This window comes from Rhodamnia argentea, chromosome 1, assembly GCF_020921035.1.
Source record: "Rhodamnia argentea isolate NSW1041297 chromosome 1, ASM2092103v1, whole genome shotgun sequence".
NCBI classification, from domain to species: domain Eukaryota; kingdom Viridiplantae; phylum Streptophyta; class Magnoliopsida; order Myrtales; family Myrtaceae; genus Rhodamnia; species Rhodamnia argentea.
The window spans coordinates 6710308-6780549 of record NC_063150.1 but is presented as its reverse complement, the minus strand read 5'-3'; the positions used below and the strand labels follow the sequence as shown (position 1 = coordinate 6780549).

Genomic DNA, 70242 nt, shown 5'->3' with positions numbered 1-70242 from the left:
GATGGGATTTTCTTCGATCCGAAGGGAAGGGCGAGGGAAAAATGGTTAGACGAATTGGTGAGAAAGGGAAGGGGAATTCAACCACACAATCAAGCAAAAAGACTCATCGCCGTCCATTCCTGTTCGCTTTCGTTTGCTTCGCGAATGTCTAGTTCTCCATGTTATTATTCTTACGACAGAACTCCGTGACCATGTTGTGTAATGCCAACGGGGCAGTGCCGTGGTCATACAAAATTACAAAAGAAAAGACTACACGTGGTCGTATTTATTCTATTTTTATGTCTTCGTGACGTGAAGCTAAAGATGCGGTGAATTGTCTCGAGCTCGCTCATATAAGAGAAAGGAACTTGTATTTGTTGACGCAAAGATGGTGGCAATGGCAAAGTGTCGTTTGGGAGGAGCCAAGTTTCCCTCCAACACATCTCTGAATAATTGGAAAAAAATGGTCATTCCAATCATAGATCTAGCACGATCTTGTCGACCGCGGACCCTCGGCGAGCATCGGCCGGCGATCCTCGGCGGAGCAACGAACAGCTTTGGCTTTGTAGGGAGTAGATTGGGTTAAGGAACTTCGGAAATGCTAAATTTTGGCTTAAAAGGCCTTTGGGATTGGGTTAGCAAATATCTCAACTTTGGTAGAATAAATATATAATTTGCCAATCACGAACGGAGTTGACCGTACGTAAAATTCTATTCCAATGCATCAAGAGAAAGGATAAACATTGAAGATAACATTATATTTTTCGACCAGCTGCATAGAGAGACGTTTAAAAATGGGAATATTGGCTGCGTGGGGGACCAGCACCTGCCTGAATATGATATTCTTCTAATTATCAGAATTTGGAATATGCATACGCAACTTCTTTTTATTTTTTTTATTTTTTTGGTCGAAATGCATACGCAACTTAGAATGCCAAATTCCACGTACGCGACACATGAAGTTGTTAGAATGCCAGATTTCACGTACGCGACACATGAAGTTGTCCGAGGGGGCGAACTTCGTCCGGCCCCGTAATTCACGAAACATGGCGTGGTCACACCCGCTGATCTTTTCATGCTCATAGGTGGGGCTCGTTGACGATTCGCATCATCAGCGATTGTGATTGACCTAGTTCCCGAGTTTGGAAAGGAAAGTTACTGTCTCGTACGCTGCGGAGTTTCCGGGTCCTCCCTCTGTGTTATGTTCGGTTTGTGCACGCGTTTAGGAAGAGTCCTCGATTCAAGTTGTGCAACTTCAAGTCCTTTTTTGGGAGCATCAACTGTAGAAGACGTGAAGAATATGTTATTTGGAGCAGAGATAAGGACAGCTTTCCTAGGTGGTCCTTCTTTTTAGGTCCGAGAACTGTCTTGTTAGGCCATGATACGAAACCATCTTCCACCGTAGAACGAGCGATCAGCACCAAGAGTTCACTGCATCCACAGTCGTACTTGGGTGCTGCTGTCATGGCCTTTGCATACGGGGCTTATAGGACCACCTGTTTGGTTTTTGCTTGGGAGTCGTGAGTGACAGGACTCTGTATGTATGTAGCCTACCTGTCTTTGGAAATTCTTCCGTTATGATTCCGGAGTCGCGGGGACCATGAAATGTAGGCGACGCTTCGTAAATTCAACTGTTACGAGAAGTATGATGTCGCGGAAGCGGGTTTTGCCGCTTTGTTTCGAGAAACAGAATTAGGGAAACAAGTAGGGCATACAAGAAACAAGTCGAGACAAATTGTTCGAACAATGAAAGTTGGGCAGGCGAGGTGGACAATCGCATGAAGTCGAAGATTCCGTGCGGTTGCTCAGAAACTACCATTCTAGTTTGCCAGCGAATCACACGCACCGAAAATAAACCCGAATTACCATCCCCATCGACCCACTCTCTCTTCAATCTCTCTCCTCCACCTTCGGTCAATCAAACAGCCCCCACATGGCGAAACCACCGCCTCTGACCACCACCGCCAACACCACACCGGAGCATCCAGCCGTTATGCAGCTTCTGCTCACAGCCAGCCACCACTTGACTCCATAAGTACTCTCTTTCGGTTCACTCTTCATTTCCATCTCTAGGTAGACTTCTGTCTCTCATCTTTAGTTGGATTGTTGATGGTGATCGACCCTAGAGGAAGTTGCTAAAGCCAGTTTTAGCTTGTCCACGTCGAAGACCTAGATCTGGTGTCACCATCAGCCCCGATGGCGATGAGCTCTGTCGGCACACTTCAAGGCCATAGCAAAGCTGTTAGCTGACTTAATGTTGGAGGATGATGAGGTTGCTTACATAAAAGATAAGGGCCGCTAATAATTTGCAAGTTAAGAACCGGATCACCGATTTGCAGATCTTTAATCTCCGGAAGCTGGTGTGGATGACAAAAGGAGAACAGTGGTCGCCGAGACAGATTCACAGAGAGAGGAGATGGTGGTTGCAGGTTGAACTCGTGGCCGTGGTGACTGACAGTGGCGGCAAGGTGGAGCCGATAGAAACTATGATGGTAGTTGGACTGCAGAGGTGAGGAGAGAGAATGAGAAAGAGAGAAGGGTGAGATCAGAGATCGGTGAAGTAGGGTATGGTCCCTAATTTGAACAGCAATTTCCACGTTCAAATGAAGAATGAAGGAGATCAGATCCAGAATGAACAGCACTTTGCATCATGACGAATATCTTAATGGAGTAGTGCTTCTGGTCACGTACTTCCTCGATTTCTTTTCACAGGCAATGCTGCTAAAAGCAAGCAACTACATCCAGAATGCCTATCCTTTTCTAACTTTCCAGCACTCTTCATTGCTCAAGCTTATTCTTTCTGGGTGTTGGTGAACATGACACTAACGCTATTCTCATTGAAGTACAAAGATACTAATTGGACAAGGCCAAAGACAATTTTTTCAAAAGTTGCTTCAGTTCTTAAAATGCAAAGTAAATTGTTAGTTACACAAGTTGATCAACTGTTGCGACCGAACTGACATTCAGCCGAATCTAATCGGAAACTGCAAATCACCAAAGTAATTCTGACCTTAACAACCTGCCCATCTCTAGGATCTCTTTCATAGGAGAGTACAGGCAAGCCATCTCTTGCCCAAAAGAGAGCATATCAGGAACTATGACCTCGAGCCTACCCAAATATTACAGGCTATTCTTTCCACTTCTCATTCTGCTCAAATCATAGACACCAATGGACTTCTGAATAATGGTGGCCCTGGCAGCTCACAGCATTTTGTCGGACTGGCTTTGTCAAATGCTGCCTGACAAACAGGGGAAATATTCAGACAAATCAGGAGAATAGACCATGATCGGAAAATCGATACAAAATGTGGCAAGTCCATGATTTACATCATTAAGACCACCTGAGGCGTGCAACGCTTTTGGTCATGAGGTGCCTGAATCACAGAAACTAAGTTCAAACATATTACCAAATCCTTCTCCTCTTCTACACAGCTTCAGCATCGCTCATTATGCAATTAGTAATGGGTCAAAAAGCAGTTCATGGTGGCTGCTTTGAGGGAAATTCCAAGGCTTAATCCTACATCCATCCGAGATGAATGTAAGGATGATCATGCTCAATCCTCAATCAAGCCACATCTCGTGGGCATGATCGTTCAACAGTTTACTATCTTAAGCAAGTTGAAAGCCACATTATAAGAAACTCTCAATGTTACTCCTATGGCCCTGCATATGATTATTATTCGCCTTTTTTACTATATTAAGCATGTTGCTTGCCACGGTATAGGAAAGTCTCAGTATCATTTAACTGCTATAGCCCTGCAGTGGATGACAGCTAGAAGGGAAGGTCGACTATTTGTATCACAATATTCAAGAGGCCAAGGTTCCTAAAAAATCCTCAGCTGAATAAATGAAGGGTGTCACTACTTCGGCATTTCCAAGGGAAGTTAAGTCTACTGTTTCTCAATGTGGCAGATTTCTCGTAATCGGGACATAATATGGGTGATCTTATGAAGCTTACTTATTCAGGAACCATCTACTCCCTCGCAACTTATACAGCATCATTATGCACTCTCCAGCTGATCATGGTCATCATTCAAAGTTCAACATTGGGTCAAGCCCTACAACTGTCACACAGTTTCCATCCAAAAAGAGCCAGGAGGCCAAACGATCTCCCTGGAGCATACCATCAGAGTGTGCCATTTAGAAAAAGTGAGACAAAGAATTGCAAGATCGGATAGGGTCAATGTGGATCTCATTGGCAAAACAATATAGTCCCATCATCGTCCTGTCATTGCCAGGATCTCCAAGATTACAAGTTTTTGCTCATTTCAAGCACTCACCATCTACGATTTGGCAAAAAGAGAACTACATGAAGTTTGGTAATAAAACCTTCAGCAAGCCCTACAAATTAGGAAAATACATCCTGAAATTGAACGATATATGTGCTCAAAATGCACAGATTAGTCAACAACTTTCGCTTTCTCTTCTTATTAGCAATTGTCTCAGCTTAACAGAGTGGAGATGAATTAGCAGACCATGACTTGCCCTGACACAGTAATAAGAATCATTGTGTCAGAAAACCAGACACAAGTAGTCATCCAGTTCATTAGTAGCTCTCTTTCTTGGTTTCAGCCAAAGAGATTTTATGTCTCCTTAAAAAACCATGTTCCGAGACATGCACAAGGAAAGTGACTATACAGCTTCCCACTAGAGGTGCCTGCATCACATTCCATACCAGAATTTTCATCAGTCGCCAAATGCACACAGACTTCCATGCCGCAAAAGGACATTAAGTAAAAGAGTCGCCACAAAAGTCCATGAGTAGAATTTGACTAACTTTGTCAGTCTGATCAAATGCACTGTAATATAGAATATTACCCATGCCGATCAATGGCAATGTGGTATCAGGTGATACCCTGTCAGGGAACCCAGACTCTGCATATATTTCTTGATTATGCAACTCATATTGTGCTAAACAATGGCAAAAGTTTCTCAAGATACCCATTTCAGATTATAATCTTCGTTTCATCTCAATTAAACAGTTAATGGATTGATCCACACAACATGATTGAAACCACGCCTGCAAGTCCAAGGCTTTAGTTCCAGCCATCGTCGTGTTTGTAATTCAATTACCAATCTGCTTACCAGTAATTCAACTCCTTGTTTTTTTCTCGATCTGTTAATTTGATTGGTCATAATCTTCATTATATGTATTATACACCGAAAAGCAACAATTGAGTCAACTCATCGCAATACATCAGCAATAAGCAACCACCAGTCACCACCGGCCAGTAAATGCAATTCGAATTCAGTTTGCGATATACCCGTTTAATCACCCAATCCAGAAAAGGGGAAAAAAAGGAACGAAAGAGAAACAGCACGATCGATCTCCACCTACCGAGCAAAGCCCTAAATCGAAGCAGCCAGAGTCTTCATCCTGATCTTCCTCGCGCCTCCGCCGACGCAATCGAACCCGCACCCGCACTGGGGGGACTCATAGAAGTTGTCGATGGTGAAGGAAGCCGAGGCGAGGCCGACCGAGAACTCGAGCTCGTCCCCGACCCTCTCGACCTCGACGATGTTGAGCCAGAGGAAGAGCACCTTGACGCTGACCCCGCTGAGGCTGGTGAGCTTGTTCTGCGAGATGTACCCGCTGATCGTGGACTTGTACCGGAGCTGGTACGACCCTTGGAGAGAGAAGCTGCAGGAGCCGCCCCAGTAGGCGCTGAACCTCCCCGTGGAGCGGTCGAGCTCGTAGCCGGTCACGCCCTTGGGGAGGATGCCCGCCGGGAAGTTGTATCCCTGGAGGACCTCGTAAGCCGACGGGCTATCGTCGTCGTCGCCGCCGGAGGACGCTAGAGGAGAGGCGGCGGCGGAGAAGAGGAGGAGGAGGAGGAGGGAGAGAGTGAGGATGAGGGAGAGAGACATGGCGATTTTCTTGGGGCAGTCCGCTAAGACTCCGCTTGTCTCACTTGTGCACAGAGAGAGAGAGAGAGAGTTTGTACGCGGTGGGGACGACGATGACGATGACGATGACGATGATTCTGAACGGGATACTTTGTCTGGTTGAGCTTCTGGCAGATGACGGTGCGCTGGACCGCGGGGGCAATAACTTTGGACGCGTAACTTTATTTTGCATCCATCGAACGTGCAAATACGTCGACGTTTGATCGCGCACGTGGTCTCGGAACATTACATGGAAAGGAGCGACACGTGTCGAATCTTCATCGAGGTTAGTCGGAGGGGCCAAACGTACACGTACATACATACATATGCCTCCACACAGTGATAAGATTTAAGAGGCCCATGGAGCATCAACCGGCCCAAAATTTGAGAAAGCCACACCAAGCTCGAGACTCCGATCACCAAGGAAAAAAAAAAAAAAAAGAGAACCAACCTCGACACACGAACTGCTTTCCCGATTAACATGTTGACGGGAAAATTACCAGAAAAAAAAAATCTAAATCTATTCAACTCGATTTAGTTTCATCAATGTAGTTTATCCGATCAATTTTGATCGAAACTTGCTAATATGGACACCTGCCGTTATATCTGACAAGATCAAGGTTAGTGTAGACAATTTTTTTACTAATTTTTTTTTATTGATGTAGTTTTCATTTTCTTCCGTTTTCCTTTTTTGTTTTATTGCGGTTGGATAGGTTTATCGGAGCTCGTCGGTTACTAGGGAAGGACGCAAAGCCCTTGCGGGCTGGCGAGCATTGCGAATCTCGCCTAGATCTACAAGGCTGTCTTGCCTAGATCTGGCCAAGGTTAGGCTCACCATGGTCTCTCTCGCAGTTGCGATTGTCTTAGTGAAGCCTTACCATGGCCTTGCTTAGATTTGGGCAAGGCAACCCGGCTCACAGCCACAATTGCCTCGCTCCAACAACTCTCACCATGCATGGTGAAAAAAAAAAAAAAGAAAAGAAGGAAAAGAGAAGAAAAGAAAAATGAACACATCCTTAGAATATTAAAAATTGAAAGAATTATCCACGTCGACGATCATGTCATGTAAGATGACAACAACCATTTCATTTGACATGCGTAGTTTTGATTTTCTAATGGATTTACATATTTCATTAATGGAAATTTTTGGATACAGTGAGTAATAGCTCTAGTTATTCGTTGTTGAAAAATTCTTGTTTAGGCAGTTTATACCATCCATACATAGTGTTTTGATCTAAGATCTCAATTCTTCCCTGTTTCAGCAGTAGCATATTGTTCCGTGGAGCTAAGGTCCAAAATAGGGACGAAAGTGGTGTTTCCACCGACTCTACCACTCATTTTTTTCATGACCCATTTTTTTTTTCTTTTGAGAGGTTTAAAAAAATTATTTTTTCTTTTAAAACCTGTATAACTAAAAAAGAATTCTTTTGCAATTTCATAATTTTTTTTTCTAAGTTCTTTAAAAATGGGTTCAAAAAATGAACGTTGTTTTATGGGAGAACCAAAAGGAAAATCAATGTGATTTACGATCATATTTGGGCGAAAGGATCATATTTACAAATTATTAAGGACAAAATTAGTTAAATTGAAAAATTTAGAACTGAATTGAATTATATAATTATAATTAATTTAAGGTTTTTTTTTTTTTTTAATTATTCCACGTTGTAACAATCTATGTACACCATCAAAAGGAAAAAGCACATTTCGTAAGGACAACGACATTTTCTGAAAGTTCCTCGTGATGCCAAGAAGCAGTCAAAAGGTCGCTTTAACACAATTAAAAGGTCGTCAACATGCTTTCGCCAATACAATCGCTCCCACATTTCAATTGTTCCATACGATCTCGAAACATCTCTCTCTTTTGCTTAAGCTAGGAAGACGCCCAAGAAGGCTTCTTGACCCTGAACTTCCTCTCCTTCTCCACGCCATCGCAGTCGAACCCGCACCCGCAGGTCGGGCACTCGTCGAAGTTGCTCACTGCGAAGTCCGCGGATGCGATCCCGACGGAGAACTCCAGCTCGTCGCCGTCGCGGACCACCTTGACGATGCTGAGCCAGAAGAACCACACCTTCACCTTGATCCCGCTCAGGCTCGAGAGCACGTCTGTGGATATGACCCCAGTGATCGTCGAGCTGTACTTGAGCTCGTAGGAGTCGATCGAGAAGGTGCACGTCCCATTCAGGTACACGGTGAACTCGCCGGTCGAGCTGTCCTGCTCGTAGCTGAGGACGCCGTTGGGAAGGAGGCCGATGGGGAAGTCGTACTCCTCGAGGACTTCGTAGGCGCTCAGCGAGTTGTCGGCAGCGGTGGCGGCAGAGGAGGAATGTGTCTGCGGGCCCGAGAAGGCCGAGAGGACGGTGAGGATGAGGATTGAAAAGAGGCGGAGACGGAGATGTTTTGGGAGGGACATGGTCGATGTGTTCTTGGTTGGGGGGATGATCCGAAGTCTAACCTTCTTTGTGTATAGATTTAAAGAGGAGGGACATCTTTTGACTGGTCGGTTTTGAGAGGCAGGGGGTCGGGAAACTATGTACAATTGAGTTTGGTCATGGGGAAATATAAAATGGAAATGGATAATGGCATATTCCATGAGGGTGGACCAACTTGCAGTTGCTGAGGTATTTAGTGTGTTTGATGGATACATCTTAACAGATCTGCACAGTTAGTTCAGGTTTTTGTACGTTTGAATCAGGGTTTAGGTTCCGAATGTGCAATTTTGATGTCCTTTGTAAGGTTAGATTTGAATTATGGACCGATCACCGTAATCAAGTTTTGGTAATAAGATGACTTGATAGGTAATTCGCATTTTGGATACTACTTAGCATGGAAAGCATAGTTTTGTACGGTATCCAAAGTCTGGTTTTTTAGATAAAAGGTATCAAACCTTACTACATTCCACCTCGTTTCAGTTTTCTGCTCGATGTCGACTTGGTAGAGTTGCGCAGCGAGAGGATTGATCAATGCACAAGGAAGCAAAGCCAGAGAGTTAAATTAGACATTATGACACGACGAATAGGGACAAAATGTCCAAAAAGTCCTATGCAAATTGCACTTTGGCCAATTTAGTCTTAAACCTTTTGACACTTTGTCAATGGTATTGGGTAGACGAACAATACCACTAGACACAAAAGCAATTGCTTGACTACACTCGCACACCAAGCAAACGTGGGGAAACGAGTTTACACTTACTCAAGCATTTAGTAAGATCACGTGAGTAACGACCTAGCTGTACCAAAAATAGTTCACGGAATTGCGACGACCGAACCGGACCGTAATCAAGATAGAAGATAGAACACTGCCTCAGTAGTCACCGACTCCAAGCCGCGATATGATCAGTGAACTAGACACAATAGATGCTATATGCAAAGAAGGCATTAACCACAGCAAATTCTTAACCATACACTTCATTTTTCGACAGAGAGCAGATCATTAGATGGTTGACAGATAAAAAAAAGCGACGACAAATTAAACAGATATCTCAGAACAAGCTCGTTATAACCTGCACAGAGAAACATGACCCTCGCATATAGTTACTCCATTAAGAACAACACTCACGAACAATACTAAGGAGGATGATGCGCTTGATCTGGACTAGCTAACATGAAGGAGCGGAAGCACCGAGCGCTACTTTTATTACACAATATTCCAAATCTATGGCCCAAAAAAAAAAAAAAAATCGCCACGATAAAAAAATTCTTGAACTCCAGTTTTATAGGTATTGAAGAAAGCAACCGTAGTAATTCGGAAGAAGTAAATATCATAGCCGTGGCTTTAACATCGATACTGAAGACATACATCCAAACCACAGTGCGGCACATGGGAACAACAGTGTTTGGTTTCAATGTTATGTCGGGGCCATGTGACATTAATAGGTTCTCTAAGGTGGCATCATAAAGCAACCACCCTGTCCGTGTGTTGATTGTATCTTTCCCAAGGATATATTCAGGAGAATGACACTTGGTCGCTTAACCACTCCATCTTTCTTATCTACTTTAGGACAGGCATATCTCTCTCTCTCTCTCTCTCTCTCTGGTCGCTTAACCACTCCACCTTTCTTATCTGCTTTAGGACAGACATATCTCTCTCTCTCTCTCTCTCTCTCTAACATGAGCTAGGCAATTTGGAAAAGATGAGTTTAGGTTCGATGCATATAGAAAACTTGATCTCATAGAATGTTAGAAAAGAACAGCAACACCAGAAGATCCAGAACTGAGGGCAACATGCCGGTTTTCTCCCATTAAAAGGAAGAGGCCTATCTGTAAATCGGCAAAAGCTACTCTCATGCAGGATAGAATTAAGGTATACATATTTTGGAAGCTTGTGGAATGCCTCTTGAATGGAGTGGGCAAGGAATTTAGCCAGTCATGGACAACCAACCAAGAATAATCTGATGATTTAAAACTGGAAGCATCCTTCGGAAAGGCAGATTTTGGATAAATTCACTGATCATTCTATGGATGTTTTGAGGCATAGATTTACAAGGATCAAGGATCAGAAAACTCAAAGCCCCATACACATGCGCCCGCGCAGAGAGAGAGAGAGAGAGAGCAAGAGATTCATAAGAGTTCACATATTCTGAACTTGAAGGAATGCATTTTATGTAAAAAGAACCGGCAACCACTTATGGGTTGTATCCGAAGATATGAAAATGGACGCTTTTATGTCATCATGAGAAGATCAAGCTCCCAACAATTGAATAAAAATAGCTGCGACAGCCACTGCAAAAGGGGCAGAATATATAGCAGCAAAATCTAAAGGTTCTTTCAAGTCTTGAATGATGCCCAACTTCTGGGATCAATTATGCAGCCTTTAATTTACTTTTCTTCTCTACATTATATAAGTGGGGAAACAAGCTCGCTAGTCTTGACAATTCAGATGTTCACGGAGAGACGAGCCTTAAGGACAAGGCCTTAACTCAAAATGGTCACTAGGTATACCTCAGTATAACATGCTGCAATGGTAATGATATCCATCTTATTGTATTCAGTAGGAACCTGCCCCAGTAGGGGTGAGCAACAAATTTGCATGCAGTGCATTGTGAAAGAGAAGGTAAAACCTCAACAAGTCAGTCTCCTACCAAAAAGCCTATTTTTTTATATGATATAACCTCCAAAGTTGCAACTGGAAATACTGTAATTAACTTCAGTAGTCTCTGATCAGGGCATATGCTCTCAGCAGAACCCACCTCAGTTATTTATCCCTAATTTGCTAGTTCTACAGACATCATGTATATATCCTGCCTCGTAATGCTCTATGAGATAACCAGCGTTTAGCCAGCATATGCTACCGTAGATGAATATAGGAGTCCATGTTTCATAAAACATGGAAGTCCATGATAAAAGTCTATGTAAGCAGAAGCCACCAAATGGATCCAATCCTGTTTCTTCCAAAGTGACCAATCATTCTTCACATTTTTATACATGGCCAGTGACTGATTTTTATAAAGCCAAATTTAGTTCTAGACAACCAAAATGATTATATCGTGCAAAATAAGGGGATCATTATAAAGAAGGAAATGTGAAAGACAACTCAATCCCAACACAGGGAAGAGATCATAAGTACTAAGAGAGAGAAGAGAGTTTCTTCTCGTAATCAGTATATTGTGGTTGATAACCAAGAGACAAGGTGATAATTGATACCATTTCTACTACATGAATAACGAGTTATAACCAGATTCAAGGGTTCAATGATGGTCTATTTTGAATTAACGATGTCGCATAACGATGTCGCATCAACTCACAGAAGATATATCAAGAGCAGCATCAGTTCTCCAAAGGATGTTGGAAGCACACGGCTGAAAGATGCTCTTATAATTAAAAGAATTGATACAACCCATGCAAGAGGGACAATTATACAGCCAAAAAGAACTTTATGAAACTATCGAAACAATAAACAGAAAAACCTGAACGACCTTTACCACTAACAATAACAGAAATGATTTTCTACACAGTAAATAGAACGCAATCGACTGAGACAATTTAAAATAAGGAAATATCACAAGTAGAGTCATGTCTGAATCAATTGACATCCTTGAGTCTTCTTATTAATGTATCAAGAGATTTCTTTTTCGGGTTTTGCTTGGCTCCTCTTGTTGTAAAGGAAGAGAAATACCTGTCTGAAGGATCCCTCAACTTTTCTGAGATCGTCACAACTTTCTTGTAGTCCAAAGTGTTGTAACTCCTCTCCCGGATGACAGGATTCAAGAAATTCTCCGGATGATTGCTTAGAAGCAAATTGATCATTTGCCTCGACTCAGCAAGTGCTGTTTTCAGCTGGTTTGCTTCCTCCTCCGAGAAAAGTGGAGCTTGATTATCCGCAAAAGATTCTAGTAATCGTACATCCACATCAATCCCCGTGATTGCATTAACATTAAACCTTTTCACCAACTCACCAAATAAGGCACCAATTATCATCTCCGAAATGTGAGATAGGACATCTTGTAATACTCTCTTGAGAACACTGGCGGGCAATATCTGCTGTGCGGTTGAAACCAGAGTTTCCAAATAAATAATCACCTCATTTACATACTCGTTCCCACTTTGTGGAGGCTCATCAGGCATCCAGTTTACATTCTCAATTAATGACATGAACCCATCAACCTTTTGTTTAAGCAACCCAGATAGCATTTCCTCCGCTGCGGCACGGGACTTTATCAGAGGAAACTGCCTCCGACTCCTCTCAACCATTCTCAGAGGAACGCCAGAAAGCTGTGCTGCATGACGGGAGAAGAAATCACAAGCACGCTCAAATACGGCCATATTAGCAGCAATTTGCATTGCCTGGGAAACCCCATGGACGGACGTATTCACAATTTTCAACAGAGCTCCGTCCAGGACCTCACCCAAAAGCCTGTCTAGATACTTCTTGACCACATCGTAAAAATCCAACTGCCCTCCATAAGACATGAAACTCACGGAATCTTCAATAAAAGACCTCACGATACGGCAACAATCCGGCACAGTCGATGAAAATGGCGCAACGTAGGGAAACGCCGGTATGATATCCGAAGCTTGCAACTGAAAAGAAAGCACATTCATCGAATACTCGTACTCTTTCTTCATCAACATCTGTTCAAACTTATCGGCAGCAAGTGCTTCGGTGATCTGCTTTCGGCAATCAGACAACAATAACTCGTGGTACTTATCCCTATGCTTACTCAATACGTCAAGCAATGAATCGACCAGGTATCCGTATCTTCGCAGAGTTACTCCTAACAAGCTAACATAGTCCTTTATCAACAAAAGATGATTCGCTGTCTGCATCCTAGAAAACTGATCCTCCAAAACTGAACACATTTTACTGACCGCAGTCTCCCACAGATTCTCGACTTCCATTTTCGAGATCAACCCACCTCCAGTCCTCATAATACGATCCTCAACAATGAAAAAGCCGGCGATTTGCGCAAAAAAGGTCTGGTGCGATTCGAGAAATGGAGTCATAGACGATACCTGAAAATCTGACGTCAATTGAAGCTTCCTGTTCTCAAAATAATACTGCTTGAACCGGTCCTGGAGCCCTAGCGTCTGGTGAATATGATAAGCTCTATAGAGCGGGGTTAAATCGAAACCTGAAAATCCATTCTCGGACTTCCCATCACTCTCACTCCCTACGCTGAGCACATCTTCGTCGTCCTCCTCTTGCAGAGCATAAACGCAGTCTCTTAAGCTAAGCCTACTCTGTTCCTCAGCTTGTCTCTGCTTAATCCTAAGATCTTCATCTCTCTGTCTCGCGGCAGAAGCTTGCCCAATCGCTAATTGACCTAGGTTCCTGCAAACCACGCGGATCTCCACAAGCCAATTGCCGAACTCCTTGCTCACCTTCCTCTCTGTGTAGGATCGAATCTCCGATATCTTCTTCTCAAGCATGTTTCTGATCGTGGACGACGGCGTCTTGTCGAGGAACTGAGCCTCGATGGCATCGACGCACTTCAAGGCCATGTAGAAGTTGCCATCGGAGAGGTGGAGATTGGCCCTGGAGCAGAGATCCATGAGGCCGATGCAGGAGCCGACGGAGCCGAGGGCGAGGTCGATGTTGACGGAGACGTTGCGAGCCTCGAGGTAGGCGTCGAGGGAGTTGAGGAGCGGGAGGGCGACGGACTGGAGGGTGGAGTTGGAGCGGGAGAGGGCGGACTTGAGAGAGTCGACGTCGGAGAGGAGGGATCGGAGGTCATCGACGGCGAGGATGAAGTCCTGGTAGTGGGCCTTGCAGACCTCCTCGATCTCGGACTCCTTGGCGCGGGCGAAGTGGCGGAGGTGGTGGAGGAGGGTGTCGGGCTTGCCGGAGGCGAAGGCCCTGCGGATGAAAGGGCCGAGGTCCTCGTTGTTGCAGATGGCGGAGGATAGGAGGACCTGATCCTGCTTGTCGGCCGAGTCCCCGCGGTCCGCGGCGGCGGTGGGGACCACCTTGCGCCGTGGCTTGGTGGCGGATTGCATCTTCTACTTCAACGCGATGTCTGAGAGAGTCTCTCTGTCCCTTTCTGTATCCCTTCCCTTCTGTGGAGCGACGGAGAAAGAGAAAAAGGAAAGTCTTTCTTCGGTTATTAGGACATGGGTTGGATGGTGGTTTGACCAAATTGACACTTTGCAATGCAGTGATTTTGGTGGATGACTGCGAAGATTAAGGATGGGCAGAATAGTAATTTCCGCGTAGGCCAACGCACCGGGAGGGAGGGGGCTGAAGGAAGAGACGGGTTGACTACGGAGGAGAGAGGAGAGTCGTTTTTTGGCGGCGGCGAGACACCGGAGTTGTCCGGAGCGGGCGACGTGGGCCTGAACAAATTACAAAAGATTTGGTTGTTGGCCGAGCTGGATAACGTTTATAATCAAATCTTACGTGATTTGAAACTCTTCCGACCGAAAAAAACTCCTCCCGTCGTGATTTCGCATCCGAGGAGTAGTTATTATCCGATGTCGATGGCCTTTTTATCTTGTTTATACAAAAAAGAGGTGCAATTTTATAAAAAAAAAATTTCAAATGAAGATGCGAAGTGTAATTATTTTTTTAAATAAAAATATGAAGAAGCTAACCTTATTTCAAAAAAAAGTTTAAAATGCCTTCGTTATTTAAAAAAAAGGCCTGACTAAAGACACTTTAGACGAGGGCCGCTCCCGGCTCTCCCGAGCGAGGGCATTTTGGCTTGACCAAGGGTATTATTTCGGAGAACGGCTGTCGGGATATTTTGGTCCTCAAGAGAGCTGATAAGCCTTGACGTGGCATCCTTGTTTTATTGAAAATGAAAACCAATTTAATCATTCCAAATAAGAAGAAAACCTTTTGAACGGAATTAACTTTCATCGAAGAAGGAGGGGAAGTGCCCTCGGTCATTCTTGACGACCATGAAGTCCGTGTTTTGAGTGCCTTTTGTTTTTTTTAGTCAGAAGGTGTTTTTGAGTGCTTCGGCCGCAACCTTTTTGGTCTGGAGATCATAAATCTCAATCGCGATCGAGTTACGACGTCGTGAACCGATCGAGAATCGCAAACGTTCCCTCATCGCTATGTCCGGGATGGGAAACTCTGAAAAATCTCATCGCGGAAGGTGAGTTCGTGGTTGCGAAGAGGCCTGATCACGAGCGTGGCGGGCCCCTAAGACTAGTTCCGGGCCAACAAAACCCGGCCCATGCTTTTAGGAGGTCTGGGTAAAGAGTACACTCTCCTCGGCTTGAGCCCACCCATTTAGGCCCCGATCGAGCCCACCCGCGTCCTGTCATTTTGGCCCAACCTAAATATAGCAAGAACATGGTTTCAAACTACTGCTCCATTTATTTCGCGCAAAATTGATTGATTTGAAAAATATTTTCCTAAAACTAATTATTTGTATCGCCTACGAAACTGAATTAATAAAAAATATTACAACCGAAATAATACAAATATTTCTCGTTGACCGATTATTTTAAATGATATAAACAATCATTTTCAAGAATTTTTTTTCAAATCATTTATTTTATGTGCGGAGCCTAAATATATATGGTATTTCTTTTCACTCGCAAATTAGATAATAGTAGGTTTTCCTCATAACCATAAATAAAAACTGTACTTTGGTGATTCCGAGTATCATCACAATTTGACATATGATTGATCTCAAAATGTGAATTGATGGGTCAAATTTTACCGATAGAAGTAATGTGTGTGATCTATCTACTGACTGAAAACAACTTCTGGAAAAACGTTTTTTGGATTTTTCGGGCTTAGTTTGTGGAAAATAAGCTAAGTCTAGGAAGATATTTTTCACCATGGAAAAAATTCTTTCGAAAGTGGGGAAAATATTTCCTCTTTTTGAGAAGAATTTTTTTTTTCCTCGTATTTACTACTTTAATTCCTTTGTGTTCATTTTCTTTTATATAATTTTTTATTTTTCATTCTTCTTTTCATTCTTTTTTTTTTCTTTTCTCCTTATTCCTCCTTTCTCCTTCTTCCTCCACCGAGCGCGGACCTCGGCCACTATTGATAGCCCGGCAATCGGCCATAATTCAGACCAACCAGCTCGAGGCTTGGCTGACCTTGGACGAGTTCAGGCTCGCCTGGATCTGGTGAGAAAAGAAACTTAAGAGCACGTCCCCTGCCAAAAAAAGAACGAAAAGGGAAACGGGAAACTGAGAACAAAATTCATCCACTTCATAAGAAACCAAGACGAAGAACGGTTCGCGAGAATCTCACGTATGTCATGAAAGAAACAAGAGTGGAAGAGATGGCATTCTTGGACAGTCGTCCTGCTGGTCCTGTGCAGTTTGCATGCGAAGGGGGGAGAGTCAGAGATCGGGCGAGCCCGAAATCGTAGTGGCGATGGCCGGCCGAAATCAGAAGGAAAAGGAAAAAATAGAAAGAAAAAAAGAAAAGAGAAAAAAATATAAATAATAACAAGAATTGAATTTTCTTAAAAGAAAATTTAAAAATGAAAAGCCAAAAAAAAAAAAATATTGAAAAGAGTACATGGAGGAAAATCAAGTCTAATTTTCTCCACCAAACGACGGAAAATATTTTCTAAATCTTTTACATATTTCAGTTAAACACCGGAATATATTGTTATTTTCCTAAAAAATAACTTTCCGAAAAACATTTTACAAAAACGTCACATGTTTTTGCTAAACAAACGGAGCCTCCTTTGTGAGGAGGCCTAGCGTTTGGCGAGCAAACGCAGTTTTGGTTCAGACGGACTGCATTTGGATTACGGCATTGAAACATACAGTCTTCATTCGTTCTGCACTTGGCTCAACAGGTTGGGACGTCTGTTGAAGTCAACGCACGATAAGTGAATATGGGGTTGCTATGGGGTGATAATATAAGTTGTCTCAAAAACCGAATTGAATATCTACCTAAAACCGATTATCAAACTAAATTGACTCGAATTTCGTGGTTTTTAGTTCGGAAAGTGAAAAAATTGACTTTTTTTTGCAAATTCCGCTCGGTCCGAACCGAACTAGCAAACAACCAAATCTGCAGTGCGAAACGAAAAAGATAAAATGAATTGGGCATGTTCTCGGAATGGTAAGTTGAACTGGGGAAAAAAAAAGAGAAAAAGAAAATCAACAAAATGAACCGAACCGAACCGAACCCAGTTCATATTCAGTTCGGATCGTAGGTCGTTTGGAAACTAATGCACATCTAAATAGTTCGGTTCGATGCCGATTTCCTGAAAAATCGCACAATTGGCACCCCAAGGTGATATATGTGAGAGAGAGAGAGAGTGACATGCTACGTGGTGAAGATTACGAGCATAAAAGGAGAGAGAGGTCTAGAGGTCCGGGGTTCCACGAATTTTCGAAGAAGAGGGGTTGAGGGGTCGATTTTCCGAGACTCTCTCATTCGCACACAGTGAGGGATATAGTGAAAGAGAGAGTGGATAGAGGGCCCGAGAGAGAGATTCCAAGGCCATGAGCATTTGAAAGACGTTCACCTATGCCTTGGCTATCTCCTGCGTCACTACCGAGCTCCATCCATCGCCGGCGCCGCCCTAAATGTAGCACATAACCCCCCTTCCTGATTTCCCTGTTCTATTTTTACGTTTTTGGTCGAGTTTGGCACGGTTTGACTTTTGGGTCAAACGAAGGCAAACAGATCGCTCATATACGTTGTTCTGTGTTCATTTAGTTTCGTGTTAGTCTCCTTGCATCTCGATTTCGCTCATTGTGCTCTGGATTTGCGTCTCCTCCAATGCTTGTTAGGTGATCGATTAAATGCCTTTGCTGGTTCAGACCCCTACTTCGAGGCCGGTTTTCATGTTGATTTTGCATCTTTTAATGGTTCTTTCTTGTTCGGTTCTGTTCTATGTGCGTAGAACTACATACTGATGCTTAGTTTTATTACTGGGTGTGCTCAGTTGTTGAGATTTGAGGTCGGGAATATGTCCCATTGGTTTGATTTCAGCTCTGTTTTTGGTAAAATAGACAGAGCCCCCTACTTCGGGGTCGTTTTTCTCCTTCGTCTTATGTGCTTTAAGAGTCGTTTTTGTTCCATATCGTTCCTCGTACGTGGCGCTTCCTATTGGTATGTCGCTTTGTTGTTGGTTACGATCAGAGTGCATGAAAATCGCACAAGAAGTTGCTTGTGTGAACTAGCTATTTCAGGTATGGAAATTTTGCCAAGTGTTAATAGCTCAAACCCTTGACTTCAGGGCTAGTTTTCTTTGACATTTATTGTGTTTTTAGGTCCGCTTTTTTGCTAATGGTTTTCCTCACAATTTCTCTTAGCTTTTAGGGCTATACTAAGTATGTCATGACTTGTCTTGATGTGTTTTATTCGTTTGTGTTTTTTTTGGATCCTTGGTTGTGCACCCATTTTATAGATTGCGATTGATAAGATTAGTATTCCTAATCTGCATGATAGCCTAAATTTAGACTTGCCTCACCTAAAAGCTGCGCCTGCGTGAAATATTGGTGAGGATAACCACTTGACTTCGGGTATCGAAAGGGCGTTGGTAGCAATACCAGCGTAACCAAATCCATGAACCCAAAGTCTCTGATTCCGCATAACCGAACGACTTCTCACAATCGTTTGGTAAGGTATCCGACCAGCCTCCCAAAAATGGCTGGTGCAACTCCTTTTGCATGCACACGTTGGACATATCATTCTATCACACTAAGATTGAATTCGATTTATCCCGCCGCGACTTGATATGGGCCTGGGAGGGCCGGGGCTAAGCTGTCCCGGTGGCTTAGTAATCCATTAGCTTGATTCAATATTTGGAGATTAGGCGAGCTCGAGATTGTAGGGATTGGCCGTGCCTCGAGCTTAACTGCGGTCGAAACCGGAAGGAAAAGGGAAAAAATAGAAAAAAAAAGAAGAGAAAAAATACAAATAATTACAAGAATTGAATTTTCTAAAAAGAAAATTTAAAATGAAAAGAAAATTTTAAAAAATTATTGAAAAGAGTACATGGAGGAAAATCAAATCTGATTTTCCCTACCAAATGACGAAAAATATTTTCCATGTCCTTTTTCATATTTCAGGTAAACATCAAAAAAGATTATTATTTTCCTGAAAAATAACTTTTTAGAAAATATTTTCTAAAAACATCACATTTTCTGCAAAATAAACGGAGCAATAGCAAGGGAGGTTGTTGGTAATGTTTTAGCAAGATTGAGTATGAACATATGGTGGAAATGTATTTAGCAAATAACTATGATTTATGAAATTAATTCGTCATAATATGGTGATAAGGATATATTATCCCTTTTCTCTTTGACATTATTTTGTGGCATTTTAGAGTTACATTATTTTGGTATTCAGTCAATCCTAATGTTTCATCTAAAGGAAGTTATGTCGATGTTTGCGCGTGTTGGTGTCGGATAGACCTAATTTGACTCATTTAAGTAAATGGATTATCCGCACTATATTGGGGCTTGTTTATTCAATAAAACTAGCTTGTTCGAGTTGCGTGTTCTAAATCGATTCGCGTTGACCTGATTATCCTCATAGCTCGACACGTCGCACACATCACTCTAGAACAGATTTAACAAAAAAATTATGAATGATGTTATCGATAAAAGAAATCGTTATCAATAAAGATAAAAATTGCGAATCTTAATTTTTTATTCCTCTTGCAGAATTCCATTCCATTTATTTGAATCTACTGCAGAAAATTCCTATGCTCATCTCATCGCATCGTTCAACAGCATTTTCAGTGGGTACAAGTGCATCTACAAAGTCCCTTCTCACACTTCTTCACCTGGCATTTGAAGTAGCTGCAGAAGCCTCCGCAGTCTTGATCTCCGGTGCAAGGGTGGCCTACGATGTCGTCGACCGCCACAAGAGGCCCATCGTTCGGCGAGCAAACGCAGTTTTGGTTCACACAGATTGCATCTGGATTATGGCATTGAAACATACAGTCTTCATTCGTTCTGCACTTGGCTTGACAGCTTGGGACGTCTGTCAAAGTCAACGATAAGGGAGTATGTGGTTGCTATAGGGTGATAATATAATGTGTCTCAAAAACCGAACCAAAAATATATGTAAAACCGATTATCAAACCAAACTAATTTGAATTTCGTTGATTTTCAGTTAGGAAAATGAAAAAATTGAATTTTTTTTTTGCCAGTTTCACATTGTCTGAATCGAGCTAATACACAACCAAATCCGCAGTGCGGAAAGGAAAAGATAGAATGAATTGGGTACATTCTCCGAATGGTAAGTTGAACAGGGGCAAAAAAAAAAAAAAAAAAAGAGAGAAAAAGAAAACCTATAAAATGAACCGAAACGAATCGAGCCGAACCCAGTTCATATTCAGTTCGGATTGCGGGTTGTTTTGAAACTAACGCACATCTAAACAGTTCAATTCGATGCCGATTTCCTGAAAAATCAAACCATTGGCACCCCAAGGTGATATATGAGAGAGAGAGAGAGAGAGAGAGAGAGAGAGAGAGAGAGAGAGAGAGAGTAACATGCTACGAGGAGCAACAATGCAACTACGAATGTGAAATGGCATGAAGTCTTCTTCTCCATGTCTTGTACGCTGTATAAGAACACAGATCTAGGTAGAGGAGATAAGATAAGATAAGCAAGCGGTTCATTGATAATATATAGTAGAGCTTGGCAGTGTTGTATTTACTAACTTTCCCTTTATAATTTAATTTGCATCTCTCTATGATTGGTAAGAATATCTCCATATCTTGATTATACAAGGATATTTACCAATTTAGGGAATAAGTATAGCTAATTACTAATTTAAGCTTTTCGTTCCCCAACTTTTATGCCCTTAATTACTAACCAAGCTCTACCCAATCACAAGTGGAAAACCTACTGTGGATACCAACGTTTCTTTTAAGTGGAAACAAATTTAAAATAATCGCTTATAAAAATGAATGAATGAAAAATATTTTCGCTATTCGCGAAATTGGTTAAGCATAAATTTTTGTCAATAATAAAAATAAATTTTGTTAAGTAATTTCTCTAAGCAACATGACTAATCATTTTTTCAAATCTACAGTTTTCAATAAAACAGACTTACCCTCAATACTTAGCAAAAAATAACTAACTAAAGAAACTTGTTCTCAATAATTATTTTAATGTTGTCGCGCTTGAAAATATGAGAGGAATCAATATCATGTTGTTTTTGTTTGTCTGTAACAGTTACATCTTCCAAATTTGATAAATGGGTATCAAACTTCATCAACTTTTTGCGGGGAGGGGGGGAGGGGGGCAAATTGAAATGAAAATATTTACCATTGAGAAATAATCTTTGGGTCAAACATTGATTTTGGGGTTTTTGCACTAAATCAAGTCATTTAATCTGAAAACACCATTCTCGCATGAAAAAGAAATTGACAAAATGAATCGAACCAAACCAAACCGAACCTAGTTCATATTCGGCTCGGATCGCGGGTTGTTTCGAAACTAATGCACATCTAAAAAGTTTGGTTTGACGCCAATTTCTTGAAAAATCGAACCATTAACACCCCAAGGTGATATGAGAGAGAGAGAGAGAGAGAGAGAGAGAGAGAGAGAGAGAGAGAGAGAGAGAGAGAGTAACATTCCATGACTCGTATGCTGTATAAGACCACAAATCTAAGTAGAGGAGATAAGATACGATAAATAGGTAGTTCATTGGTAATATATAGTAGAGCTTGGCAGTGTTGCATTTACTAACTTCACGTTTATAATTTGATTTGCATCTCTCTATGATTGGCAAGAAGATCTAAATATCTTGATTATAGAAGGATCTTTTACCAATTTAGGGAATAAGCATCGCTAATTACTAATTTAAGCTTTTCTTTTCCCAAATTTTAAGTCCCTAATTACTAACCAAGCTCTACCCAAACATGAGTGGAAAACCTGTTGGGGATACTAACGTTTCTTTCAAGTGGAGCAAATTTAAAATAATCTCTTGCATCACTTAAAAAATGAATGAATGAAAAATATTTTCACTAGTCGTGAAATTGGTTAGGCATAAATTATTGTCACTAATAAAAATGACTTTCATTAAGTAATTCCTCCGAGCGATATAACTAATCATTTTTTCAGAAAATATTTTTCAAATCTACAGTTTTTAATGAAACAGACTTACCCTAAATACTGAGCAAAAAAAGAACTAACTAAAGAAACTTGCTCTCAATAATTATTCTAATGTTCTCGCACTTGAAAATATAAGAGGAATCAATATCAGGTTGTTTTTGTTTGTCTATGGTAGTTACATCTTCCAAATTCGATAAATGGATATCATGTTGTATCTAGCAATATCACCAAGAGGGACGTGAATAGGTGATATTGAATAATTTTGAAACTCAATACATAATTACAACAATTTCAAAATATAATCTGAATAGAATCGGTAAGAGAATGTGCGGATTAACTAAACACAAGAATAAGAGTTTAGGAAAGAGAAAATCGCACGCGATCTTTATAGTGGTTCGGCTTAGCAAGCATGGGTCTACTCTCTCACGATGATAGCCGATTGGCTGGATTCCACTATATGAATCAATGGAGGTTACAAGAAATATCACTCTTAATCACTCTTACGGAACCTCTCAAAGATAGTATGTTTACCTCTTTGGAACAAATATATGAATATGAATAACTCAAGCACTTTGGAATTGTATGTTCTGATATCTCTCTGTTTGTCACCATGGATCTTCCTTTTATACATCTTCACCTCCAAACTAGTCATTGAAAATGTCTTCAAAGGACCGCTCTTCAGTCATTGATTGGATGCCATCAATTGTGATTGAATGAGACTATATCCGGGAAGATATGATAACCGTTGAAGTTGAGTCTAAACTTTTCAGATTCAGGAGCCCATACAAGTAAATCTTTAGTTTCCAAAAGTAAAGTTGATTCAAATAATCAGCAAACCTTATTCCCGAGAGATAATTTCCAATTGTAGATATTCTCTTGATTTGATTAGAAAATAATCTTCTCAATCAAAGATTACAAACTTCCATAAAAGATACCACCAATATTGGAAACCTACAAACGTGGGTCTTCAGAATCTGTCTGAAAGTTATTGAAGAATCTGCACATTATTTAAAAACAACCTTATGAAATAAGACTCTCCGAATCAGACTTTGAACAGTGACTCTGAGCTTCAATAAAGACCTTGCTGACACGTCACATAAATCTTCAGAAGAACAAGTCTTTAGAGGCAATAACCTTCTCCATCCGAACGACTTCAGAAGCAAATATATGACGACTACCACTTGAGTTTGATCGTCGGGTTTGGATCGATATAAGCTTTTATTCATATGTTCACCTTGCAATAAAACATTCATAAACATTAAACAGATTCTTTGTAAGGAAGGATAGTCTTGTCAGAATCAAAACATTCGGAAGGAAGATTTTCTCAACAATCTCCCCTTTTTTATGATGACAAAACTTCCTCAGTAAAACTAGATTTTGAAACGATTTGTGAGTAGAATATAAGCACAGAAAAGAATTCACAAAAGTAATAAATTTTAATCTGAGTGAATCTTTTCGAAAAGGTAAGCATCTGAGCAAAATGCATATAGTAAATAATATCACCAAGTAAATTTGTGAGAGAATTCCTCAAACGGATTCATGTAAGATACTTCACCATTGCATATGGTCGTCCTACGGTTTTGCAAAATAAATAGCTACTAGTCACTTCTCCCCATTTTTGTCATCAACAAGAGGGATAATCAAATAATATAGCATACAAAACACACTTTAATTAAGCAGAACTATCAACCCATAATAAGGACGTGATAGAAATATTCATAACAAACCAAAAATATTGACTTAAAAAATAAAAATAGCTCAAACACCGGCTTTTAAAAAAACAATGTCAAACATATGGAGTGGAGGTGGTTTTGTGGAAGAAGAAGGAACATACACATGCTCTTTATCACCCTCCCGAGCACCTTCTTTGGGCTGATCCTCAAGATCCTTGGCAACTGTAAGAACATAATCTTGAAGGGCCTATAGGTGAGGGAACTACTGAGTGATCTTATCATCCCGTTTTAGCGTGTAAGTCTTCAGGCTTGCCATCTTCGAACAGAAGAAGCGACAATATTGATCGAGCATGTTTTGAAATCTATTCATCCTCCTTACAACCAGGCTTTCCAAAGCATCCATCCTATCGAGACCTAAAAATCGGGATATTCCAATTTTAGGTTAATGGATTAACAAATTAATTAATTGAATTAACTAATTTAGCTCGAACTCTCCTAAGTTCTACCAAATTGTGACTTATGGTTCAAGTGATTATCTTGCAAAAGATTTTTTTATTTTTCGGAGCCGTCACTAATAATTTCTTCGTAGGTTGATTAGAAACGTAAATAAAATAGTGGGATAAAGCTACTTTATTTCTACGAATCAGAGATTTTAAGTTCGGAGACTTGATTACATTATTTTTTTTAAATTAATGCCCTTTCGATACCAATTTAAAAAAAAAAAAGTTCAGTTTGGCAATTTGATGAATTTTGACTTAGAGTTCAAAGGTATAATTTTTTGGGCTTTCTTTTTATATTTTTTTTTGTATTTTTGATATATTTTCGAAATTTAAAATTAATGAAAAATGAGGGTGAATTGGTTCAAGATTAACTTATAATTTTTGGATTTAATTTGCATTAACTCCCAAAATGTTTAAGAAAATATTTTAACCCTAAGTCTACATCTTTAAAAAAAGTTGAAATGGATTCCAAAGATTTTATTTAAAGATGCAATCCATAAGATAGGATTTTCTAGAAAAATCTCATTTTTCTAAAAGTGATAAGATGTGGTTTTTAAGAAACCATATCTTCCTAATATTTTTTATTTTCTTTGATTTTTTGACACAAAATTTAAAAACATGAGACAAGAATTTTTATTTTTTGAATTTTCTGATTCTTTTTTTGTGATTTTTCAATTTTTATGAGTGAATTTAAATTAAAGTTACGAATCTTTTAATGAAAAGATAATTACCGCTATTTCTTTCGAATAAAGTTTCAATCTAAAGCCCGATAGATCGACCCCAAAATTTCGAAATACCCGCTATGAAAACAATTCCATCTAAAGCCTGATAGATAGACTTATTCCAATGTACACGGTTGCTGATTAGGAAATTTCTAATTGATCACATTTTGAAAAGATTTTGGTATCTTGAGTATATTGGATTAGTCAAAAAATTTTCGAATTAACCAGATTATCACTAAGAAACCAAAAATATCTCAATCAAATCACAATTTTCAAATTAGGCAGGTACATGATATATTGCAAGATTCTTATCTTTGCAATCTTCAAGTTAAGTAACTGAATACCCAACAAAATTCATCGGCATATGCTATCAAGACTACAACCCATGCAGAATAGGCAACACAATAATGCAAGATTTAAATTTAAAAATATAACTAGATCGCGATATTGCCGTTCCAAGTTCGAACCGCACCCGATCAGAATCGAGATGACTCGGGAGACGCTCGGGCGACTGGATCACGGCGGTGCTTATAATGATCGTGACGGCTCGGGGGACCTCAACTTCTCGAATGGTGCTTGTACGAGATACGAATAATAATTTGACCGAGGGGCTCGATTTCTCAATTCTGTGCTCCGTGGATCATTTTGGTTGGGGCTCAAAACCTTCTTTCATGCCTTTCCCTATATGCAGATGCTGAAATCTCCAAAGTGGACTTGTAGCTACTGGGAATTGGAAAGAATATATATATAAAAAAAAGGCGACCACCACAGGAAGAATAGTTAACATTCAGATAAAATCTTTGGTTTCCTCAATCCCTTTTTGCTTGTCTTTATCGATAGTTCCCTCTCCCTTCTCTGTGGCTGTCAACAGGATGCCTCTTGGACTGGACGACAACTTGTTGGAGAAGAGCGACGGGGGAGCAGAAACAGCATCGAGGCTTGAGCGACGGTCGTTGGGTATGGCGGTGAAGGGATTTTTCCCCGCGGACTCCCTCTCCGTCTTGTTTTTGTCTACTCACATGTTCTCTCTCTATTTTCTGAGAAATTGTTTGTAAAAAATTATAACATGAGCCCCTTAGATGTCTCTGTGATGGACCTGCATGCACCGAGAAGAAAGAAAGGAAACCTTCTCTCCTTCTTCTCACGATTTGCTCACGCAACATGAGACCACCGAGAAGAAAAAGAGATGGGGATCTCTCGATGTGCCCTCGAAACCCTCTAATGGCCGTGTATTCAAAGTTTGGCCTCTTTGATGTGAACCCTAAAGCACCTATTTTTAATAGTGAGCTAGGGCTTCGCGTTATTTTCATTATTTGCAAAATTATCCCTCAACTTTGGATAATTGCAATTTGGTCAGGAGACAAAATATACTGTCCATAAAGCCTTTTTTCTTAATTAATAGGAATTTTTAATTAAAGGGGCTTTTTTTTTTTCCAAATTAAACATTAAATGGGCTAATTTAAGCTCAAATTGGACCTCGGGACCTTGGTGAATTTTTTGGAATTGCCCCCTAGCTAGCTGAATTCTGCTCTTTGAGCTTTGGTTCACCACTCGTCGATTTCAATCCATTTTCCACCGCCGATCCAATTAAATGTAAATGCAATATGATACTAAAAATAAATATGAAAAATGATCTGATTATTTTTTGTAGGAATTAAAATTAATTCCTAATTTTTATGCAAAATCAATGAGTAAAAAGATAGTCAAAATTTAGGCGTTAACACATCCTCTGAAGTACTTCCGTCTGAAGCTTCTCCATGTCTTTCTGAACAACATTATGAGAAGACTTCGTGTCCAGTAGCTCTCCAATGAAAACATTCAAAGTTTCTGTTGGTGTTAATTTTCTTGCGGGAGTTGTGCTTGCCTTTGTCAACTACTGTGCCTTGCCTTTGTCAGAGAAAACCATAACCTTTTGTAGATCAATCTCCCCCTGAATCTGAGCAGGGTCTTCATCTGAAAGTACTTGTTCAGGCTCACCTACAACTGGTTCCTTCTCTTTCGAGATCCCTTCTCAAACAGCGACAAAAGATTCCTCCAGCAAAGTTTGCTTCCCTTGAGCATTTGCATCAATTTTAGTGGGTTGCATAGATTGATCAGCAGTTTGCTCCATCTGAGCAATAGATTCATTTTGCCTCAGAACAACTGTTGAGGCTTGAGATTCATCTTTCTTCTTTTCTTGAATATCTGCTAACTGAATAGAAATCACAGCAACAACTTCCATGCCAACAATGAGAAATCCTTCTGCCTTGTCAACCTACATATCATCTTCAGAAGCTTTTGGACTTGGGATAGGCTCATCAGCATTTGTTGCATGTTCAAGCTCATTTTTCTGAGCATCACCTAACTCCTCGTGCTTTCATGAAATAATTTTTCTTCTTTTCTTTCAGCAAATTTCTCTCTATCTGCAACATCCTCTGCCCACATATCAATGTATTATTCCTGGGTAAGTTTTCTTTTTCTTTCTGCCTTCTTGCAGATGTCTCTTTGATGTGAATCGTTGCGGAAGTTGATCGTTCTACGAAGATCTATGAGTTGCGAATTTGCTAACCTCAACCCCTAATCGAACCTGTGATTGGTAATCTCGGTATGAACGCGACCTGTTGACGAACCCGTGTCAACCAATCAATGCTATAACGCCACGAACAAGAGAATTCGCGATCTTGCTCGATAAGTTGAATTCGATCGCCACAAGGAAACCTTGATAAAATCTAGTCTTCAAGAGAACTCAAAGAAGAAAACCTCTCTGTATAATATTGTGAATCAAAGTTGCATATCAGAAACTTATAAGCTCCCTTATATAGGGTGCTAACCCTAATAAGGAAAAATTACAAAAATATCCTTAATTAATGAAAATTCGCCTAAAAATAGAAAAAGGCCTAAAAGTCCATCTAAATGATTTCGAAAAGCTAAAAAACGTCGTCAATCATTACTAAAGTAGTAAGTATTGATCGGTGGCTCGTTTCCAAGTGTCTCGAAGTCATTGTAACCAAAAAGTAATAAAAACTGTGAATCTTAATTTTTTGTTCCTCTTGCATAATTCCATTCCATTTATTCGAATCTACTGCAGAAACTTCATATGCTCATCTCATCGCATCGTTCAGCGGCATGTTCAGTGGGTACAAGTGCATCTACAGAATCCCTTATCACAGTTCTTCACCTGGCATTTGAAGTAGCTGCAAAAGCCCCCACAGTCTTGATCTACAGTGCAAGGGTGGCCTACGATGTCTTCAACCACTGCAGGAGGCCAGCAAATGCAGTTTTGGTTCACACATATTGCATATGGATTACGACATTGCACCGTGCAGTCTTTGTTCGTTGTGCACTTGGCTCCATAGCTTGGGACGTCTGTCCAAGTCAATGTGCGATAAGTGAGTATGTGCTTGCTATGGGATGATAATATAAGGTGTCTCAAAAACCAAACCAAAAAACTACCTAAAACCGATTATCAAACCAAACTGACTCGAATTTCGTTGATTTTCAGTAAGAAAAATGAAAAAATTGACTTTTTTTTTTTTGATTTCGCTCAGTCCAAACTGAACTAATAAACAATCAAATCCCAATGAGAAAAGTAAAAGATAAAATGAATTGGGCACGTTCTCCGAATGGCAAGTTGAACATGGGAAAAAAAAGCGAAAAAGAAAACCGACAAAATGAACCGAACCAAACCAAACCCAGTTCATATTTAGTTTGGATTGAGGATCATTTTGAAACTAATACACATCTAAACAGTTCAGTTCGATGCCGATTTCCTGAAAAATCGAACCATTAGCACCCCAAGGTGATTAGAGAGAGAGAGAGAGAGAGAAGAGAAGAGAGTAACATGCTACGAGGAGCAACAGCATAACTATGAATGTGAATTGACACGAACTCTTCTTCTCCATGTCTTGTATGCTGCAGAAGACCATAGATCTAAGTAGAAGAGATAAGATAAGTTAAGCAGGTAGTTCATTGGTAATATATAGTAGAGCTTGGCAGTGTTGTACTTACTAACTTCACATTTAGAATTTGATTTGCATCGCTCTATGATTGGCAAGAAGATCTCCATATCTTGATTATAGAAGGATCTTTTACCAATTTAGGGAATAAGTATCACTCATTACTAATTTAAGCTTTTCGTTCCCTAACTTTTAAGCCCTTAATTACTAACCAAGCTCTACCCAAACTTGAGGGAAAACCTAGCAAGGATACAAGCGTTTCTTTTAAGTGGGAACAAATTAAAAATAATCGCTTGTGTTGCTTACAAAAATGAATAATGAAAGCCATTTTCACTTGGTTAGGCATAAATTATTGTCAATAATAAAAATGAATTTCGTTAAGTGATTCCTATAAGCGATATAACTAATCATTTTTTTAGAAAATATTTTTCAAATCTACACTTTTCAATGAAACAGATTTACCCTCAATATTGAGCAAAAAAGAACTAACGAAAGAAACTTGCTCTCAATAATTATTCTAATGTTCTCGCCCTTGAAAATATTAGAGGAATCAATGTCAAGTTGTTTTTGTTTGTCTGTAGCAGTTACTTCTTCCAAATTCAATAAATGGATGTCAAACTTCATCAACTTATGGGGGGACAAATTGAAATGAAAATATTTACTATTGAGAAATAATTTTTGGGTCAAACTTTGAATTTGGGGTTTTTGCACTAAATCAAGCCATTTAATCTGAAAAACACCATTCTTACATGAAAAACTTGTTTTAGAACCCAATTTAAGTTTCAATTTTGTGAAAAATGGTCTGATTTAGGCCTAATTTGGCATTTTTTGAGCAACCGAGTCGGTCGGATCAAGCTCATCCGACCCAATAGTGTTCATCATCTTCTTCACATGTCCTCCTCGTGCGTTGAGCAGAAATCGATCCCATCTTTGCCGCTGCGTGAACCCGATCCGGACCAGACCATCTTCAGACAAAATTCGTGATCCTTCTAGAGTGCCCATGCCACGTCTCACCCCCCAGAATGATTCCACAACGTTCCTTCTCATTTTGGCTTTTTATGGGAGCAAAAATGGTACAAATTAGGTGAGCTAGCGCTCAGATATGGGAAAAGGACAAAAATACCTATTCATGGGGGAATATTTGAACTGGCATTGCTCGTACAGAGAGAGAGGGCGCGCATACGAGGTGAAGATGATGAGCGTAAAAAGAGAGAGAGAGGTCAAGAGGTCTGGAGTTCCAAGAATTTCGAAGAAGAGGAAGAGAGGCCGGTTTTTCGAGACTCTCTCATACGCGTAAAGTAAGGGTTAGAGGGCTCGAGAGAGAGATTCCAAGGTCATGTGCATTTGAGAGATGTTCACCTACGCCTCGATTATTTCCTGTGTCACTGTTGAGCTCCATCCGTCGTCGGCGCTACCCTAAAAGGTAGCACAAAACCCCCCTTCCCGACTTCCCCATTCTGTTTTTCCATTTTTGGTCGAGTTTGGTTCCGTTTGACTTTTGGGTCAAATGGAGGCAAACAAATCGCTCCTATACATTGTTATGTGTTCATTTAGCTTCGTATGAGTCTCCTTGCATCTCGATTTCGTTCATTGAGCTCTAGATTCGCGCACTCTCCAATGCACGTTAGGTGATCGATTACATGCATTGGGTGGTTCAGACCCCCTATTTCGAGGCCGGGTTTCATGTTGATTCTACATCTTTTAGTGGCCTTTTCTTGTTCGGTCATGTTCTATATGCGTAGTAATACATATTGATGTGTAGTTTATTTATTGGACGTGCTCGATTGTTGAGATTTGAGGTCGGGAATATGTTAAGTTGATCTGATTTCTACTCTGTTTCTGGTCAAATATACCGACTCCTCTACTTCGGGGTCATTTTTCTCCTTCGTCTTACATGCTTTAAGAGTCGTTTTTGTTCCATAACGTTCCTCGTACGTAGCTCTTTGTGTTGGTATGTCGTTTCACCGTTGGTTATGATCGGAGTGCATGAAAATTGCTCAAGAAGTTGCATCTATGAACTAGTTATTTCGGGTCTGGAAATTTTTTCCAAGTGTTCATGGCATTAATAGTTCATACCCCTGACTTCAAGGCTGGTTTTCTTTGACATTTAATGCATTTTTAGGTCCGCTTTTTGGCCAATGGCTTTCCTCACACTTTCTCTAAGCCTTTAGGGCTATACTAAGGATGACGTGACTTGTCTTGATGTGTTTTATCAGCATATGTTTTTTTTTAATCTTTGGTTGTGCATCTACTTTATTGATTGTGATTGGTAGGATTAATATTCATAATCTGCATGATAGCCTAAATTTAGACTCCCCTCACCTAAAAACTATGCCTACGTGAAATCTTGGTGAGGATAATCGCTCGATTTTAGGTACCAAAAGGGTGCTGGTAGGAATACCGGTGTAACCAAGTCCTCGAGCCCAAAGTCTCCGGTTCCACAGTATCGAACGATTTCTCCCAATCGTTCGATAAGGTGTCCAACCAACCTTCCAAAAATGGTCGGTGCAATTGCTTTTGCTTGGACACATTGCACATGTCACTCGATCACCCCGAGATCAAATTTGATTTATCTCGCCGCAACTTGATATGGGCCTGGATGGGCCCGAGCTAAGCCCATCCTGGAGGCTTAACAACCCATTAGCTTGGTTATGTTTTTCGAGATTGGGCGAGCCGGAGATTGTAGGGATCGGTCGAGTCTCGAGCTCTCCCGTAGTCGATCGTCATCCATCGTCGCGGCCAGTGATCGGCCGAAACCATAAGAAAAAGGAAAAAAAAAGAGGAAACAAAATAAGAAGAGAAAAAATAGAAATAATTACAAGAATTGAATTTTCTTAAAAGAAAATTTAAAAATAAAAATAAAAATAAAAAAATTATTGAAAGGTGTACATGGGGGAAAATCAAATATGATTTTCCTTACCAAACGACAAAAAATATTTTTCAAGTCTTTTTCATATTTCAGCTTAACATAAAAAAATATTATTATTTTCTTGGAAAATAACTTTCCAGAATTCATTTTCCCAAAAACATCACATTTTCGGTGAAATAAATGGAGCCCGAATATGAAAATAATTAAATGAATAAGCATAAAGAACAAGGGGGGTTGTTGGTAATGTTTAAGCAAGATTGAGTAAGAACATGTGGTAGAAATGTATTTAGCTAATAACTATAATTTACGAAATTAATTCGTCATAATATAGTGATAAGATATATTACCCCTTTTCTTTTTGACATTATTTTGTTGCATTTTTTAGTTACAGTAATTTGGTATTCAATCAATCCTAATGTTTCATCTAAAGGAAGCTATGCCGATCTTTGGCCCTGTGTTGGTGTCGGATAAACCCAATTTGACTCATTTATGTAAATGGATTATCTGCACTATTTTCGGGCTTGTTTATTCAATAAAACTAGCCTTGTTCGAGTTATGCATTCTAAATCAATTCGTGTTGACGTGATTATCCTTATAGCTTGACACGTCGCACACATCACTCCAGAGCGGATTTAACAAAAAAATTATGAATGATGTTATCGATAAAAGAAAATCATTTTCGATAAAGATAAAAACTGTGAATCTTAATTTTTTCTTCCTCATGCATAATTTCAATCCATTTATTCGAATCTAATGCAGAAACTTCATATGCTCATCTCATCGCATCGTTCAGCAGCTTTTTCAATGGGTACAAGTGCATCTGCAAAGTCCCTTCTCACAGTTGTTCACTTAGTATTTGAAGTAGCTGTAGAACCCCCCGCAATCTTCATCTCTAGTGCAAAGGTGGCCTACGATGTCGACCGCCACAAGAGGCCCAACATTTGGGGAGCAAACATAGTTTTGGTTAAGACAGGCTGTATTTGGATTACGGCATTGAAACATGTAGTCTTCGTTCGTTCTGCACTTGGCTCGATAGCTTGGGATGCCTGTCAAAGTCAATGCATGATAAGTGAGTACATGGTTGCTATGGGGGTGATAATATCAAACCAAACTTATTCGAATTTCGTGGATTTTCGATTTAGAAAATTAAAAAAAAAATGAATTTTTTCCGATTTCACTTGGTCCGAACCAACCTAATGAACAACCAGATCCCCAGTGCGAAAAGGAAAAGATAAAATAAATTGGGCATGTTCTCGGAATGGTAAGTTGAACAGGGGCAAAAAAAAAAAGACAAAGAAAACCGACAAAATGAATCGAACCGAACCAAACCTAGTTCACATTCGGTTCGGATCACTAGTCATTTTGAAACTAATGCACATCTAAACAATTCGGTTCGACGCCAATTTCTTGAAAAATCGAACCATTGGCACCCCAAGGTGATATGAGAGAGAGAGAGAGAGAGAGAGAGAGAGAGAGAGAGAGAGAGAGAGAGAGAGAGAGAGAGAGAGATTAACATACTGCGAGGAGCAACAGTGCAACTACGAATGTGAACTGGCACGAACTCTTCTTCTACAGGTCTTGTACGCTGTAGAAGACCACATAACTAAGTAGAGGAGATAAGATAAGATAAGCAGCAATTCATTGGTAAATATAGTAGAGCTTGGCAGTGTCGTATTTACTAACTTGACCTTTATAATTTGATTTGCATCTCTCTATGTTAGTGGCGTTGGAAACTTGATTGTGCTTAGTTTCACGTGATATATGATTAGTTTCTCTTGCTTCAATTTGAACATTAAGATATTCGTCCTTGATACGCCTCGATGAGCTGTAATGTTAAGAGGCCCGAGATTTGTCCAAAGTGTTGGTCCGTGAGTAGTCGTTTCTCAACAATATTACGATGCGCTCAGTTAACCATTTCCCAAGCCGTCGGTTGTTTCGGAAAACTGATCATAACTAATTCACGTGGTGTGATCAGTTTCCCTTAGTTGTTTGTGAGCACTGAGATATTCATCATTAAAAATGCCTCAGTAAGTTGCAAAGTTAGAGGTTGATTTTTTGGCTCTAGTGTTGGGCTTGCACTTGAGCACCTTCACAACAACATTAGGACGCACTCGGCTGGTCATTTCCCAAGATGTTGGTTGTTTTGGAAACCTGGTTATACCTAGTATCACATGGTATGATTGGTTTCCCTTGATTGTATTTGAGCACTAAGATAATTGCCATTGAACACGCCTTACTAAGCTGCAAAGTTAGAGATTGATTCATTTTTCTGGTTTCTGGTCTCTAAGTGGGCGTTTTCCTGACACCGTTACGAAGAGCTCCGTCAAGCTTTCCCCGAGCAGTTAAATGTTTTGGAAATCTCATTCCACCTAGTTTTGTGTGGTCCGATTGGTTTTCACTAGCTGTGTTCAAGGGCCGAGATATTTGCCCAAGAAAAAGCTCCATTGGTCGAGCAAAATTTCAAAAAAATTCAAAAATTTAAAAAAAGTACCTAAAATGACGTCGTTTAGGCCGACCTAGAACCCTTATTGTTAAGTGCATCTGTAGAGTCCCTTCTCACAATTCTTCACCTGGCATTTGAAGTAGCTGTAGAAGCCCCAGTAGTCTTGATCTCCGGTGCAAGAGTGGCCTATGATGTCGTTGATCGCTGCAGGAGGCCCAGCGTTTGGCAAGCAAATGCTGTTTTGGTTCACACAGACCGCTTTTGGATTATGGCATTGAAACATGCAGTCTTCACTCATTTTGCATCTGGCTCGGCAGCTTGGGATGTCTATCAAAGTCAATGCACGATAAGTGAGTATGCGATTGCTATGGGGTGATAATATAAGGTATCTCAAAAATCGAATAGAAAATCTACCTAAAACCGATTATCGAACCAAACTGATTCGAATTTCGTGGATTTTCAGTTAGGAAAATGAAAAAAATTGATTTTTTTTTTGGCCGATTTCACTCGGTCTGAACCGAACTAATAAACAACCAAATCTGCAGTGCGAAAAGGAAAAGATAAAATGAATTGGTCGCTCGCTCTCGGTTGCTCAACCAAGCTCTCAGTCTCCCTCTTTTTGTGTCTCTTCACCGAATCACTTCACGGGATCTCTGAGCTCCACCCTTTCTGGGCTGCCACTCTCTCTTTACCGCCACCAGGAACTCTCCCTCGCGCTCTGTCCTCTCTCCAAATTTCTCTCTTGCCGAAATGGAGCTCTGAGAACAGACTCCAAAAAAGAACTCCTAAGAGCTCTCACCAGTTCTCTCCCTTTCCTTTGAGCTTTTGTGATGATTTTTTTTTCTCTGTTTTTGTTGGTGGTACCCTCTTGAGCGTGAAGGAGGAGGGCCCTGTTGGGCGTTGTCCCTTTTATATCTTCTTTTCCCTTTGAACCCAGAGAGAAATTTTTGAGTGGTGCCCTCTTTTTTCTCTCTCGCTTCCTTTTTAATTCACCGCTCACTCCCCCAACACTTTTATCTTCGAACTCGCAGCTCGCCTAGAGACTTTGCCCCTTGGAACTTCCCCATTCCCCGCTCAGAAGACCAGCCCTCCTTGGTATTTGGCCCTTCTCTCTCTTTCTCAGCCTCTCTTTTTTTTAAACCCCATTGAAGCTCCACCATCCAGCTGTGTTTTTTTGTCCCTTCTGTGTTCAGAAGATCACCAAGGAGCAGACGGGGATCCCTGACGCAGCATTTGGGGAGGAAAAGGCGCAGGCCTGATCTCCCCAGTCCCCACTCCGGCCTCACTGTGCGCGCGAAAGAGGGAGGGGAATGGAATGACCTCTGCTTCTGGCTTTGGCTTTGGGTTCCGCTGAATTCTGCAGGGTCCGGTTCAATCGAACCGGCAGATAGAAATCGGGCCGGTTCTCGCAAAAATGAAGGCGGCTCCTTGATCTAGACCGCATTTAGGACCACGCCATGGCATGCTTTCGTCCAACCAGTTTCGAATTTTGCGAAAATCGGGACCTTCTCTTGACCAAATCGAGAGGTTTTCCTATGACCCAAAACGAATCCTCAAAAATATAAAGTGGCCAGACGCAAATGGGATTAAAATAAAAATTTTGAATATTTTTCCAGATTTTTCCAAGCCTCATTTGGTATTTTTTTTTTCTTAATTTTCTGCTATTTTTAAATGAAAAGAAATTCCAAAAATCTAAAAAAAAAAAGATGAAAAATATTTTTTTTTCTCAAGATTGGTTTCTTATGCTTGGCCAAGGATTTTAAAGTTGATTTTCAATTTTTATGAGCTTTTATTGATTTTTAATTAATTTTCTAAAGTTAAAATGATTAAAAATCATGTGTCAACAGAATCAGACCAAGTTCGGTTCATATTTAGTTCGGATCGTGGATCGTTTTGAAGCTAATGCACATCTAAACAATTCGGTTGAATGCGGGTTTCCTAACATGCTATGAGGAGCAACAATGTGACTACGAACATAAATAGGCACGAACTCTTCTTCTCCATGTCTTGTACACAATATAAGACCTCAGATCTAACTAGAGGAGATAAGATAAACAGGCAGTTCATTGGTAATATATAGTAGAGCTTGGCGGTGTCGTATTTACTAACTTTACATTTATAATTTGATTCGCATCTCTCTATGATTGGCAATAAGATCTCCATATCTTGATTATAGAAGGATCTTTTACCAATTTAGGGAATAAATTGTTGCAAAAACAAAGTACCTAAAACTAAATTTGAACTCTTAAAATAGTATATGGACCAAAAGTGCATTTTGTTCTCAAAACTTGTACACGTAGGTCTCTCACGCGTGTGTCGGTTGTCTATGCCGACTCAACAACTTCCGGCTTATTTGAATAGAAAGTTTGTTGGAAATAGTTAAATTTTGGCCGGAGAATAATAGGAAGGCCATAATTACAACAAAGTATAAGTACCAAAAGGATCATAATTTTAATTTCCCCTAGTTTTAGCTATTTCCGGCCGGTACCCAGCCTGAAGACGGACATCAAGACTCGGATTCGGAATTAGGCCAACTTTAGACCAGCCGATTCCGGTTCGGCGTTCGGGTTTGCTAGGGCTTTCGACCTATCCTGCCCATCATCCGAAAGTCACTAGGCCAAACGCGTTGGTGGTATTGTGCGGTTTTGCAACAAAATGAAGAAGATTAAAAGATGAAATTACATTTTAAAAGAACGATTAATTTAGCGTGTAGCGAGCGGTTATCTAGCAAACAAAGAACAGGCAAGCAAGCGGTGGAGCGCATCCTCCTGCGAGTGGCCTCCCTCTCTCCTCCTCCAAACCGTCCACCTTTTAATTCGGGCCAACTGACAGACCCAAACATAACCATTCCTTTGTTCCCCAAACAGATTAACCACCATCCCATCTCCACATTATCGCTACAAAACCCTCCCTTTTCTTCATACCCACCAAGCGCTCGACGATATTCCCCACTGAAGGGGGAGAAAGAGAAATAACACAAACACCATGAAGATGTCCTCGCTCTTCGCCTCTCTTTTGCCCCTGGCTCTCTGCCTCGCCCTCCTCGGCCACAGCGGCGTTGACGCCCGAGGGGCCCGCGGCGCCCACGCCGCTCCCTTCGTCATCCCCGCGAACGCCTCCACCGCTGACCTGGTGGCCGCAGTCTGCGGGACATTGAACCGCAAGGACCTGTGCCTCTCGAGCCTCCAGTCCGTCCCGGACGTCGGCTCAGCCCCTGATGTCGGCGTCCTTGCCATCACCGCTCTTAAGGTCGCAACCAGCAACGCCAGTGACACATCCGCGGTCATCCAGGGCCTGCTCAACGACACGACGCTCGCGCCCACTGTCCAGCAGGCTCTCAGCGACTGCGCCGACCACTACCTAGACGCAGTCGAGCAGCTGGACGACTCGGTCGCTGCGCTGACCGCGAGGGCATATACCGACGTGCGCAAGTGGGTGAAGATCGCCATAGCTGATGCCGACGGTTGCGAGGCGGGGTTCCAGCAGCTGGCAACCGGGCCGAACATTTTGTCTCATAGGAACCTGATTTTCCGGCAGTTGTGTAACAATGCCTTGGGCATCGTCAAACTCCTGAAGGCTTGAACGAGAGCTAGAAAAGCGCCTCTCTTTTTGTTCTTCAAATTTGTAATGGGCGCTCCATATATATATAGTCGGCTCCTGTTGTAACTCATGATTGAGATTGCGGAGCTCAGTCTGCATGGGATTCACGTTCTTGAGTTTCATGTAATGAGAAGACCGAAATCCGTCGTGATTTGTGGAAAAATGGTTGCTTTTTCATCTATCAACGACATGGGGGATCATTAGGTCTTACCCCATAAGATTACAGCACGTCGGATCTTGCGCAAGCGGCGACAAAAATTTCTACAAGAAAAGTTTCGTCTTCGGTTAGACCTCATCAACCTCGACGACTATGGAAATAAGAAAATAAAAATTTGTTATATTACTCAGCATATGTAACATAAATCTCTCCGAAACTCTAGGTGGATATTGATTCCGAAAAGCAATAACAAGAATGAAAGAATACTGGCTTGTTTAAAAATAAAAATAAAAAGATCTAACCCTAAGTTAACTTGGAAAGATCCTCCCTCTAAGGCAACTGCTTGCCCAGGAGTAATCTAAGGAAAATTAGGTAAAAGAGTCTTTATCTGTGAAGTTGTTAAGAAAGAAGTTTGGTCTGCCGAAATCCAGTGCCTTGTCCGCGCTAATTTACATGGTATTTAGGCCATGTAACTCTGTTCGTGGTATCGGAGCTAGGTCCAATATTATTGAGTTTTACATAGTAAAGTGTACTCAGTACATAATCGATCCCATTTCAATTATGTTGGAGCCGTCAAGCGGCCCCGCACTATCGAAAGATGTTGTCAATCAGGGACAGAGACCAGCACGTGTCATGGACCGAGGGTTCCATGAGCCAACCGATCTATTACATGGTCGAGATGAACAGTAAGACTTGAAGTGCCTTAAGTCTCTAGGTTTTCTCTAGGGTTTCTAGAGTAATCTTAGAGGCGAGCAATGCGCTAATTGTCCCATATTCTAGAACTCTCTTCTTCAATGCCAATAGTTGGTTAGATGGGGGAATGCAATCTTAGCCGCTACATCAAGAGATATCAACGATTGTAAAGAGATGCTCTTTAGTATACATAGAGGTGTCCTCACCTCACTTGTATCATCTTTTCTCACCCAGAGCTTTTTTTTTTTTTTAAACACTTTCTCTCCCTATGATTCGGGTGAATAAACGGACGAAAAGTCAGCCCGTGACACACGCTCAATAGAGGGATTTCCGCACAAAGTAGCAGCCGGAGTGGCTGACGTTGCCATCTTCATTAGCATCAGGCAGCATGGATAAGCACAAGGTAGGGTCGGGAGTCGAGTTGCAGACAACTTCCGTTGACACGAGGCTCGCGTTTGTTGCATGGATATCTTCATCTTTTAGGCAGGTGAGTTAAAGGATGAACAAAGCAAAGGAAGAAGAAGAAGAAGAGCAGGGAGGACGTATAATATCGTCATCTCTTAGGGCAAGAGAGTTGAAGGATGAACAAAGCAAAGGAAGAAGAAAGAAGAGGAGCAAGGAAGATGTATGGCCTCGACATGTTGGAAGAGAGAGTGATGTATAACAAGGTATCCATGGCGTTCTGCAAAAACTATACGAAGGATTGAAAGGTTTTCAGTGAGACAGAGACAATGATTTTTTGGAGTATTTGTTAAAGTTTGTTTGGAAACAAACATAAAAGTGCATTTTCTTCATCCCATATAAGATGGAAAGGAAAGTTTGAGACACTTTATCGGTTAGAAGGTTGTTGTAATTTGTCAAATAAAGAAACAGGTAAGTTGGCTACACCCCATTGTACCTATGTGCGGGTGCGCAATCGCAATTCAGAATTGGACTAATTGACAATATATATTTTTTAATTTTCAAAATTAAAACAATAATTTAATTGTAATGTCTTAGCAATACAAAAATTAAAATGATAATTTAACTTTAATGTCTTAGCGAACTGTTCATGTAGGATTTGTGATTAATTTTTATTAATATCAATTTCAAATTTTAATCATTTAATTACATCTAATGGTTATTAGGTGCTCTTACAACCTCCGAAGAGGTGTGATCGAATTTACAGTTATTCAAACATGAAGAGATATGTTTGAGTTAATTGTTTACAGACTTGAAAAGTTATGTCCAAATATTATTGTTTTTTGGACTAAAGAGTTGTCTTCTCTTTGCTAATATATATAGTACGTCCTATTCATTATCTTTTGATCTTCAAATTTCATTTTTGTTTTTCTCAAAGAAGTACAACCTTCTTCTCCAACCGTTTCCCTTGATAGATTCTAGAGAAATACTATGTAGCAGGGGCACTCCTTCGAGGGAAATTTTTGCATGCGGACACACTCAGACACGAGGTCAACGCGTGTTTGAGTTTTGACAAGCGGTCAACCGAACGGACACGTGCTCGGGGATACATCTGCACAAAGATATTGCTTGAGGCTAGATCATCAGCCGCCCTGATTGTGTTGTTGTGAATGGAAGTCCTTGTGTTCTGGTTCACATCCGGTCGGCCTTGGGTGGTGATCATGTTGGACTGGCCGCTCATTAGGAGACGATGTAGAGGTTGCAATTTGGAAGACGATGGCTACGTTGCCAAAGATGAAGTTGACCGTGCTATATACATTGCCCTCCCAATAAAACTGCCTCAGAGAGTGGTGTGCAGAGCATCTTGATACTCCTCAAAACTGCAGCTATAGAACACCGACAAGTGAGCTCCATTGTGGACGGCCACAGCTTGGTGCTTCTCCTGACCGGCCATGTTGTGGAAGGTCACATTTACCGTGCCGAAATTTGATGCCACCACGGCTGCAATAATGAGAGTTGATTCATACATCCATCCTTATTGTAATAATAGAAATATGAAGATGAGATTGGATATACAAAGAAATTTTGTGAAAAAAGATAATAAGCTCTTGATATTTTCATTTTGTTTTTATGGGCCTGAAAATAAGCTCCAACACATATGAATGGCTTTACACATTTTAAGATTAAGTATACAATCAAAAGCGTACTTGTAATTGACATTTCACCAAGAGTAATGCTCTATTTAATGATTTAGTGGGTATACTAATTAAATCCTAGTATCACTTTCTCAAATGCGAATAGTGGAGACATGTCAATTAAGGCAGCAGAATTCAAAATTAATTTAGTTGGTGAACCGCCCAGTACTTTGAATAATGAGTTCCCCGTCCGCTTTCCGCCATGGAAACTTCTAAATGAGGAATCCGCTAAACTATTATGAAACTTCGAAACACGTCTTTCTAAATTCTAAGTTGGCAGAAAGAAAAATCACTACTCGGGTTGCCGGTGAGCACCGTCTGGTTGATGCCGTCTCCGATCATCACGAGATACTTCTTGTTCTTGGCAATGGACCCATACTCCTCGTAAATACCGGCGGTTACATACATCAAGAAGTACCCGCTCGTACCGTCAGTGTTATTCAGAGCCGTCGCGACTGCATCATTGATGGCTGAAGTTCCCGGTCCCGTCCAGGCTCACCACCACGATGTCGCTGACCAAGCCAGGATCATCCCCGCTCAACTGGAGGAGCGTCCTCCTCGTCATCGATTCATAAATTCCTCGTGTTCGACTCCACATTGTGAACGACATGCGGCCATTTTGGAACGGCAGTTGCCTGCTCTTTGGCTGCCACGCGTCTGCCCCGCCCTCGCCCTTCTTCTTCTTGTGGAGCCATCCCCTCGTGACGAGCGCAAGCGAGACGCTGTATAGCTTCGTGTCATTGGCAAGCGGCATGGAGAGGCCATTCCTCACGCTCCATGTGGAGGCAATCGATTGGAGGCCATCGAGGCACGTCATGTGATTGGTCAGAATAGCGCTAAGCACGGTCTGAACGTCATCGGCCTTGAGAATCGGGAGGGCCGTGCTCGTCCCATTGACGACCAGGAAGGAACTGAGGAGGAAGTCGAGATTGAGCTAGACGAGGAAGCGGCAGTCCTCGAGGGCACAGACGGCAGAAAAGGTGAGGGAGGCCTTCCGGGAGAGGTATTGTCGACCAGGGTGAGGAACTTGCGGGCCTGGGAGAGGGATTTGTTCACTGAGGAGCGGCCGTAATAGTAGATGTTGCCGGTGGCGTTGTTCGGCAGGTTGGACCGGCAAACGAAAGGGTAAGGAGTGGACATGTATATCGTCCCGGTCGACGCGAGGCTGGTCGAGGCAATGTTGGCACCTGCGAAACCTAGAGATGCCAAGAATTGAAGAGCAAGAAGGAGGGGGAACAGCACGAAAGTGGGTGTGCTCGAAATTGCCGGAAAAAGAGATGGCTTTGAAGGTTGTCGTTATGTATTCGTATTGTGATTGCTAGCTAGAGAATTTTTTTGAAGTCAACTGGAACGGAATTCGGAGAAGAAGCGCGAGCTAGCTTTCAATGCAAAATTTTAGGACACGAAGAAAGATAGAAGTCAAGTGGAGAGCGTGCGCCTTTACTTGATCCTTGATTTTGGAAAGTTTGTCGATTCAGCCTAAACTTTTTTACTTTTTGCCAATTCAATCATATTGGCCGGAAATTACTATAGACATTGGCCATCCTATATGACACCGCCAGCATTGACATAAATAATTTTTTTTATAATATTTTAAAATTTTTTGTTATTTTAAATTTTTCCTTTTGTTATTTTTTGTATTTTTCATTTTCCCTTCTCCTTTTTTTCATTTTCCTTTTTCCCTCCCTCACCCGGCCTCAACCTCCACCGGCCTGCGGCGAGGGTGACCATCGCCGGATTAGGCAGCTAAAAAAAGAAGAGGAAAAAAAGGAAAAGGGAAAAAAAATTAGGAAAAAAGGAAAACTAAAAATAAATCCACTTTAGCGCCGGCGGTGCCATGTAGGATGCCCCGCGTCCATGTCAATGATTTTTGGCCAATATGACTTCATTGGCAAAATTTGAAAAGGCTTAGGACTAAATCAGCAAATTTGAAAGGTTTAGGACTAAATCGATAATATTTCAAAAAATTTAGGATTTTTTTTTGACAATTTCCCCCCATATTTTCTATATGTATATGTGTGAGTTGTTTGCGCTGATGTAAATGTAAGTAGGATATGTACATCATGTGAATAAATGCTCCGGCAAGAAAAAGCTCTAAGCCGCCAAAACGACACCCAAGATCACCGTAACTAGAATCTAGAAACACATGATTTGAAATCCACCGTTCTTGATGTGTAATAATGACGATCCAAAACTCTGGTGCTTCTCCTCTATTCCACTTTCTATCACAGGCTCAATGAGACTGTCCTTCACAACACAATTCGATAACGGCTCTTTATATGAGGTTTTCTCTATGCATTAGGGTTATAGGAGAGATTTGAGTGCTATTTATAGAGTTTTCACTCAGGCGCTCCCATCACGGGTCAAGCTTAACTCGGCCCACACAAGTCATGCTTATGTTAGATTGATTAAGAATATTTATATCTTACCTAATTAAATCCCGTAAAACGGTAAATTATAATCTTAATTAATGTAGCACATATAAGAAAAACTCTTTAAAAAGCAACTCAATCTCACTATCGTTCCTAAGCTTACATCTATTTACTAGGTTTCGAGGAGGCGAATTTAGACATGAGAGTTCAAAAAGGATCCATCTGGATCTTTCAAGGGCTTGCATGCAGGAATTTTACTTTTCGTAACATGTACGAGGAGTGGAAAACCGTTTCTACCGACACCATTCAAAAAATCGGAAATGTAAGAAGGATTAATTACATTCCTTTGAAGTCATCGCCTCATTTCCACTGGCTTCCCCTCTCTCTATGGAAAAAATTGTCCAAACAGTCTTAAATTTATTTAATTTTTACCGCTTTAGTTCTAAACTTTTTAATTTTGGCAATTGATTCATAAACATTTTCATATTTTGTCAATTTAGTGCATTCGGTCAATTTTGATCGAAAATTGATGACTTAGACGCCAGTCATTTTACGAGACGTGTTTGACACTAATGTGGACAACTTTTAATAATGTTTGAATATATTTTTTTTCGAATGTACTTGTTCTTTTTATTCTGTTTTTCCTTTTTTCCGTTTTCCTTCTTTACTTCTTTTCCAGTCCATCCCGGATGTCGGCTCGGCCCCCGATGTGCGCATCCTTACCATCTCTGCGCTCCGTGTTGTAACCAGCGACACGTCCGTGCTTACCCGGGGCCTGCTCAATGACACGACACTTGCGCCCGCTATCCACCAGGCTCTCAGCGACTGCGCCGACCACTTCCTAGACGAGGTCGAGCAGCTCGACGACTCGCTCGCTGCGATGATGAGGGCATATCCCAACGTGCGCAAGTGCGTCAAGACCGCCATAGCTGATGCCAATGATTGCGAGGCAGGGTTCCAGCAGCTGGCGACCGGGCCGAACCTCTTGTCTCATAGGAACCTGATTTTCCGGCAGTTGTGTAACAATGCCTTGGGCATCGTCGGACTCCTGAAGGCTTGAACGAGAGCTAGAAATTCGCCTCTCTTTTTGTTCTTCAAATTTGTAATGGGCGCTCCATATATACATATATATAGTCGGCTCTTGTTGTAACTCGTGATTGAGATTGCGGAGCTCAGTCTGCATGGGATTCGTGTTCTTGAGTTTTCATGTAATGAGAAGATCGAAATCCGGCGTGATTTGTGAACAAGGGTAGCTTTTTACAAGAAAAGTTTCCTTCTTTGGTTGGACCTCATCAACCTCGACAACTATGGAAATAGAACAATAAAATTATGTATATTACTCAGCATATGTAACATAAATCTCTCAGGAACCCTAGGTGGAAATTGATTCCAAAAAACAATAACAAGAATGAAAGAATACTGGCCAACCAAACGAGCTAACCTTAACTCAACTTGCAAAGATCCTCCCTAAAACTAATGTGAGTTATTCACTCCAAGGCAACTCCCTAAAATTAATGTGAGTTATTCCCTCCAAGGCAACTGTTTGTCGAAGAGCAATCTAAGAAAAACTAGATAAAAGGAGTCTTCTTCGGAAGTTTGATTTGCCGAAATCTGATGCCTTGTCTACGCTAATTTACATGGTATCCGGGCCAAGTAACTCGGTTCGTGGTATCGGAGCCAGGTCCATATTATTGTGTTCCCGCATAGTAAAGTGTGCTCAGCGCAAAATCACCATCCCAGTTGTGCCAACCTGCAGGGTGAATTAGACTATCCATGAACGTATGCATGTAAACCGTCCTTGAGAAGACCTTCCACGGCCGCCCTAAATACGTCTCCACCGAGTAATTGCTCGATGCCAGGTCATCGGCAGCCCTAATGGTGCAATAACGGAAGTACATGCCCGAGTCCACACCCGGATCGGCCCTCCCTTGGGCAGTTATGGTATTGTACTGACCTTTATTTGGGCTGCGAGGGTATATATTGCAGTTCTCAAAGACCGCGTTTGCATCACCAAAGATGAAGTCAACTGTGCCGTAGATGTCGCATTCTTTGTAGAGTTGCCTTAATTTGTCCGTAAAGAGCGTATCTTGGTAGCCTTCAAAGCTGCATCGATAGAACGTGGACTGGTCGGCGCTGTTTCGGACAGCCACGGCTTGTTCCTTCTTCGGCCCTGCCGTGTTCCGAAAGGTCATGTCCATTGCAATAAAATGGGGTGCCTCCACGACTGTCACAAAACAATACAAGATTCTGAGTAAATTCTCCTGTTAACAGAATATAAACATTATTGCAAACCAAGGGTAAAGGAAGACATGTAATTCATATATTTGAGAGCTTCCTTACTAAATGTGGGAGAGCTAAAAATACTCCATCCATCATGGTCGTTGCGATCTCCGGTAATCACAGTCCGATTGATGCCTGCTCCAACCATCATGAGGTTCTTCTTGTTCGAGTTGACATAAACGTATTCGTGATAGACGCCTGCAGTTATGTAGATCAAGAAGTAGCCATAGGATCCGTCCACGTTATTGGGAGCCACCGCGACAGCGGCATTTATGCTGGTGAAGTTACCGCTCCCGTCCTTATTCACCACCACTACGTCGCGGATCGACACCACTTTATTTCGACCCGCGGCGAGAACATACCCCTTGCTTAGAGACGCATAAAAAGCACGTGTTAGGCTCGACATGTTCAGTGAGACCTGGCTGAGTCGCAGAGGTTTTAGTGTACTCTCAGAGTAGCCCATGGCTGCTTCCCCCTTCCTCGAGGACCAACCTTTGCTGAACAGCGCCAAGGAAGCGCTGTGCAACTTGGTGTCCTCCGAAAGGCGAACCAACAGACCGCCGTTGATCCTTGAGCCAGCCGCGGCCCACTGGAGACCATCCGAGCAGGTCGCCTGATTGGTCAAGACGGCGCTAAGCAGGGTCCGGACATCATCCACTTCGTGGGCCGGGAGCTCCCCAGCCTTGTCATCGACAGCTTTGGATGATTTGAGGAGGAACTCCACGTTCATCGCCGAGACATGGCGGCAATCCTCCAGGGCGTGGGCCTCACGAGCCGTTAGGTGGCCCTGCACAATCAAGAGACGCTCGTCGACCAGGGAGAGAAACCTCAATGCTCGGGAGAGGGATTTCCGCACAAAGTAGCGGCCGAAGTGGCGGACGTTTCCGGCTGCTTTAGGGTCCGGCAATGCGGATAAGCAGAATGCAGGATCGGCAGTGGAGTTGCAGACGGTTTCTGCTGAGACGAGGCTTGCGTTCCTTGCATGGATATTGTCATCTCCGGCAAGAGAATTGAAGGACAAAAAAAGCAAAGGAAGAATAAGAGCGACGAAGAGGTGTGGCCTCGACATGTTGGAAAAGAGGGTGATGGATAATGAGGCATCCATGACGTTCTGCTAAAGATTATATGAAGGTTGGAAAGGGTTTGAGCGAGACAGAGACAATAATAGTAATCCAATAACGAGTTGTAATTATCATTAATCTGTTTTTTGTATTCGAATTGTCCTAATCCTCATCATTTACGACCCATCATGTACTTATCAGGTGAACCCTAGCAAGTTTGAACTTTTGGGACTCTATTTGTACCGTGCTAGATAATTAATCATTAATTTTAAATTCATGAAATTGATCAAGATCATGTCCTTGTTTAATCTTAATGATAACAGAGATAAGGAGTCTAGTTGTAGCCCGACACAAAATCCAACTCCTTAGTACTACTTGCTCCTTGTACTAATCCTCATCCGAGAAAAATTATCATTAGCTTGTTTTGTGTATCCAAAGTGCACTAGTCCTTCCCGGATTTTTATGATCCATGATGCACTTATCAGCTGAATCCTGACGGGTTTGGTATTTTAAGGGCTCTAATTGTAGATTCCTGATTGGTGGAAACAGTCCAGCGTCAGGTGTCATGTCTCTCAATACCATTCAATATATTGAGATCAAGTTCTTATTCAATCCCCGCGACGATAGAGGCAAGGAGTCCAGGAAAATGTAGTAAGATACAAATTTCAAATCGTTTGTACTACTGCTACATGTAATAATCCTTAACTGAGTGGAATTATCATTGATTTTTTTGCTTTCGTATATTGAAGAACTCATTAGTTAAACCCTAACAGATTTGGCACTTTTGGGACTCCGTTGCAGATTCCCGAGAGTTGAAACAGTCGAATGTGAGGTATTAATTGGATTAATTATTAGAAAAGTTCTCGACCTACTGTATTTTTGCCAATTTCGTCCTAAACTTTTAAATTTGACAAATTTAAGTCCTAAATTTGTTGACAATTTGCTCCCAATGTAGTCCTTTTAATCAATTTTAGTCAGAAATCGCCGACATTGATGCCAACCGTCCCGCATCACACGATTGATGTTGACGTGAATAATTTTTCAAATTTTAATTTTTTTTGCATTTTTTCTTCTTCGTGTTTTTCCACTACTATCGGTGAGGAGCGCGCGAAGGTCTCGTCCAAGTTAGGGCAAGGCCACTGACGTGAGGATTAACCTGGGTGAGGCCCCAACAACCCTTGTTGGCCATAGTCGAGAGAAAAAGAAAAAGAAAAATGTAACATATGAAAAAAAAAAAACATATATTTTTTTGAAAAATAACAAAAACGTCCACATCGGTGGCAACCGTGCCATGTAAGAGGGCCGGCATCCACGTCAGAAATTTTTTGTCAAAATTGATCGAAAGGACTACATTTACAAATCGTCAAAATATTTAAAACTAAAATTTTCAAATTAAAAGGTTGATGACTAGATTGATACAAGCGTAATAGGTTTAGGGCTTTTGTGACAATCTCCCCGATATCCATTATTATATAAGCAACCCAGCTCTCTATACAAAATAATTGAACGGGAGGATGAAAACGTGCTACCTTCTGAAATATGTCTAAAATTTACTCTCATGAGATTCTTATGCAGGACAGCATCCAATGATTAGCATCTTAATGAGTGCACACTGATTTAATTAGACCCATCCTACTCGATCAAGTCAACAACTATCAAAAGTTTATTGAAACTATGTAGGCCCCCCAGCATGAAACCCTACGTTATGACTATATACATTTTGTTTTTGAATTGGTGTTAAAGTTATGCTCATTCTATTTTATATTCAGATAAAATTGGATTTGAGTTGACTTTGGAGTTTCGAAATGGAGTTACAATCCACCGACACTCTTGACTCCGGTCAGAGCACAAATCCACCGGCGCCTAATAATCAATATTCAAGAAGACCGTATCCTTTATTGCCCATTGAAAACAAATAACAAGAATGAAAGAACCAATGTAGCTAATTCGTCATCTCCACTTAGGAGAGTCCTTTTTCGTTGTCTTTTCCTTTCGAATTGGAGCGGGACGTTTATATCAACCCGCTCGTGTAAGGCACGCCCGTTTGAGGCAACCAGTCGTCCCCGAGCAAGAAGCTCGACACCGTGAAGTTCGCCGCATCCGTGGCGTTGATCACGTGGTACCCGGGCCACGTGACCCGGCTCGTGGTGTTCGATCCAGGCCCGGTGTTGTTATACTCCGCATAGTATAGAGTGCTTAGTGCGAAGTCCCCATCCCAAATTTGCCACCCAGCAGGATTTATCACACTACCTATGAAGCTTTGCAAGTACACTGTCCTCGAGTACTGCTTCCACGGCCTCCCTAGATACGTTTGCACAGAGGTATTGCTTGAGGCCAGGTCGTCGGCTGCCCTGATTGTGCAATTGTGAATGGATGTGCCCGTGTTCTGGTTCACGTCCGTCCGGCCCCGGGCAGTGATCATGTTGGACCGGCCGCTCATTGGGAGGCGGGGGTAGAGGTTACAATTCCGGAAGACGACAGCCGCATTGCCAAAGATGAAGTCGACCGTGCCGTAGACATCGCACTCCCGATAAAACCGCCTCGTAGAGTGCGTGTAGAGAGTGTCTTGGTACGCCTCGAAACTACAGCTGTAGAATACTGACAGGTCGGCTCCGGTGCGGACAGCCACAGCTTGGTGCTTCTTCGGACCGGCTGTGTTTCGAAAGGTCATGTTTACCGCCACGAAATTCGACGCCACCACGGCTGCAATAGTTATAATGAATCCATGACATAAATCCCTATTGTTATAATAGAATTTGAAGATGAGACCGGACGAACAAAGAAAATTTTTATGAATTTCTTTTTATAACGAGCTATTGATTTGTTTTTGTTTTTGTTTTTGTTTTATGGGCCTGAAAATAATGCCTTCACACGCTTTAAGATAAAGTATACAATAATAGTGGTACTAGTAATTGCCATATGATAAAAAATAATGCTCCATTTAATGGATATATTAAGAAAATCTTGGTGTAACTCTATCAAATGCCAATAGTAGAGACATTTCAGTTAAGGCAGCAGAATTCAAAATTAATTTAGTTGGTGAAACGCCCTATAGCTTGATAATGACTTCCCTGTCCCGTTTCCGGTCATGGAAAGTTCTAACTAAGGAAGCCAAAAGATTATTATAAAACTTGGAATCCGTCTCGTACGTAAGGCTGATGTTGCAGAAAATCAATACGCAAAGTGCGGTCTTACCGAATGTTGCGGAGTTGAACGTGGTCCACCCATCAACCACACTCCGGTTGCCGGTAATCACCGTTTGGTTGATGCCATCTCCGATCATCATGAGATACTTCTTATTCTTGGCAATGGACACATACTCCTGGTAAACACCGGCGGTCACATATATCAAGAAGTATCCGCTTGTGCCGTCGGTGTTGTTTGGAGCCGCTGCGACCGCATCGTTGATGGCTGTGAAGTTCCCAGTCCCGTCCTGGCTCACCACCACGATGTCGTTGACCAAGACAGAATTGTCCCCACTCGACTGGAGGAGCGTCCTCCTTGTCACCGATTCATAAATTCCTCGTGTTCGACTTGACATCGTGAACGACATGCGGCCATTCTGGAATGGTAGTTGCCTGCTCTTCGGCTGCCACACGCCGGCGCCGCCCTTGCCCTTCTTATTCTTTGGCACCCAGCCCCTTGTGACGAGCGCAAGCGAGACGCTGTACAGCTTCGTGTCATTGGCAAGCGGCATGGAGAGGCCGTTCCTCACGCTCCAGGCGGAGGCAGTCGACTGGAGGCCATCGAGGCACGTCATCTGATTGGTCAGAATAGCGCTAAGCACTGTCTGAACGTCATCGGCCTTGAGAATCGGGAGGGCCGAGCTCGTCCCATTGACGACCTGGAAGGCACTGAGGAGGAAGTCGAGGTTGAGCGAGGCGAGGAAGCGGCAGTCCTCGAGGGCGCGGGCAGCAGAAACAGTGAGGGAGGCTTTCTGGGCGAGGTACTTGTCAACCAGGGCGAGGAACCTGCTGGCCTGCGAGAGGGACTTGCGCACGGAGGAGCGACCGTAATAGTAGATGTCGCCGGTGTCGTTGTTCGGCAGGTTGGACCTGCATACAGAAGGGTAAGGAGTGGACGTGCATATCGTCCCGGTCGAGACGAGGCTGGTCGAGGCAATGTCAGCATCTGCGAAACCTAGAGATGCCAACAATGGAAGAACGAGGAGGAGAGGTAAGAGCACGAAAATGAGCGAGCCTGAGCTTGCCATGGCTGGAAAAAAGAGATGGTTCAAGAGGGTTGTGATGAATGGTGGATTAGGTTTAGTTTCGTCGGCTTTTATAGAGAGACGGACAGAGAGATGGTTATGTCTTCGGATTGTGATTGCTAGCTGGAGAATTTCTTGAAGTCAAACTGGAACGGAATTCAGAGAAGAAGCGCGTCGATCTCGAGCTATTGCTTTCAGTGCTGAATTCTAGGACACGAAGAAAGATGAAAGTCAAGTGGGGGTGCGTGGGCCTTTGCTTATTCCTTATTTATTAGGGTTTTACCTGTGCGTCCATTGCGGTGTTACCTCGGCTGTCGCAGATCTGATGGAGTTCTTTGTGTTGACGTCAACGTAAGCAGGCGATGTACAGCGTGTTAGTAAATTGCCCGTACAAGAAAAATTGCAACTCGAACTCAATATCATTCCCAACCTTGCGCCTGCGCATTAGGTTTCAAGGAGTCGAATTTGGAGGCCATGCTGTTTTATGAAGGATCAATTATACTTCCTTGATATCTAACATAAGTCAAAAAGATTAATTTCTTCACCCAGTTGCTTTTGTATGGGATGAATAATTTTTTTTAGTGCGGATAAAGATTGAGATTCTCTTAAATTAGAGGCTAGCCACACATGTTTAAGTCGCCTAGACTACTACGTTGACAATTTTATTTCACAAAGTGCCTGGCTAGGTTCATGTCGAAATGACGACGGGAGCCTTAACTTTACATCTCTAAATGAGGGCAATAAGAAATGATGACAGATTAAATTTTGTTTGACAAAGTTATTGTTGAGTCGAACATGTGAGGGTGCTAGGCGAAAGAAATTTCACATCGGCCGTAACTTAGTGGCTCAACTTTATGAGGAAATGCGCGTCTAATTGGACATGTTAATGGGCTCCAGTTTGATCTCCCCACCGTTGATCTCTCCAGTCAAAGGTATCGGTCTTATAAAAGACCAATGGTATTTCGGTAGGTGAGGCTCAAATATGTGTGGGTCAAGGAAGGAGTCTTGAATGTGACTCCCTATCAAGGTATCGGCTGGTGTGTTATGGCTTTCCACTAAACTTGACACATGAGAGTGAGATTATTCATGTTTAGAACATCATAATTCACCTATAACTTGTTAGCTTAAATTTGATTATCTTTTCAAATCAAAGGTACCTACCAATTGTTATCAACTTCATGGGGCTCAACTGCCCTGTTTGCAACTCATTGATTGCAAGTGCTAATGAAGCCGGAAAAAAAGGACAAACAATTGGGGCCAATGGAGGTGAAACCTCGCAAATCGCAATTACACCACTCACCGAATCCATGAAAATAATTAAAGCGAGGCTTTGGATAGTACCAAATCTTGATCTAAGACATATTGTCATGTACGACTTGAAGTCTTGAACTGGTGGATGGAACTATGGAAGAGTAAATAAATTTTGAAATAATCGTAAAAAAAAAAACATCATTAAATACTCTCATCGTACTCATCTGCCTTACCTAAAAAAATCCCATTTGCTATCATGCACATCCAAAATGTACAGCCAAACCCTCCCGCACTCTCTTCCCATGCCCTTACACTCTCCTCACACACACTAGCATAGCACAATAACAATTGAGAGCCACCCCCACCGCATGGAGCCGCCGCGGCTCGACACCACAGCCCGACCGGGACGTTGACGATAACAAACTCGCCGGTCGTTAGCACTCCTCTCCCTGCATCCTTGTCTCTGTCTACGGCGAGATCATTCGAGACTAGCGATGATAGCTCGGCCTTGGCCCATGGGCTTGCAAGGGCTGCGTCCGGCTGTGCGTGCCTCTACACTAGGCTCGTGAGCCGTGCAAGTTGTGTAGTGAAGGTCGGCCAAGGTGGCCATGGCCACCAAATCAAGGTCATTTGAACCAAATCTGGCCTTGAGTGGGCGCGGCAACCATTGCCGACCTCAAATCTCCGATCACTGCCGTGAGAGTAACGGTGCTCTATTAGCCATAAACTTGTTTGCAAGAAAACTTGTTTAGAAGCAGATTTGTTTAGAAACAAATTTATCGTGTCAACGGCGCCGTCACATAACACTGCCGTTACCCTCCGAGAATACTCTAAAGGGGAAGTAAAGACGAAAATAATCATTGCAATTTTTTCAAATTATTCTAGAATAATGGAAGCGTGGATTCGTTAAGATCTATTGGCTGCACCGTCATTAGATTTGTCTGCAATGGAGTCCACAAATTCCAAAACGGTGAGAGACCCACAATTCACGTTAACCATGAAAAGAAATGGTGCGGGGTTTGAATATGTTATCATCATAGTACGTATTAAAATGGAGGGTTCGAGAATCCGACAGCAAGCATATAGTATGATTAACAAAAGTTTTGCTAACGAGTGTCGAGTAAGAAATAGTGCTATTTATGAACTTGTTATGATTCTATTAAATCTGTTTTGAAATTTTAAAAATTTATTATTTGAAACAAGTGACATCATTGAAATGTGTTAATTCCTCCATTTTGAAAATGACTTCAAAAGTGTCATTTTCGATTTTAGGCAACTAACTAGCGTCCTGAAATTACTGGTTCACTACTGACTAGACCCTTTAATAAAGAAAGAATAATAACGTTAATTGTACAGTTCGCAATTTGGAAATACATCACAGATTATTAACAAAGTATTGTGAACTTGTAAGGACATTCTTTAAAATTCTTCATGTGAATAATATGCCACAAGATTTAAAAACAATTCGGGGAAATCTATACACACTCGCCGAATTATTTTATTTAATATTTGCTATAGCTGCATGTGGAAAAGAACGTCGTATATGGAAAGCGATATGACAACATTTATTTCAATTTTCGAATAAGATAAAAGCAACAAAGAGTACCCTTAAATAAAACTCAAAGTATAGTGTTTCAAGTTCATTTTGTGAAGTTTGGTCTTTTCTGAACACAAAACTATTAAAACATCGGCATTGCAAGAGTTATTTCTTTGGAAAGAGTAAACGGAAATTTCACAAACTCGACATGTAAAAACATTTTTTTTTTATGGGATGCAGATGTGATCCGGGAGCATCTAGGAATTCTCATTGCCCTACTCGCAATCTTCATTTTAGGGTAAGTCGATTTGGATAATTAATCACTTGTCAAGTCAATATGGATGGTTGGACCAAAAAAAAAAAAAAAAAAAAGTCAATATGGATGGGAGCATTCTCACTACCGCGTGGGCTCTATTGAAATGCCACTTGAGGTCGACCAGGGAGATGAAGAATTTTCCCCTCCTCGATCATCTTGGGGGGAAAGCATTTCGGAGATGTGGGCCAGGCTCTTCCGCCACTCCAAGAAGGATGTTCCCGATTTCGACCAACTTTCCACCGGGGCTGAAGCTGTTTGACTAAGAAAACCGCAAGCTCACGTTGTATACGTCCACTTGGGCATTTGTTAGCTAATTTCTAGCCCCCACCATCTAGTCGTAGTATGCGAAGCAAAGTGAAACTCCACATAGACTTGAAGTGAAATTGTAGACACGGCATTATATTCCAAGGAAAGTCACAGACAGTATCGTTTGGGAGGGGGGAACCGAATGTTGTGGTGGCGTGACCTGATCACAGGAGTCCATGTCGATCGATTTGTTTGGGGTTCTTCTGGTGCAATCGCATGTGGGGGTCAAACAAGGTGCTATAAGTAGTGCTCATCCCATGGGATGTCTCCTGGTTTAGGGATGAGCGGGATGTTTTCATGTGTCTAGGGTTTGTTCGTCTAAGGTGGACCTCTTTTTCCTGTTTTTTGGGTCAAAATCTAAGGTGGACTTACTCGTCGGTAAAAATGCTACTAGTTTTGTCCCGGAAAGATCGGTTTCTAATAACACCCTCTTACGATGTTTAGCTAATCGACCCAAACATTGCATTGCAAGGTTAAGAAAAAATCGGAGGACGGGTAAATTCACCTCGTATTAGAAAAATTACCTGTGATTTTTCACAAAGCCCTAGCTCGTCCTCCTCTCTCACTTCCATTCTCCTAGACCAGTCCACCGTTGGCATCTCTAGAACCACCACCGCCATTGACTCGCCAACCACAAATCTTCTAGTAATTATCCACATTTTTACCCAGAAAATTACCAAAAAAGTCTTAAATATATTACAATTGTACCAATTCAGTCTTAAATATTTTTCAATTGTGTCAATTCAGTCCATTCGGTAAATTTTGGCTTGTTGGCGCTAATGTGGACACCGGCCGGCCAACCACCTCATATTTTAATAATTTTTTCTTTTTTCTTTTCTTTTCTTTTCTTTTCTTTTTGTTCCCTTTCCCTTTCCATGTACTACCTCTAGCCGGTGGCCAAACCTCGGCGACCGGCTAGAGGACAATCGATGAGGCTCTCGCAAGCCTCGCCATGGCCGGGCAAGGATGGCCAACCCTCGCCAACGACGGTGAGGTTGAGTCTCGCCACGACCGGGCAAGGCTAGCCTCACCCGATTTGGGATGGTGAGGCTCGACCTTGCCTCACCTAGTCACCGCGAGGCTCTGCCTCGCCCGGCCATGACTAGTTCGGGCCTCGATCGGCTTTGGTAAGACCAACAAGAGCCTCGCTAGTCGTCCTCCGGTCGGTCGGCGAGGTCCGACGACCACCTAGAGGTAGAACAAGGAAAGGGAAGGGTAAGGAGAAAGGAGAAAGGGAAGAAAATAAAAAATACAAAAAAAAATTATGAAAGTATTATGTCATTGGCCTGCCGACATAAACGTCTTCAACGCCGACCGGCCATCATCCACGTCGGCACCGACCGCTTAAAATTTACTAGATAGACTGAATTGCCATAATTGCAAATGGTTTAGGTCTTAATCAGTAAAAAAAAATTAGAAATGAATTGGCACAATTACAATAAGTGTATGACTTTTTGGGTAATTTTCCCCATTTCTACCAATGATTTTCACTTTACAGTGCAATATTTATTTCCGATCAACAAACACATTTAGTTCCAAATCCCTAGAGTGACAATTAACAATGTTTTTTCGTAATAACAACTAATCATTACTTATAAATCTAGAATTAAAAACATCGGTTTAGAGATTGAGTTATAAAGTAATGTGGCACTACTATTTATGGATATCATATAAATGAAACGTTCAAGTTAATCAACCATGGGGTCAAAAGTTTATGGAATCTCTTAGACCAAATTTTTGTGACCTCGAAATCATTCTTCATCATTTGTCAACCATACTTACGCCTTCTTCAATCCCTATTAACCTCCCCTAACGCTAACAAACTAGAAGTTGGTGGAAGCAGACCAGAATGCCAACTTAGGGTTCCATTGGCGTATCAAGCAAGTTGGAAACCTCGGAAGTTCAACACGGAAACATGTGCAGCAAAAGAGACGAAGATTCCTTGTTCTACTCTCGAACCATCACCGAGAGTTGAATGATATCTCAAGTGAAGAACACGACAAATCTTATTGCAATTTACAATTTCGGTTGACCCAGATCGTATTCGAATGCAAATTGCATCGACAAATAGAGAGAAGAAAAGAAAATATAACGGGAGTACCAAGACTATATGTTATTCTAATAATCTGCCTAACAAAGTCAAAGTCGTATGCATTTATATCTCCGTGACTCAAAGTTCGATTTCAAACACGTAAGAAGGTCAAAGTTAGGCGCAAATTATATATTATATGTAATGAAGGTCGATATCTTTGAGTTTGGCCTATTGAATAGAGGCTTGAAACAGGTTGTCGGGGTTTCTTTGATTAGGTGGCTTCGGTGCGGGTCCAAGTATAAACCACCGACTCCTCTTAATTTAAATGTCTTGACTAAAATAAATGGATTTAATCCTAATGTCTTATCTATGTATGGTTTTCTCAGTTTCCCTCTATGGGAGGGTCATGATTGTCAGTGATGACGGAAATTTGTTCAACCGGACCTTGTCTCTACACTTGAAGATGACCATGGTCTTCATGAATATGCGATCAAAATTAGTTCCTCTAAGCTCACATGACAAGATTTTAGTAAAATCCTAGATCTATAATTGTCCTGTCTATGGTATGAATCATCGAAAGAGGGATGTCAGTATATTTGACGTCTTGTCTAGTTAATTATAAATTGGTTCATGTGAGAAATGCTGGTTTCGATGGATAATTTTCACATCTTATTATCCTCGTATGGGATAAATGACAAGGCCTTACGAGTTTTGAGCTCGATGAACCATTCAAATCTAGGTTAGCTGGTGAAATTAGTACGGGTGACCACCAAATTTTCAACTGAAAATCCACCACTTCACAATCATTTGTTCGGACTCTAAGCATTCAGAATATTATCTATCTTTTGTTTTCACGGGTTTTCATACTTGAATCCTTTATTTCTTTTTTGCCCTAAAATAGCAGATTCGTTTGAATCATGCCAATTTAATTGTTCTTGTATTTCCTGCTCATCTCCAAGATAGATCCGGCGCACTTCGCGCTTGATTTGACTTTTTTGCCGGGACATTGATTCTTCTCTGGCTGAAAACTTTGAACATCTTTCGATTCAATCTCAAGAGTATGCATAGATCCAAAATCTACCAACCACCGATCATCTAGAAATAGGTTACTACCTTCAACCTCCGAGTCACCCATGTGATGTGAGACCTTTGCACATCTTTGTCTACGTCATATTCCGGCATGGTGTCAGCCAAATTCGATCGAAATTGATTGTCAATGGATTTAATGAAAGATTCATGCAAAAATCTGACGTGGAACGCGATAAGCTTAAAAATTACGATTTGGTTTAATTTCATCGTTTTAAGGTTATTAGAAGTAGAGATTACTATCTTAGGGATCATAGTTATCCGATTAGATTCCGAGATCTAGAGAATATTCAAGAGATTTAGTTAGTTTTCCGAAAAGTTATCTAATTATTTTTTATGAGATAATCTTTAGGGTTTTTGGGTTATTTCTGTGGGCGGCACTCTTTTTCTTAATCGTGTAACATTTATAAATTGATAAAAGGAAAAATGACATAAATGATCTATGAATTTTGGCCCAATGTGAAATATCGTTCATGAGCTTTTAATTTGTTCAACATGGTCCCTAAATTTTAGCCCAATGTACAATATGACCCCTCAACATTTAATTTGCCTAATGTAGTGCCCGAACTTAAATTAGTGGAAGGACTACATTGAACATCTTCGTATAGTTCGGTGACTACATTGAACATGTACAAAAAAATTCAGAGACCATATTAAACAAATTAAAATTCCAAAGACCACATTGAATATTAGGCTAAAATTCATGAACCACATTGAATAAATTAAAATTTCAAAAACTACATTATATATCGGGGCCAAAATTCAGGAAACCCTTTGCGTCATTATTCCTTGATAAAATGGAGAGTGCTTCTCTAAATTGCGCTTGTGCGCCTAGATTGCGAGTGAAACTCAGTGTCGCTAATACATGTTTGTGTTATCCTTGTTCTTACGGAGCTCGACGTTTACGGCTTTGGGACAACCATCTCGCCAACCAAGATTGGGAAGTGAAGGCTCTTTGGTAGTAGTGTATGTCAAACACATTATGGAGCGACGAAAGCCCGAACATAATGTCATCTCGGTTTGAAGATCTTGGCTCAAAGAGAGAACTAGATTGACGAAACGAAGTAGCGCTGAGGTGGGTATTACCCTCGTTGCCAACCGTTCTGTAAACGTGCTCTAGTGGTGTGGAACATCAGGTCCGAATTTTCCCGGATGAAGACAACTCTTGCCCGGAGAGGCTAGATCACACATGAAAAAGCTTGCGGAATAACTACAATGGCTACGATAGTTGTGGGGGCTAGGGCGATCGTGACGGTTACTGCGTTTGTGTTTGCTCCGGAGGCGTGATGCGTACTCCGGACGTGATGATCGTCGTGTCGGAGATGTTTGTAGAGATAACAGGCAAGATCGTTATTAAGACTCCGTTCGTTCTGCGAGAAATAAATTTCAAAAGAATATTTTTCGGATTTTCCAATGTTCAATTCACGGAAATAAATAGGTCAGGAAAAATATTTTCCACCTATGGAAAAAAAATACTTTCAAAAGTGGAGAAAATGATTTCCACTTTTTGAGAAGAGAAAAACATTGTTACTCATCTTTGTTTCCTCCACTCCTTCACATTCATTTTTTAATTTATTTGTTTCCTTCTTCTTTGGCAGCAAGCCGGTGAGGTTCGCCTATGCCCAGTTGTCGTGGCCGTCAACTAGCTGAAGAAGAAGGGGAAAGGAAAAAAAAATGTAAAAAATAAGAATATAAAGAAATAAGTGTAAATAAAATGAAAATAATTAAAAAGAGTGCATGAAGGAAAATATTCAATTTTCGAAGAAAATATTTTTTTAGTTTATTTTCATATTTCAGCTAAATACCAAAAAATATTATTGTTTTCTAGAAAATATTTTTCAAAAAGCATCTCATTTTCGGGGAAACAAATAGAGCCCGAGAGACTTGTATAAATTTCATTGCGTGGTTAAATTGTGAGTTTAAGAAATTTTTATGGATCTGTTGGGACAAGTGGATCGAATTTTTCATGACTCAAATATCTACGAGTATATAAGCCATAAAGGTGAAAAAACACCTTTATGGCTTATATTGGGAGTCTGGGAGAGATTGTAGGAGGTGCGACAAAGTGATGGCAAAACACCTGGAACGACAAGGTCGAAGTCGCAAACGTTATGAGGTCGGATAAGAGCAGAGCGATTGTCCAAGGGATGCTCAAGAATCAAGCAAAACGGGGTTGAACGATGCTTATCAACGAAAGCAAGATATTGAGGTAGTAAGAAATCGGGAAGAGATAATTCCTAGTTCACAAGACAACTTTCAAGGATTTTACGGTCAGAACTTTCATAAGATTTGGAAGCCGCAATACGTGGGCTAACATTTCATTTCTTCGTCCGTGCATGCTATGAGAGCCATTTCAAATTGGGGGGCGACCGGAGGGATATGTTTCATCGTCGAGCACTTCGAGTATTGAAGTAGAGCTTTTACCAAGGTTAGTGGCATGGTCCGAATCAGGACATGTCCTGTTCGGGTATCGATACTTCTGGAGCGTTCGATCTTGAGGGAATGGGCCTTTGCTCGACCTCCATGACATCGATACCTGGCCTTTTCCGACCCCAGTTGGAAGGACCGTTTGAGATGACGGATCCATCAACCCACAACAAAGAAGGCCCATAGCCTCATTCACTGGGCTGTTGTCATCACTACATGTGTCCTGTGGACATGGTCCGGAAAATATCCTAAGTGAAAACTTGCAACATCAGCAATGTCCGCGACCAGGTGGTCCACGACCCACAATCGGGGATCGGCAGCCCGTCTTCTTACATGGTCCAGCCGCAACGGCTGGACCTCCGTCACGGTCCAGAGATGTGGCACGATTCCACACGCGCAACTACCGGAGCAATGATGGTGCATGGGACCATCATGAATTCATGACCAAGGGACGCTGAACGAGCCGAGGTCATATTCAATTGAGACCCGTCAAAACACGAGTCCAAAAGGAGATGGGGGAGAAGGAAGACAACGGCCGAAAAAGAGTGGAAAAGGGAGGAAAAAGTGTTATTGTCCTGTCGGTGGCATGATTGGATGGTGTCCCGTGAGAAATTACTGGTGACTGGTACGGCAAAAACAGCATAGTTGGTTTCGTGGTACCAGTACTACGAATAGATTATAGATGGGCCTGTGATTAGTATAATTTCCGAGTCTAGCATTCGACTTTTGAATTCGCACCTTGCGTGTGACGTGATGGGTATGTCGTCGATGGGGTCTTCATACAGATCGTGATTTATTCGGTGAAAGTTAGATTTCTTCTCGTTGCGAAAATAATTGGTATTTTAAGAAGTACCGCTCTCGGTCATAAGGTTTTGATGTCAATAGTGATGCAATTATTATCGCCAGGTGTGGCGGTGAGCAATTTATCTTGACCCGATCTATCATGGTTCCGATGAATTATATGTATTAATTGTGCGGATGCCGCATGGATCACGTAACATACATTAGGGGTGAGTGCATCTAATTAAGGAACGCGAGCTGGGCAAGTAAGCTCGCCACTTTACCCGCGTGCACGTGTGTGTGTGTGTTCAATTACAAAGCAAAGCAACGGTTAAATGATAGAGTCAAACGCAACGAAAGTTAGTTGAGAAGTAGATGATTATAAACTTCTCCATATATTGCAGCAGATTCATAAAGATGCATTGCTGGATTGGTCTTCCCAATAAAAAGACAAGAAACACTGCAATTTTAGGTTATAGACCGGGACATTAAACAAGTCTCCTTTGTCTTAGAATGCGTGACGATCAGGGTTGTCTCCTTCCGACGCTGTCCTCATACCAGATCTAGATGATAAGGCCCTCTCTGAAGTCCTGCAGCCACAGACCAGCATCAAATGAAGACGCTAAGTTTAAACCAGTTATAACCAGGTCCGGACATGAATTCTTGGCGAATCACATCTTTACCAAGCTTTACATTCTTACTGAACTTTGTTCTTTTGACAGGTTAAAAAGCGACGCCGCCGTAAATTCTCTTGAATTTCACTTACTGCTTTTGAATTTTACCAATGCGTGCGGCCCTTTCGGCTCAGGAAGCAAGACGGGTCTTGAGTCTTGACTTTCGAATCTCCATTTATAAAGTTGTTTCCTCTTTCGTCGCCATTTTCAAACCATTCAGTCTCAACCATGGACAGTCTCCGGACACGCCTCCTCCCAACTCTGCTACCCGCTTCCCTCCTCCTCCTCTACCTCCCCCTCAACCTCCTTGCCACCACCACCGCCACCGCCACCACCAGCAGAACCCCACAAACTACCCCGCATTTCCAAGTCCGCCGCCACCTCCAAGTGGCGCACTCCACCTGCCAAGGCACTCTCTACCCGGACCTCTGCGTCTCCACCCTCGCCTCCTTCCCCGACCTCGCCTCCAAATCCATCCCGGAGATCATCTCCTCCACCGTCAACCTCACCGCAGCCCAGGCCCGGTCCGTCTCCTCCAACTGCTCCAGCCTCGAGCGGCGCCTCGCCACCAAGCTCGGCCCCCTCGAGCGCCGCGCCCTTGACGACTGCCTCGAGCTCCTCGCCGACACCATCGACCAGTTCAGAAAGGCCATCTACGACCTCTCCAGCAAGAACGGCCCCACCGCCCCGGCGGCCCACTTCCACGACCTCCAGACGCTCCTGAGCGGCGCCATGACGAACCAGTACACGTGCCTCGACGGCTTCGCGTACAGCAAGCAGAACGTGCGGGACGCCATCGAGAGGAGCCTCGTAAAAATCTCCCGCCACGCCAGCAACTCGCTGGCCCTGCTCAAGAAGCTGCCCGGCGTGAAGGGAAGGCCGTCCGGCTCGCCTGCGGCGGAGGTTTTTCCCGAGTACGGCAGGATGAGGGACGGGTTTCCGGCGTGGCTGTCGCCCAAGGATAGGAGGTTGCTGCAGGCTTCGGTGAGCGCGACAAAGTACAATGTCACTGTGGCGCAGGATGGGACGGGAAACTTCACCACCGTCAGCGCGGCGGTGGCCGCCGCTCCGAATGCCAGCACCACCAGGTTGGGCTTCTGCTGACACTATGGAGTTAATGCAGTAGCTCAATTATTTCGTTCGTACAGCAATAGGACGTAACAAGATCTACAAACTAGCACAAAGTCAATCTGGCGTTCTATACTTTAGGTCATCGAATGTCCCACTACGTATCTAAATACATTACCTGACCTATCGTTTAGGATGCCAATCATGGTAATTTAGCATTACTCTATTTACTGTTTTCTATTATCTGATTAGGAAGTATGAAGGACCATATTATAACTCTCCATTAGCTGTTATCAATTAGTTAAATGAAGTTCCTTTGTGGGTTTTGACTGGAAAACACTCTCCAGGTTTGTGATATATATAAAAGCAGGGGCCTACTTCGAGAATGTGGAGGTGGATAGTAAGAAGCCGATGATCATGTTCTTGGGGGACGGCATCGGGCAAACTTGGATCAAGGGCAACCGGAACGTCGTCGACGGCTGGACCACTTTCCGATCTGCCACTGTCGGTGAGTTCAATTTCGACATCCCCCCATTCATGCATACAGGAGAGATTTTCCTTTTCGAAACCGTCGAATGAATCTTTATTTGGTTCACCCTCGCTCACTTTTCTTCTCATATCCCCCGCGATGAATCACTCGCATGAAGCTATGAATCTCTTGAGCACGTATGGATCGAATGTTTATATATAGCAGGACATAAGATCACGTGCAAAATGTGTGCTGTCTAACAATCACTGATTGTCACCGTGAGTTGCTATCTGAACTTACATCTAATCAAACAGTCGTGATTTAGAGTAGATTTAGTGCCACGCGCGACCGGCTTTCCGAAATTAGTTGGTGATGTTTGACCCGACATTAACTAGAGAGTGACGTATTATCGGACCACGGCATTACTAGGATTTTAGATAATCTTAGAGGGATAGATGACAAAATGGTGCATGAACTTTGGCCTAACGTGGTCCATAAACTCTAGCTCAATGTATAATGCAATCCTTAAACTTTCAATTTGATCAATAGAGTCCTTGAACTTTTGAGGCGTGTTCAATGTAATTTGTGAATTATATAAAAATGTTAAATATTGTTCTTCCACCGATTCAAGTTCGGTAATAATATTAAATATTTTCGTATAATTCAAAGATTAAATTGAACATATATAAAAAAAATTAAGTAATCATATTGAATAATTTAAAAGTTTATGGACCACATTATATATTAGGTTAAAGTTCAGGAATTACATTAAACAAAATAAAAAGTTTATAAATCAGAATGCATATTGAGCTAAACTTAGCGGTACCCGTGTCGGCAGGGTCCAATCACGGGGCTTGAATTTGTCGTATTACCGCCTCGTTTGGTTGGCCTGTAGAGCAGCACATGTTCACGTGAGCATCTTAAATTCTCTCGCGGGCTAAGGACATTGGTACAGTCTGTTTGTGCTTAGGTGAAGTAAATTACGAACCTCCGGTAAAAAAAACTTAGCATTTAGTATGTCGTCGGAGAGGTTGAATTGGCCTTTTCTAACATCATATAGAATAAACTGCAGTTAAAGAAACATATAATGAGAAATTAGTCATAGACAAAAAAAAAATATGTGTAATTACAAAGTGATAATTATCAGAAAGGTGATTACCGTCGGTGGCACGGGGACCCATGTGAGGGTGGCCGAGTCCACCCGCGTTTGTCGGGTCAGGGTGTCGGGTAAGAAGATTTGAAGAATTATGGAAATGCTCTCTCGGGAGCATGTAATGCGAAGCAGGTAAGCATCAATACCAACAAAGATATGAAATCTTCTTTTGGAATAACATAGGAGCGGCCTAATAAGAACCGAAATTGACTTCTATTATCATGTTGCACATGTCGTGCTCGTTGGGCAAGGAGGGGCCTCCCTTATCTCTCCATGTTTGAAAACAACTCGACAAGGAGAGTCCAAGACCGTGACCGAACAAATTTTGTCCAAGCCATTTTTTCCGTCCGTGTCCGACCAGAGGAAACTTAACGGGATACAAGCATGGACATCACCGCCGTTCATATTTCGTTTTATATGGGTGTCATTCCGTGTTTGAATTTTTAAGAACCTTCGAACTTAAATCTTCTTGTGATACTTATAGCTTCAAGTTTTCCAAAAATAGACACGAACCACATGTTAAATTACCAATTAGTTTTACGCGTGAATAAAAGCACGAATTTCATTATAATAAGTCCGAAATATTATATGTAGATCCTCGATAGAATCAGGAAATCAAGGCGGAGTGTCTTGCACGGATGATTTGGTGTCCACATCTGTAACAGGTCCCAGCGAAGGTGATGGAATCTTAAATTGCACATGGGCGCGGTCCAGTTCTTTGATGGTTGATATGGATAATGCTTTTCCTTTTCTTTTTTCTTTTTCTTCACAAAAAAATCAAACAGATAAGACAAGATAAGCTTGTGAAAATTCCTGCGAGCTCGACAAGGCTAATGAATTAAATAAAGCTTGTGCAAATTCAGGGACCAGGTTTTTGACTAGATCCTACGCTTTTGCCCCTCGGCAGCGAGCCCAAATTCACGGATTCGAAGTCTAAATTAAGTGCATGTTCATAGATTTGCTGACCAAGAGTTCATAGATTTACGGATCGAGATCTTGATTAAAGGCTCATAATCATGTTGCAGAATGTGTATTTCATTTTGTTATCTTTTTTTTTCTCCCATTGACTTGAACGCTTAGTTTAGTGACGCCCACTGTGTTTTTTCAGACCATTCTCATCATAATTAGGGTTTCGGTGCATGGCTTAAGGTAGACATCATTTTGAAGATGATGCCGGTCAAAGGTTCCTTGAAGGGATTTGGAGACATGAGAGTGACTATCTGAAGTAAAGTACATGCATTTTCTAGTTAACGATTTATTCATCCACTGCTTGAGGATGTAATTTGCAAGGGAAAATGATATAAATGATCTTTGAACTTTTAATTTGCTTAATTTGATCCCTGAACTTTATTTTAATGTGCAGTGTTGTTTATGAACTTTCGATTTGTTTAATTTAGTTCCTAAACATTTGGCTTATGTTCAATCTTGTTCTCGAATTTGAATTAATGGAAGGACGACATTTAATATTTTCATATAATCTTGAGATTAAATTGAATATGTACCAAAAATTAAGGCAGTATATTGAACAGACTTGAAGTTTATGGACGACATTGTAGAATAAACAAAAGTTTGGAAACTATATTGAACAAATTAAAAATTTAGGGGTCATATTGAGCCAAAATTTAAGGACCATTTGTATCATTTTCTTAATTCAGGAGCATAAGAAAAGTCACATCTAGGATTTCTCGTCTAGCGAGCCTCTTTGGGCGCATATTGCTATGTCATTTAGGAGTATAGATTATGAAACTGAGATTAGTACATTATGCATGTCAGCTCAAAATCTTCTTTACTTTTGACCCTCGTTTCTTTTTCCTTTTTCTATTCCTCAGCTGCGGTCGGGAGTGGATTCATAGCGAAGGGCATATCCTTCGAGAACTACGCCGGTCCAAGCAAGCACCAGGCCGTGGCCTTCCGGAGTGGCTCCGACCTCTCCGCCTTCTACAACTGCAGCTTCATCGGCTACCAGGACACGCTCTACGTCCACTCCCTCCGCCAGTTCTACCGCGAGTGCGACATCTACGGCACGATCGACTTCATCTTCGGGAATGCAGCCGTGGTGTTCCAGAACTGCAACTTGTACGCACGCAAGCCGAACGAGAACCAGAAGAACGTATTCACGGCGCAAGGGAGGGAGGACCCCAACCAGAACACGGGGATCTCGATCCTCAATTGCAAGGTCGCGGCCGCGGCGGACCCGATCCCCGTGAAGTCCTCGTTCCAAACCTACCCGGGTCGCCCGTGGAAGGAGTACTCCAGGACGGTCTATATGCTGTCGAACATCGAAGACCTGGTTGACCCTGCTGGGTGGCTAGAGTGGAACGGGACGTTCGCGCTGAGCACGTTGTACTACGGGGAGTACAAGAACCGGGGGTTGGGTTCGAACACGAGTGCCCGGGTGACATGGCCGGGTTATAGAGTCATTACCAATGCTACGGAGGCCGGTCGGTTCACCGTAGCGTCTTTTATACAAGGAAATGATTGGCTTAATGGCACGGGCATTCCTTATTATCCCGGTTTAAGTTGAGAGGCATTGTAATTTTTAGACGCATTAGCGTGTCAATTTTATTACCCGCTCTCGAAATGTATGCGAGTAACGAAATCTGTACGGATGCTCTGCCTGCAGTAAAATTTCTCTATGTCAATCCTAAAAGTCGATTTGAAATTCAATAAAAAGTCAGATTCATTGAGCATGGAGTGGTTCTCAAAATATTTAAAGTAATTTTGTGTATGTCTGAATTGTTTTTGGGAAATGATTTCCTAACGATCTAACGATACTATCAATTATTTTTAATCGTAGATCCACATGCCATTATCGCGTATTTTGCATAAAGCATTTATTAATTGAAAATTTGTGAGATCGGAAATAACGACAGTATCACCAGACGGTCGGGTTAGTGGCTTTCATTGTTTTTTGGGACTACAAGTGTCATGAAAAAGTTGAAAAGGAAAACGAGAGCAACTTTGGGCTTATCACAGACCGACCCGAGTTTAGCCCAGTCCAATTCTGTTCAGGCCCAACTATCGCTTTTAGGCCGGGCTATTCAAGCCTAGAGACACAAGGCTCAATAAATTTGGGCCGGTCTAAGCCTGGTCAGACCAGCCCGTTCGTTTGTGTATTCTTCTGTGGCCAGTAGTAGAAACTTCAAAAATAGATTTAGATCTGCAAAGGTAAAGAAACAAAACGATCCAAAAGTAGCTCCTTATCAGGACGGAATTTTTTCCCCCCATGTTTTACTCTAAAGGATGCTCATATATACAAAATCTTAAGAAACACGAAATAGGTTAATCAAGCATATAAAATGAGTTTGAGGCTCATTATGTAAGTAAACATGGAGTTAAATCGTAAGTTCGGTTCAGTTGATTTTGTCATTTCGAAATGTGATTGTGTACAATGATTCTTCTGATCAACTTGCAGCTCGTCTCGTCACAAGAATGTCGTTATTTGTTCCGTGTAACATCTTGGGAAGTCATGATCTGGTTCTTAGTCATCAGGTAGTATATTATGAGTTGTACTGAAAGTTATCTAAGCTTGTTTATTTTTAATTAGAAAACTTAGCCCAGCTCTTTTTATTTTCGGTCATGTTTCTTAATTATGTCTGTCTAAATCGTATAATGAGACATATAACTCGGCATAAATATACAAGAATAGATAATCATATAAAGACGCATGACGTACATGCAACTGAGAGATACAAATCAATCATATTCCCGAATTCGATACCATTGTGCTTCGGTAAGAATTATTAATCTTTTCGTCCGATCTAATTGTAGTATATGAATCATTGATTTAATGCTTGGAAGATCTAAATTACATTAATTTATTCATGGGTTTATAAAAAGTGTTCATCTTATGGAACTTGTTCAATTTCTAAACAAAGAAATAACATAAAGGCGTGGGCTCTTCCTCACGTGATATGTACGATTATCACCTTGAAAATTGATGATTATCTCGTTAATGACAGTTTCAAGACTCTTGAACACGATCTTTCTATATTGCTTCTGATAAATAAACAAGATGCAGAATTTGTGTATCTAACTGTAATATTGCTTAAAGTGGGAAGCGAAAAGACTACATTCGTTGAATCAAATATAACCAAGCCATCTACTTATTAGAAGATGGAAGGCGGTTGACACTTACAACAGACAAACCTAGGACTGCAACTTCTATACTTTGATTATCACATAAGAATTTAACTTCTTTCTATATATTTTTTTTTCTTTTATTACTAATGGCCAGTTTATTTTTCAAAAAATTAATTATGTGAAAAATATTTTCCTGAAAATGATCGCTTGTATCACCTATAATATTAAGAAAACAAAAAATATCACCATTATTAACGAAAATATTTAAACATGAATTGTTATCGATAATGAAAATGTTTTTCATTGACTAATTATTTCAAGCGATATAATGGATTATTTTTAAGAGAATATTTTTCAAATCGTTTATTTTTTGCGAAACAAATAGAGCCTACTTGAAAAATAACTTACGCCATGGGATTCAAAGTGGATAATTTATCCCGTATCTCTCGTATGTTGGGGTTATCCAACATCGGTTGTGGAAGAAACTGGTGGTTCGTTTATAAGTGCGAGAGAAAGTCTCGTCCTTTAAGCTAGCTTTTGGAATGAAAGAGGTTTAAGACCACTCAACACCGGTATCAGAGCCCGGGTTACCAAAAAGTCTGGACCCAACAATCACACGGAAGAGATAAAGATTGTTGCTACCTTCGACCTAGGGCCCGATATGTAAGAGGGAGATTGTTAGGGTTTATCCCACATCGGTTGTGGAAGAGGCTGGTGGTCGGTTTGTAAATGTGAGGCAAAACCTTATTTTTTAAACTAGTTTTTGGGATGAGAGAGGCCTAAGACCACCTAACACTAATATCAGAGCTCGGATTACCAACAAGTCCGAACCCAATAGTCATACAAGAGACATACAAGTTGTCGCTGCCTTTGACCTAGGGCCCAATGTGCTAGGGGGAGATTGTTGGGGTTTATCCCACATCAGTTATGGAAAAGGTTGATTGTCGGTTTATAAGTGTGAGAGAAAACCTCATCTTTAAACTAGCTTTTGGAATGAAAGAGATTCAAGACTATATTTGATATTTGAGATTTGTCGAGAGACAGAGTGGAAGGACATTCCAGTAGCAAGACAAAAAGAGTATTGAATGAAAAGGGAAGACTCAAAAAACTCTTGGAGATTCATTAACTATGCATTAATTTATTAGCTAATTCAGCCTTCATCACATCCCTTTTTAAGAGCCATAATACCAAATACGATGATAGACAATTGAAAAATGTCAGCATTACACTTTGTCAAAGGTGGAACAACGCATTTCTGCTCCGATCCTTGAGTGCCGCATGTATCTTCGTTAGTCAACAAATGTTCAAATCTAACTAACGCTTCTCCTTGTAAGTGGGGGTCATGTCTATGCCCTCACTCAACGAGTAAGCATCCAAGCATAGCGAGAGAGCCTTGAGTAGGCGTTGCTCCAATTTTTGCTTCAGTGGTTGCTTAATGTACCTGGTCGTGCGTTGGCTTGTAGCAACTCGAGCCCGATCAGCCCTAGTCCCTCGAGATCCGCGTTGTGGTTCTCTAGGTCCAACCCAAGAGAATTCATTCACACAGAAACCTAAGTTATAGTCTGGGCCGATGTCTGCAAGCTTCTTGTGGGTGTTCTAAACAATGTCCTTTGCGGATTGGACACGGTGGAAGATGAGGTGAAGGACTAAGAGAGAGAAGAGATCGAAAACGCACGATTCATTTTCTTATGATGAAGGTGGGAGATTTTCGCCAAGTTTTCCTATGAAGACAGGCTATTTGTACTGATTATCAAAGGACTTGTTATGTTATATACCAACACAAGTTCATTTATTGTAAACATATCGCCTTGTTTAATTGTGAGATTATTTGGATATCTGGTAATTATGCTTGCGCATTTAAGTGTAGTCTAGAAGACTCTTCTGCTCCAGCTCCAATGCACAAAAGACTCTTTTATTTAGGTGTTCCCACTTTTTCGTCCCCTCAAAATTTTATAATACAGTTAATGCATCTGAAAAATTTATTTCCGTTAATATCGCAAAATTTAATAATATCAGGAAGTAGCTACTGTGTGCGTTGGCACAAGTGTAACATGTTAACTTTGAGTGAGTTGTACTAAGACTCCATTTGTTTTGGGAAAACGAAATGGTTTGAGAAATATTTTCCTAAAAACGATCGCTTG

The 70242-nt window shown here is 41.5% G+C and overlaps 8 protein-coding genes and 1 pseudogene across 11 annotated transcripts; 3 read left to right on the top strand and 6 right to left on the bottom strand.

The window, feature by feature from the left end:
• Positions 1 to 2634: 2634 nt before the first annotated feature.
• On the bottom strand, positions 2635 to 5943 carry LOC115750218 (uncharacterized protein At5g01610-like). Of its 2 annotated transcripts, none has more exons than XM_030687423.2 (2): positions 5318 to 5943; positions 2635 to 3218 (listed from the first exon to the last, which is right to left on the bottom strand). In XM_030687423.2, the coding sequence occupies exon 1, from the start codon at positions 5845 to 5847 to the stop codon at positions 5329 to 5331; it is 519 nt and encodes a 172-aa protein (XP_030543283.1). In that variant the 5' UTR covers positions 5848 to 5943; the 3' UTR covers positions 2635 to 3218; positions 5318 to 5328. The 2 variants fall into 2 exon arrangements, with proteins under 2 accessions (XP_030543283.1, XP_030543284.1); XM_030687424.2 differs by having other exon boundaries at positions 2635 to 3214.
• Positions 5944 to 7735: 1792 nt separating this feature from the next.
• Positions 7736 to 8275, bottom strand: LOC125315182 (uncharacterized protein At5g01610-like). The gene has a single exon (XM_048279468.1). The coding sequence runs from the start codon at positions 8273 to 8275 to the stop codon at positions 7736 to 7738; it is 540 nt and encodes a 179-aa protein (XP_048135425.1).
• Positions 8276 to 11660: 3385 nt separating this feature from the next.
• LOC115750213 (exocyst complex component SEC15B) lies at positions 11661 to 14418 on the bottom strand. Its single transcript, XM_030687414.2, has one exon. The coding sequence runs from the start codon at positions 14295 to 14297 to the stop codon at positions 11883 to 11885; it is 2415 nt and encodes an 804-aa protein (XP_030543274.1). The 5' UTR covers positions 14298 to 14418; the 3' UTR covers positions 11661 to 11882.
• Positions 14419 to 37130: 22712 nt separating this feature from the next.
• On the top strand, positions 37131 to 38210 carry LOC115750217 (pectinesterase inhibitor-like). Its single transcript, XM_030687422.2, has one exon. The coding sequence runs from the start codon at positions 37436 to 37438 to the stop codon at positions 38030 to 38032; it is 597 nt and encodes a 198-aa protein (XP_030543282.1). The 5' UTR covers positions 37131 to 37435; the 3' UTR covers positions 38033 to 38210.
• A 2431-nt stretch (positions 38211 to 40641) lies between these two features.
• Positions 40642 to 42533, bottom strand: LOC115750170 (annotated as a pseudogene).
• A 1103-nt stretch (positions 42534 to 43636) lies between these two features.
• LOC115750172 lies at positions 43637 to 44428 on the top strand. The gene is made up of 2 exons (XM_030687355.1): positions 43637 to 43690; positions 44048 to 44428. The coding sequence occupies exons 1-2, from the start codon at positions 43637 to 43639 to the stop codon at positions 44426 to 44428; spliced, it is 435 nt and encodes a 144-aa protein (XP_030543215.1).
• Positions 44429 to 45002: 574 nt separating this feature from the next.
• On the bottom strand, positions 45003 to 46729 carry LOC115750173 (probable pectinesterase/pectinesterase inhibitor 41). The gene is made up of 2 exons (XM_030687356.2): positions 45709 to 46729; positions 45003 to 45592 (listed from the first exon to the last, which is right to left on the bottom strand). Exons 1-2 carry the CDS (start codon positions 46715 to 46717, stop codon positions 45057 to 45059), a joined length of 1545 nt encoding a protein of 514 aa, XP_030543216.2. The 5' UTR covers positions 46718 to 46729; the 3' UTR covers positions 45003 to 45056.
• Positions 46730 to 48585: 1856 nt separating this feature from the next.
• LOC115750215 (probable pectinesterase/pectinesterase inhibitor 7) lies at positions 48586 to 50978 on the bottom strand. Of its 3 annotated transcripts, none has more exons than XM_048272726.1 (3): positions 49905 to 50978; positions 48714 to 49412; positions 48586 to 48682 (listed from the first exon to the last, which is right to left on the bottom strand). In XM_048272726.1, the coding sequence occupies exons 1-2, from the start codon at positions 50920 to 50922 to the stop codon at positions 48721 to 48723; spliced, it is 1710 nt and encodes a 569-aa protein (XP_048128683.1). In that variant the 5' UTR covers positions 50923 to 50978; the 3' UTR covers positions 48586 to 48682; positions 48714 to 48720. The 3 variants fall into 3 exon arrangements, with proteins under 3 accessions (XP_048128683.1, XP_048128682.1, XP_030543280.2); XM_048272725.1 differs by having other exon boundaries at positions 48717 to 49412; XM_030687420.2 differs by having other exon boundaries at positions 48586 to 49412.
• Positions 50979 to 61523: 10545 nt separating this feature from the next.
• Positions 61524 to 66637, top strand: LOC115733522 (pectinesterase-like). Its single transcript, XM_048281551.1, has 3 exons — positions 61524 to 62416; positions 62744 to 62904; positions 65848 to 66637. Exons 1-3 carry the CDS (start codon positions 61557 to 61559, stop codon positions 66540 to 66542), a joined length of 1716 nt encoding a protein of 571 aa, XP_048137508.1. The 5' UTR covers positions 61524 to 61556; the 3' UTR covers positions 66543 to 66637.
• Positions 66638 to 70242: the final 3605 nt, after the last annotated feature.

Bases quoted from the DNA above. Each gene is read 5' to 3' on its own strand.
- LOC115750218 (XM_030687423.2), bottom strand. From the start codon at position 5,847: ATGTCTCTCTCCCTCATCCTCACTCTCTCCCTCCTCCTCCTCCTCCTC.
- LOC125315182 (XM_048279468.1), bottom strand. From the start codon at position 8,275: ATGTCCCTCCCAAAACATCTCCGTCTCCGCCTCTTTTCAATCCTCATC.
- LOC115750213 (XM_030687414.2), bottom strand. From the start codon at position 14,297: ATGCAATCCGCCACCAAGCCACGGCGCAAGGTGGTCCCCACCGCCGCC.
- LOC115750217 (XM_030687422.2), top strand. From the start codon at position 37,436: ATGAAGATGTCCTCGCTCTTCGCCTCTCTTTTGCCCCTGGCTCTCTGC.
- LOC115750172 (XM_030687355.1), top strand. From the start codon at position 43,637: ATGTACGAGGAGTGGAAAACCGTTTCTACCGACACCATTCAAAAAATC. The intron at 43,691-44,047 runs GTAAGAAGGATT...CTTCTTTTCCAG, and splicing joins CCATTCAAAAAATCGGAAAT to TCCATCCCGGATGTCGGCTC.
- LOC115750173 (XM_030687356.2), bottom strand. From the start codon at position 46,717: ATGTCGAGGCCACACCTCTTCGTCGCTCTTATTCTTCCTTTGCTTTTT. The intron at 45,593-45,708 runs GTAAGGAAGCTC...GTTTTGTGACAG, and splicing joins TTTTAGCTCTCCCACATTTA to TCGTGGAGGCACCCCATTTT.
- LOC115750215 (XM_030687420.2), bottom strand. From the start codon at position 50,922: ATGGCAAGCTCAGGCTCGCTCATTTTCGTGCTCTTACCTCTCCTCCTC. The intron at 49,413-49,904 runs GTAAGACCGCAC...TAACTATTGCAG, and splicing joins GTTCAACTCCGCAACATTCG to CCGTGGTGGCGTCGAATTTC.
- LOC115733522 (XM_048281551.1), top strand. From the start codon at position 61,557: ATGGACAGTCTCCGGACACGCCTCCTCCCAACTCTGCTACCCGCTTCC. The intron at 62,417-62,743 runs GTTGGGCTTCTG...AACACTCTCCAG, and splicing joins CCGAATGCCAGCACCACCAG to GTTTGTGATATATATAAAAG. The intron at 62,905-65,847 runs GTGAGTTCAATT...TCTATTCCTCAG, and splicing joins TTTCCGATCTGCCACTGTCG to CTGCGGTCGGGAGTGGATTC.